The sequence below is a fragment of the Callospermophilus lateralis genome, chromosome X (assembly GCF_048772815.1).
Source record: "Callospermophilus lateralis isolate mCalLat2 chromosome X, mCalLat2.hap1, whole genome shotgun sequence".
Taxonomy (NCBI): Eukaryota; Metazoa; Chordata; class Mammalia; order Rodentia; family Sciuridae; genus Callospermophilus; species Callospermophilus lateralis.
Window position 1 is genome coordinate 62,648,774 of NC_135325.1, and position 72,089 is coordinate 62,720,862.

Here is a 72,089-nt window from a genome sequence, read left to right on the forward strand (position 1 = left end):
ATGCTGATCTCACAGAATGATTTGGATTCATTCTTTCCTCATTTATTTTTTGTAATAATCTGAGAATTGGTACATAATTTTCCTTAAATGTTTGGTAGAATTCATCAATGAACTCATCTTCTCCTGACTTTAAAAGTTTGATAGAGGTTTTATAGTATTCATTCAATATTATTACTTGTTATTGGCTTATACATGTTTTCTGTTTCTTTGTGATTCAGTATTGGTAATATATTTTTCAAGGAAATTTACTGATCTTGTAGATTATCAACATTGTTGCCATATATTTCTTAGTAATAATCCATGTTCTGTATTTTTCAGTCATAACATTTATGTTCTCATTTCTGGATTTCATTAACTTGAATCTCATATCTTTTTTTGTCTGTCTACATATTGATTTTTCTTGTTTCGAAACCAGCTCTCTTTTTTTTCCCCATTGGCCTTTTCTACTGTTTGCTTAGTCTCTGTTTTATTTACTTCTAGACTCATATTCATTATTTTTTCCTTTAAGAATTTGTGTTTTTCATGTGTTAATTTCTTCAGATGCAGTGGTAGTCTGTTTATCTCATATCTTAATACTTTCTTTTTTAAGTGGTAATAAGGATCAAACCCAGAGCCTGTTCATGCTAAACAAGCACAATCACTAAGTTATAATACAGCATATCTACTTGTGTTTCCTTTTAAAAAATATCTTATTTGTGAATTAAAATTACACATGATATAGAAGTTTATTTTGAAATAATCATAAACACCTGGAATATAATTTCTATTTGTTCCTCTTCTACTATACTGCTGTTTCTTCTATTTATGTAAAGGATTTAGAAGGATTTAAAATTACTGCTTTATCCACATACATAAAGGTAGAATTCACTATATTATATTTATATAGGTATACAGCACAATTTGATAAATTTCATTGCACTGTTTCTCCCTTTTTCCATCCCCCACTTACTCTCCTTCAATCTCCTTCCATTGCTTTACTAACATCGGTTCTATTATATTAGCCTTCATAACCCCTTTTTCATTATGTTGGTCCAGTTTCAACATTCAAGAGAAAAAATTGACCCTCAAATTTCAAAGTGTGGCTTATTTAATTTATGATGTTATTGAGTTTAATCCATTTATGCAAATGCCATAAATTCATTTTTTGTGGCTGAGTAAAACTATTGTTATATATATATATATATACCACTTTTTAACCCATTCATCAATTCATGGGCACCTGAGCTATTTCCATAACATTGCTATTTTGAATTATGATGCTATAAATATTGTTGTGTCTGTCTCACTATAGTACAGTGATTTTAGTTCTGTTTGATATGTACTGAGTACTGGGTTAGCTGGATCATATGGCGGCTCAAGGTCTAGCATTTTGAAGAGTCTCCACTATGCTTTCCAGAGTGGTTGCATTAAATTCCAGTCTGACCAGCAATGTATTAATATACATTTATCCATACATCCTCACCAACATCTATTATTATTTGTATTCTTCATGATGCTCAATCTAATTGAAGGAGATGAAATTTCAATGTAGTTTTGATTTGCATTCATCTCTTTGCTATACATGATGAACACTTTCTTTTCATTTACAAGTTGATCATTTGTGTTTCTTCTTTTGCAAAATGTCTGTTTAGTTCTGTTGCCCTTTATTAACTGAATTAATCATTTATTTGGTGTTAAGTTTTTTGTGTTCTTTAAAAAAATTGGCTATTACTCCCCTGTTGAAGCAGCCATTGTTAAAGATCTCACATTCTGTAAGATCTCTCTCCATGGTATTATTTTTTTTATTGTGCTGAAGTTTTATAATTGATTGTCTGACTTTTTAATTCTTGTTTTATTATTTGTCCTTGAGGGTCTTATTAAGTCAGTGATTGTGCCAATATGTTGGAGTATTGACCCTGTGTTCTAGGTATTGGGCAATTTCTGGCCAAATTCCTATGTTTTGAATTCACTTTGAGTTGAATTTTGTTCAAGGGAAAGATAGGGAGGTAATTTTTATTCTTCTCAGTTTCCCCAGCAGAATTCGTTTAAAAAGCTGTCTTTGTTCCAACGTCGTTTTCTGACACTTGCATCAAGTACCACATAACTGTATGTATGTGAATTTGTTTCTGTGTCTTCCATTCTATTCCTGTCTGTTTTGATGCCAAGAGCATGTTGTTGTTGTTTTTTTTTTTTTTTCTATCATTCTTTAATGTAATTTGAGATCTGGTATTGTGATGCCTCTAGCATCACTCTTCTTACTTGGGATTTCTTTTATTATTCTAAGTCTTTTATTTGTCCAAATGAATTCTAGTGCATTTTTACTATTGGTTTATTTAGTTATATTTAATATTACTATTCATTTTGACCTAATTATAAAAATATAGAACATAATTTTCTCTACTGCACTCACCAGTGTTTCTCCTTTCTCATCCCTCCTCCCTCCCACATTCCCTTAATCCCTTCCCTCTACTCATATTTCTGCTATCTACTTACAGGGTTTTTTTTTTTTTAAGATACTGATTTTTTTTTTTCTGTGAAGAAGGTCATTGGTATTTCGAAGTGGATGCATTGAATTGGTATAATGCTCATGGTATTATGGCCATTTTGTCAATATTAATTCTGCCTATCCAAGAATATGAGAAGTCTTTTCATCTTTGAACATCTTGAATTTCTTTATTCAGTGTTCTGTAGATTTTATTGTAGAGATAGTTACTTCCTTTATCAGATGAATTATCAAGTATTTTTATATTATTTATTTTATTGAGATTACTGTGAATGGTTTTCCTGAGTTTTTTCTCAGCAGATTAATTATTGGTATACAGGAAAGCCATTTATTGTTGTATGTTGTTCTAGAAAACTGATACTTTACTAAATTTGTTTTTTCTCTAGAAGTCTTCTATTGGAGTTTTGGGTCTCTAGATATAAGATCAATTCATCAGCAAACAGATAATTTGACTTTTTCCCATCTGCATCCCTTTAATTTTCTTGTATGATTGCTCCAGATAGCTTCATAAACTATATTGAATAGGATTGGTAAAAGTGTAACTCCTTTTTTTGCTCCTGATTGTAGAGAAAATACATTAAGTTTTTCTCCATCCAGCCTGATAGTGTTGTAGTGTTTGTCATCCATAGCCTTTTAAATGATGAGGTAAGTTCTTTCTATTCTTAATGGCTCCAGAATTTTTAACATGAGTGGGGGTTGTCAAATGCTTCTTTTATACATCTGTGGAGATGATTGTGTGATTATTGTCCCTAATTCTATTCATGTGGTGAAATTATATTTATAGATTTGTGTATAATGAAACAATCTTAAATCCATGGAAAGAAAGCTAGTTGATCATGGTGGACTATCTGATTGGTGTAAACTTTTTGTTTAGTACAAATTTGCTATATGACATTGTTTTAGTATGTTGTGTTTCCAATTTCATTTGTTTCAATAAACATTTTAATTTCTTCCTTCCTTCCTCCCTCCCTCCCTCCCTCTCTCTCTCTCTCTCTCTCTCTCTCTCTCTCTCTCTCTCTCTCTTTCTTTCTGTACCAGGGATTCAACCCAGGGGTGCTTAACCACCGAGCCATATCCTCATCCCTTTTAAGAATATATTATTAAGACAGGGTCTGACTGAGTTGAATAGGGCCTCGCTAAGTTGCTAAGGCTTACTTTGAACTCTTGATCCTCCTGCATCAGCCTCCTGAGTCTCTGGGATTACAGGCATGCGCCACCATGCCCAGCTTTGATTTCTTCCTTTATTCATTGGTTGCTGAAAAATAAGTATTTTAATTTCTATGTATTTGTACAGTTTCCAAATATTTGCTTCTTATTGATTTCTACCTTTATTGCATTTTTTTTCAGAATAGATACTATTACTCTGTAGTACAGTTTGAGTCTGGTTTAGTGATGCCACCTGCTTCACTTTTCATGCTAAGGATTGCTTTAGCTATTCTGGGTCTCTTATTTGTCCAGATGAATTTCATTACTGCTTTTGCTATTTATATGAGGACTACCATTGGGATTTTGATTGGAATTACATTAAATCTGTATAGTGATTTTGGTAGTATGGTCATTTTGACAATATTAATTCTGCCTCTCCAAGAACAAGGGAGATGTTTCCATCTTCTAAGGTCTTCTTTGATTTCTTTCTTTAAGGTTCTGTAATTTTCATTATATAGATGTCACTTCTTTCATTATGTTGATTTCCAATTTTTTTGAGTCAATTGTAAATGGGGTAGTTTTCCTCATTTCTCTTTCTGAGGATTTGTCACTGATATACAGAAATGCATTTGATTTATGGGTGTTGATTTTATATCTTGCTACATTGCTGAATTCATTTACTAATTCTAGAAATTTTCTGGTGGAACTTTTTGGGTCTTATAGGTATAGAATCATATCATCAGCATATAGTGCCAATTTGAATTCTTCTTTTCTTATATGTATCCCTGTAATTTCTTTCATCTGTCTAATTGCTCTGGTCAATGGTTCAAGAACTATGTTAAGTAAAAGTGGTGAAAGAGGGCACCCCTGTCTTTTTCTAGTTTTTAGAGGGAATGCCTTCAATTTTTCTTCATGTAGAATGATGTTTCCCTGGGGCTTAGCATAGAAATCCTTTATAATGTTGAAATATGTTCCTGTTATCCCTAGTTTTTCTAGTGTTTGAACATAAACGGATGCTGTATTTTGTCAAATGCTTTTTCTGCGCCTATTGAGATGATTATTATTATTATCTTTAAGACTATTGATGTGATGAATTAAATTTATTGATTTCCATATGTTGAACCAACCTTGCATCCCTGGGATGAATCCCACTTGATCGTGGTGCACAATCGTTTTCATATATTTTTGTATTCAATTTGCCAGAATTTTATTGAGAATTTATGCATCTATGTTCGTTAGAGATATTGGTCTGAAGTTTTCTTTTTTTTTCTTTTTTTCTTTTTTTTTGATGTGTCTTTGCCTGGTTTTGTAATCTGGGTTATATTGGCCTCATAGAATGAGTTTGGAAGTACTGCCTTTTTTCTATTTCCTGAAATAAATTGCAGACTATTGGTATTAGTTCTTCTTTAAAGGTCTTGTAGAACTCAGCTGTGTATCCATCTGGTCCTCAGCTTTTCTTAGTTGGGAGACTTTTAATGGTGTCTGCTATTTTGTCACTTGAAATTGATCTGTTTAAATTGCGTATATCATCCTGATTCAATTTGCGCAAATTATATGACTCTAGAAATTTGTCAATGTCTTTAATATTTTCTATTTTATTGGAGTACAGCTTTCCAAAATTATTTTTAATTATCTGCTGTATTTCTGTAGTGTCTGTTGTGATATTTCCTTTTTATCATGCATCTTAGTGATTTGAGTTTTCTCTCTCCTTCTCTTCATTATCATGGCTAATGGTCTGTCAATTTTATTTATTTTTTCAAAGAACCAACTTTTTGTTCTGTCAATTTTTTCAATTGTTTCTTTTGTTTCAATTTCATTGATTTCAGTTCTGATTTTAATTATTTCCTGTCTTCTACTTCTTTTGGTGTTGATTTGTTTTTCTTTTTCTAGGGCTTTGAGATGTAGTGTTAAATCATATATTTGTTGAGTTTTCCTTCTTTTCATGAATGAATTCCATGCAATAAGTTTTCCTCTTAGAACTGCTTTCATAGTGTACTAGAGGTTATGACATGCTGTATCTGTGTTCCCATTCATCTCTAAAAACTTTGGAATCTCCTCCTTGATGTCTTCTGTAACCCATTGTTCATTCAGTAGCATGTTATTTAGTCTCTAGGTGTTGGAATGGATTTGATTTTTTATTTTACCATTGATTTCTAATTTCATTCCATTATGATCTGATTGAAGGCAGGGTAGTATCTCTACATTTTAAATTTGCTAAAAGTTGCTTTGAGGCATAGTATATAGTCTATTTTAGGGAAGGATCAATGTGTTGCTGAGAAGAAAATATATTCCCTCATTGTAGTTTGAAATATTCTACATATGTCAATTAAGTCTAAGTTATTAATTGTATTCTTGAGTTCTATAGTCTCTTTGTTCAGCTTTTGTTTGGATGATCTATCTAGTGATGAAGGAAGTGTGTTAAAGTCACCCAGAATTATTGTATTTTTTTCTATTTGACTCTTGAACTTGAGAAGAGTTTATGTGATGAACATAGATGCTCCATTGTTTAGGGCATATATGTTTATAATTTTTATGTCTTGTTGGCATATATTTCCTTTGTGCAGTATGAAATGACCTTCTTTGTCCCTTGTGATTAACTTTAACTTAAAATCTGCTTTATTTTATATGAGGATGGAAACCTCTGATTGCTTCTGCAGCCCATGTCAGTGGGTATGATTTTTCCCCACCTTTCACCTTCAGACTGTGTATGTCTTTTCCTATGAGATGAGTCTCTAGGAGGCAGCATATTGATGGGTCTTTTTTTTTTCTTTATCTAATCAGCTAGCCTTTTGATTGGTGATTTTAAGCCATTAACACCCAGTGTTATTATTGAGACATGATTTGTATGCCTAGCCATTTTTATTATTTAACTTTACTGGTTTTTTTTTTTTTGATTAGCTTTTCCTTTAGTGTAATACCCCCACTCTTCTGGTTTCCATTGTTGTTTTTCATTTCCTCTTCATAGAATGTTTTGCCAGTTTTTTTTTTTTTTTTGAGCAGGTTTTCTAGCTTTAAATTCTTTTAACTCTTCTTTATCATGGAAGGTTTTCATTTCATCATCAAATCTAAAGCTTAATTATGCTGGATATGAAATTTTTGGTTGGCATCCAAATTCTTTCAGAGCTTGATATATGTTGTTCCAGGATTTTCTCGCTTCCAGAGTCTAAGTTAAAAATTCTATACGTGACTTAATTGTTTTTCCCCTATATGAAATCTGATTCCTTTCTTTCATGGCTTTTAATTTTTCTCTTCTTATTCTATATGTTAAGCATTTTCATTATAATGTGGCTTTGTCTGGATCTGTTGTGATTTTGTACATTTGGTGTCCTGTAAGCCTCTTGAATTTGGTTTTCCAATTCTTTCTTCATACTTGGAATTTTTTCTGATATTATTTCATTGTTCATTCCTTTGGTTTGGAACTCTATGCCTCTATCCCAATAACTCTTAAATTTGGTCTTTTTATGCTATCCCATATTTCTTGAATGTACTTGGTTTTTTACCATCTACACTGTGTGGTGTGCATTCTTTTCAAGATTATATATTTGGTCTTCATTGTCCGAGGTCCTTCTTCCAAGCGGTCTAATCTGTTGGTGATGGTTTTCATTGAGCTTTTAATTTGGTTTATTGTTTCTTTCATTTCAAGAATTTTTGTTTGGTTTTTCTTTAGAACCTCTATCTCCCTGTTGAAGTCATCTTTTGCTTCCTGTATTTGTTTATGTATCTCTTTGTCAAAATGTTCTTTTGCTGCCTGTATTTGCTTTCTTATATCATCCTTTATTTCACAAAACATTTTAATTATGTACATCCTGAACTCCTTCTCTGTCATTTCATCTGCTGTGCTGGCCATGGATTCTAATAATGTGTAATCTTGATTTGTTTGGGGCATTTTCCTCCCTTGTTTTTCATGTTGCTTGTGTGTCTTCCTTTCTATCTCTGTGCATCCAAGGCATTACTGTTTTTACCCTATAGGCTTGTATTGCCCCTGTAGGGTTCCAGTACTCACCTTTGATGGGAAGAACAATGTTAACAGATCCCAATATAAACAAAATACCACCTAATGACAAACAGTTGTTATTAAGACATTTATAGTTTGGTCACAACATATAGAAATGGTGAATTCAATTATTATCTACAGTATAATCAGTAGGTTTGTAAAAAGGTTTACAATTTCTGATGGTTGACAAAGAACCGGGAGTGAGGAGTAGGATGATACGATTTCTGTGGCATGCAGTGTTGCAGCTGTTTTCTTTCTTTCTTTCTTTTCTTCCTTCCTTCCTTCCTTCCTTCCTTCCTTCCTTCCTTCCTTCCTTTCTTTCTTTCTTTCTTTCCTTCTTTCTTTCTTTCTTTCTTTCTTTCTTTCTTTCTTTCTTTCTCATTCAAAATTTGAGCCTGTTTTGTCCCCAGGTGCAGGCTGCTGGGTCCAAGATGGAAGCAACCAGGGGAGCCCCATGTTAGTAGATGGGGGTCCACACCAGAGTGGCAGCCAGAGTTTCTGTGCATGGGTAACAGATGAGTGTCCTTCCTGGGAGCAGCGTCTGGGAATTCTGCACTGGTGGTGATGCCAATGGTCCCACTAAGGAACCCGTGAGAAATTAATGGGCGAGCAGTCTGGAGTAGGGAGTCCTTTTCTAATGCTGAGTCCCAGGGCCCTGCATGGCATGGTGGTTGTGATTCCTATGCAGAATCAGTTGTGGAGTGATTCTCTATCACTCTCAGCAAAGCAGTATTCCCACTAATTGAGACCCAGGTCACGGAGCGACACAGAATGCTGCCTCCCTCTGTCCCACCATCTTGGATCAAGTAAATTATTTTCTTTATCATTTCTTAAAAACCAGTCTGGTGGAAATACATTTTCTCCTTTTTTTTAATTATCTAGTATGTCTTTATTTCTACTTCATTTCTGAAGGGTAGTTTTGTCTGGCACAGTATTGTTGGTGGACAGTTTTTTCTTTAAATACTGTGAAAATCTCATGCTGCTATCTTCTGTTCAGTGAGTTTTGGCTGAGAACTGTTGTTTCAGGCAAGTGACTACACATCTATGTTATTTGTTTCTTTTCCCTCACATACTAGATAATATTCTCTCTCTCTCTCTCTCTCTCTCTCTCTCTCTCTCTCTCTCTCTCTCTCTGTGTGTGTGTGTGTGTGTGTCTATCTGTCTCTCTTTCCTCTCTTTCTTCAGAGGATTTGTCGCTGATATACAGGAATGCCTTTGATTTATACGTGTTGATTTTATATCCTGCCACTTTGCTGAATTCATTTATTAGCTCTAGTAGTTTCCTTGTAAGCCCTTTTGGGTCTGCTAGTTATAGGATCATGTCATCCGCAAACAGTGATAATTTAGGTTCTTCTTTTCCTATCTTTATGCCTTTAATTTCTTTTGTCTGTCTAATTGCTCTGGCCAATATTTCGAGAACTAAATTGAATAGAAGTGGTGATAGAGGGCATCCCTGTCTTGTTCCAGATTTTAGAGGGAATGCCTTCAGTTTTTCTCCATTTAGAATGATGCTAGCCTGAGGCTTAGCATATATAGGTTTTACAATGTTGAGGTAAGTTCCTGTTATCCCTAGTTTTTCTAGCGTTTTGAACATAAAGGGATGCTGTACTGTGTTGAATGCTTTCTCTTCATCTATCGAGATGATCATATGGTTCTTATTTTTAAGTCTATTGATGTGGTGAATAACATTTATTGATTTCTGTATATTGAACCAGCCTTGCTTCCCAGGGACGAATCCTACTTGATCATAGTGCACAATTACTATTACTATTGATATATGGTTTGTACTTCCAGTCATGTTTGTTTGTTTGTTTGTTTGTTTATTTTAATTTGGCTTGTTTTTCCTCTTTGATTAGTTTTCTCCCTCTTTACTGAGTTACATGCCACTGTTGGTTTTGGATGTTGTTTTTCATTTCCTCTTCTTGTAGTGTTTTGCTCAAAATGCTTTGCAGTGCTGGTTTTCTGGCTGCGAATTCTTTTAACTTTTGTTTATCGTGAAATATTTTAATTTCATTGTCATACCTGAAGCTTCATTTTGCTGGATAAAATATTCTTGGTTGGAGTCCATTATTTTTCAGCATTTGAAATACGTTGTTCCAGGATCTTCTCGCTTTCAAAGTCTATGATGAAAAATCAGCTGTTAACCTAATTGGTTTACCCCTGAATGTAATCTGCCTCCTTTCTCTTGTAGATTTTAATATTGTCTCCTTGTTCTGTATGTTGGATATCTTCATAATAATGTGTCTTGGAGTTGGTCTATTACGGTTTTGTATGTTTGGCGTCCAGTAGGCTTCCAGGATTTGGCAATCCGTTCCATCTTTCATGTCTGGAAAGTTTTATAAAATTATTTCATTCAAAAGATTGCTCATTCCTTTGGTTTGAACCTCTATACATTCCTCTATCCCAATGACTCTTAAGTTTTTTTTTTTTTTTTTTTTTTTATGATAACCCTTGTCTCTTGGATGTTTTGCTCTTGGTTTCTTACCAGCCTTTCTGCATTGACTAGACTCTTTTCGAGTTGATATACTTTGTCTTCATTATCTGATGCTCTGACTTCTACTAGATCTAGTCTACTTGTAATACTTTCATTTTAGTTTTTGATTTGGTTTATGATTTCCTGCATTTCTAGGATTACTGTTTGATTTTTTTTAAATCTATCTCCTGGTTGAGTTGATTTTTTGCTTCTTGAATCTGTTTATGTAATTCATTTTCAAAGTATTCTTTCATTGTTTGGATTTATTGTCTAATGACTTCTTTAAGATTCCATTCCATCTGATTCAGGTATGCCTTGAGTTCTTTATCTGTCCATTTCTCTGATGCCTCTAGGTTCTCCTGTAAATTTAGGTTGTCCTGCATTGTTTGTAATCCTTTTTTCCCTTGTTTTTTCATGGTGTTCACATTACTTTCCAACTCTGTTTGACTGCTGTGTTTCTGTTTTCTCCTATAAATTTCTTTTGGTTTTTTATATCTCTGGTGTCTCTCCTTTGTGATGGGAGATTAGGTCTAGAGATGTTGGGATTTATTGTAATATAAAGCAAATTCATTCGTTTCATAAAAGGCTTATGGATTCTGTAGGCATATAGCGATCTGCTGTTTGGTCTTAGGACTTTATGTTTAGGTTGAGTTCTATGATGGTATGAGGGTTAGTATGTCTTGGCTACTTTGGAAGATTGCTCTACTGACAGGGGATATTAACAGGTGAATGGACCAGGGTATTTGGTGGTAGCTAGGGACTTAGTAGCACTATAGACAGCCTCAGAACATTCACCTATTTGCATTTAGAAAATTACACGTAATGAAAGTCATAATGCTTGGGATGAAAGTTATGGGAAGGGGAAGGAGAAGTCCTTAAAGAGAAAGTGGGAGAGAAAAATAGGTAGAGTAAAAGAAAATGGAAAGAACAATAAAATTTGAAAAGGAAAAAGAAAAAAAAAAGATAAATGCAGTCTTAGAGTTCTATTTTCTTCTCTTCCGGTAGGTGGAGCTGTGCCCTCTGAGCCAAGCTTCTGCCCTCTATATGCAGGATACAATCCCTGTAAGGCAGCTCCTCTTCCCCTACTGGGCGGCTCTCCAATCCTGGTCGCACAGGGCCATTTCTCGTCTCCAGCCCTTCCCCCCTTTCTTCTGCCAGCCAGCCAGGCCCCGCTCACCGGAGGTGTTCTCCACAGATCTAGTTACACTTGCAGCCCCCTGAATGCCCTGTTCTCCCGAATAATTGAGCACTCTCTCTGTTTGCCATTCACCCAGACCCCAAGGTTGTGGAGCAGGTGATCTGGGAACCATCAGCTTATTTTGCCTGGACCCCTTCATTGGCCCCACCCCCAGGAGCTGGTGGAAAATGCCTTGGCTGTCGCTGTTGGTGGTAGGGGGAGTTGGAGGTCAGGAGTCCCCTCTGCTTCCCTCGGCCCCTACAATCATGCCATGGAGATCTGGGAGAGATTTTTGAGATTTCCCAGCTGTATGTATCTGGTGGGGTGGGAGTCTCACACCTGTTGAAGCCAATTTCGCTGGGAAGGGATCCCATCCGCTGAACTCTGGTGATGTCAGCTCTCTACTATGGCGGGCTTCAGGCTGCTTGCCGGGGTGTCCAATGGGAGGGGTGGGTCTGGTCTGTCTCTGGTCTGTCCCAGTCTCGGTCTCAGTTCTTAGACTGCTGTCTCATAGAGGCTTGGTTAGCTACCACTTCAAAGGGTCCAACTTGTACGCTGCTCGCGGTGTCTGGCAGTGTTGAAATGCCTCCATCTGCAGCTGGTCACCAAACAGCTGGCCAGCACCTCCGCATGCAGGGTGGCCGAGATTCACCGGTGCCTGAGCAAGCTGCCACCTCCATGAAGCCCAAACGCCCCTCCTAGGTCTCACTTCAGCGGAATTTTGCTGGAAGTTTCTCAGCAGGCAGAATCTAAATGTTCTGAGGTGTCTCTCTGTCCGCGTGGCTGAGGAGGTAATGTGAGCACTGCCTCCCTGCCTGCCACCATGTTCGAAAGAGAATATTTTACTCTTGATTTTCTGACCTGACATTTCACATAACATGATGTTCTCCAATTTCATACTTTTACTTACAAATGCAAAAATTTAATCCTCATGGTGGAGTAAAATTCCATTTGTATATATACCACGTTTTCTTAATCAATTCATCTGTCCAATAACTTAAGTATAAATAAGCATGTGGCTATATCTCTGTTGTATGCTAATTTTAATTATTTTGGATAAATACTGATCTGTGGGATACTTGTGTCATATAGTGATTCTATTCTGTAGTTTTGAGGTATCTCCATTCTGCTTTCCAGAATGGTCATACTAATTTACATTTCCACCAATAGTATGAGTGGGACTTCCCCCTATATCCTCATCAGCATTTATTATTATTATCTGTATTCTTGAAAATTGTCACTATGGCTGAAATGAGATGAAATCTCACTGTAGTTTTGCTGGGCATTTCCTTGATTGCTAGGTATCCTAAACATGTTTTTCATATATTTTTCAGTTATCTTTGTTTGTTCGTTCATTTATTTATTTATTTATTTATTTATTGTAAAATATCTCCAGTTCTTTTGCCCAATTATTGATTAGGATTTTTTGTGTAGTAAGCTTTTCCAATTCTATGTGTATGTGTATGTGTGTGTGTGTGTGTGTGTATATATATATATATATATATATATATATATATATCCCAAATATGTATACATATCTATAGAATATTGTGTATGTGTGTGTGTGTTTGTGTTTGTATGTGTGTATTCTGAATCCCTGTCAGAGGAGAAGCTGCAGCTGGCAAATAATTATTTTATTTTCCATTATATTGATTCTCTCTTCATATTCTTTGTAGCTTTTAGTTTTTATGCAGAAGCTTTTTAATTTGATACTATCATATTTATTGATTCTTGTGATTTTTTTTGTTTTTTGCTTTTTTTTTTTTTGTACCAGGGATTGAAGCCAGAGGCACTTCCTTAACCACTGAGCCACATCACAAGCAATTTCAGTTATATTTTTTATTCTGAAACAGGGTCTCACTAAATTTCTTAGGTTCTCACTGATTTGCTGAACCTAGCTTTGAACTTGAGATCCTCCTGCCTCAGTCTCCCAAGTCACTAGGATTGCAAATGTGTGCAACCAGACCCAGCTTCTTGATTCTCATTTTACTTTTTTGATTTTCGGGGTCTTGTTAATAAATTTTGTCTCCATATTAATGTGTTACAAGTGTTGACCATATTTTTTTCTAACTGTTCCACAATTTTTGTTCTTGTTCCTAAGTCTTTGATCCTCTTTGATTTGACTTTTTGCAGAATGAGAGATAGAGACCTAGTTTCATAATTCTCTATATGGATATCTATTTTCCCTAGCACTCTTTGTTTAAAAGGCTGTTTTCTCAAATATATATCTTTTGACACTTTTGTCATGTATCAGATGATTTTCTATGTGGGGTTGACTCTCTGCCTTCTTTTCTATTCTATTGGACTTCAGGTATGTTTTGATGCTAGTAAAATGCTCTTTTTGTTATTGTAGCTCTTTAGTATTATGTGAGTTCACATATTTAGATGTATCAAGCATCACTCTACTTATTCAAGATTACTTTGACTATTCTGAGTCTTTTATTTTTACAAATGGATTTTAGGGTTAAATTTTCTAGTTATGTGGAGTGTGTGGTTGATATTTTAATTGGGTTTCCTTTAATTGGTATATTACTGCTGATAATATGACCACTTTGACAATATTAATTATGGCCATACAAGAACATGGAAGATTTATCTATCTTCTAAGATCATCTGCAATTTTTTATGTTTCATCATTTTAATTATACTAGTTCAGTACTTAAATTGGGGGTGGTTATAGTTAGTTGAGGTAATTTTTCTAATTTATTTTTATCAGGAAAGCTATTGACTATGAAATTTATTTTGTATCATGCTACTTTGAGGAATTCATTTACTAGCTGGAGAAGTTTTTGGGTCTTCTAGATATAGGATAATGTCATCAAAAAGCAGATAATTTGATTACTTATTTTCAATTTGTATCAAATTAATTTTCTTCACTTGCCTGATTGTTTTGGCTAGAGTTTCAAGATAAAAATTTTAGTAGTAGTGGTGATAGAAAATATCCTTGACTCAGTTCTAAATTGAACAAAAATACTTCTCATTTTTATTCAGTCAGTATAATGTTGAATTTGTATTTGTCATACAAGTCTTTATAATGTGGAAGTAAATTCCTTCTAATCCCAGTAACTTCAGCACATTTAACATGAATAAGTCCTGGCTTTTTTCAAAGGCCTTTTCTGTACATATGTTAAAATTTTCTGTATCTACGGAAAAAAGCAAATGACTCTAGTTCTTAGTTCTATATTCTTGGTGAACTACCTATGTTGTTTTGCATATCTTGAACCAACTTTGTGAACCTCTGAAGAAACTCATTTAATAATGGTTCATTATCTTCTTGATGTGTTTTTGAATGTGGTATGCTAACATTTTATTAAGAATTTTAGCGTAAATATTCTTCAGACATATGGTTCTCTAGTTTTGTTTCTATGATTTGTCTCTGTATATTTTTGTACTCATTTCAGCCAATTTCATGGAATAAGAGAAAATAGGAAGTGAAGAGAAAGTTTGTAATATTTAAAAGGAGATCAGAGGAGAGGCAGGGAGTAGATAGTACATGATGCCTATAAAGAAGGCAGAGCAAAAAAACCCTGAAAGTTATAAAATAAAGAGAGAAATAAAGAACAGGAAAAAAATTGGCTGTTTGTGGGGGAAGAAAATAAAGAATGGATACTAAGAGAAGCACAAACCAAGATATGAACACACAATCAAATATGAGATCAAGCAAAACAACACAATACTACATAAAATTTTACCCTACCAATGTCAAACCAGGACCATTTAGTTTTAAAAGATGAACATGAAACCAATTAAAATGAATGTAAAATGATATGAATATATAATCATGTTATAAAAATATATATTCATAAAATTATGATTACATATGATATTTGTGTATGTATACATATTATATATATAGTCCATATAAACATTTTATGTATTATATATATATATTCCATATATATTTCATGTAATATACACACACACACACCCACACACACACACACACACATCAAACCTATGTTCAGGGAAAACACGCAATACACATACAATCCTGCAGAATGAAAAGCAGTTTAAAATTTAAGATAAAAAAATTACATTTAAAAATAAATTTAAGAAAGGTAAAATTAAAAAGATCAAATAGGACAAGTATTCTTAATAAAAAATAAAGTTTCTATTTCTGTTGAAGGGGTCAAAACTATTGGCAAAGATGAATTTTCATTGCTTATGCTGTTGTGACACTCTTTGTATTTATTTTTGGATTTTGTAATACTTAGGTCATGGGCTAAGGTTTGTGTTTCTCAGCAAGCTGCCAGCTGTTGGGAGCAGCAGCCTAAGTTTGTTATAGTAGCACTCAGCTTCCTGTCTCACAATATTGTATGGGATAAACTTGGGAGTGCTGACAGATTATGTATACCCATAGCAAGTTGGGGGCAGAGTTCTAAATTGAAATTTCCAGCAGTTGGGACATAGTCTTGACTGACCTTTGGAACTCTGTCCGTGGGTATCTGAGATTTAATCCACACCCCAATTGCTGAGGAGATGCAGATCTCTGCTGTATTCCTGGATCTTAGGGGCATGCTGAAAATTTTACTTTTAGGATGAGGATTCTAAATCTCCATAGGTTTTACATATTCCACCACAATGTATGTGAATACAAGGGTCAATCTTGGAGTTAAGAATGCCTTCTTGAGAAATTCCTTGTGTTATCCCACTTTCTTTTATTGCACCCCAGAAGCAAAGGGGAATCTCTCCCCTTAGTTTCTTCAGTCTAGGTTGCCCTTGAGCAGTCCACTATGCATCAGTTTCTATCATGATGAATCAGGCACACTTTGAACCTCAAAATAGGTGACTACTGAGAATGGCAACATTTGGTATGAGTTCCCAGTCTCATACCTCTGCTACTGCTAAATGGCCATTTAAAAATAATTCCAAATGCCACGTATCTTGTTCCTCCTGAACTCCTTTTTAAAAAATTTGTTCTAATTATATATGACAGTAGGATGCATTTTGACACATTGTACACAAATGGAGCACAACTTCTCATTCTTCTGGCTGTATGTGGTTCAGAGCCACACTATTTGTGTAATTTTATATATATATATTAATAAAATCTATAAATCTATTCCATTTTATAATCCTTCCCATCCCCACAGCCCCTCCCCTAACCTCACACACCTCTACCGAATCCAAAGTTACCTCCCCTCCCCTCCCCTAAACTATAGATCAGCACCCCCTTATAAGAAAAACAAAACAAAACAAAACATTGACCTTTGTTTTTTTGGGATTGGTTTATTTCACTTTGCATGATATTCTCTAGTTCCAGCCATTTATGTGTAAATGTTATACTTTTGTTCTTCTTTTAGGCTAGGAAATATTCCATTGTGTATATGGACCACATTTTCTTTATCCATTCATTTACTGCAGGACATCTAGGTTAATTCCATAGTTTAGGTATTGTGAATTGAGCTGATATAAACATTGATATGGCTGTGTCACTGTAGTTCGCTGATTTTAGGTCCTTTGGTTATAAACCTAGGGGTGGGATAGATGGGTCAAATGTTTGTTCCATTCAAAGTTTTCTGAGGAATCTGCATACTGCATTGTTTAACAACTTCATCTGAGATGTAAGTAATGACTGTTGTTAGATAAAATACTCTAAGTCAAGATGGTTTTGACTAGTTAGTATCTTTGTTTACACTTGAATTTTGACTTTGTTAATTTTTTCCATATTTTTTTTGTGCATTATAATTGTATATAATATTGAGAAATTTTTGATGACTTTATTTTTCTACTTCTGTAAATAAAATGACACTGGAATTTTGATAAAACCACATTAAAGCTGTAGATTGTTTAGTAGTATGAGTGTTAAAATAATATTAAATCTTCCTGTCAATTAACATTTAATGTTTTAAATTTTTCTGTCATCTTTAATTTCTTTCATGAATGTTTGATATTTATCAGCATACAGATATTTTACATTCTTGTTAAAATTTATTTTTAAGCATTTTATACTATTATAATGCAGTTCTTTTCTTAATTTCTTCTTCAGATAAATCACTATTAGCATATGTTATTAGTTCTGTTAAGTTGATTTTACATACTATAACTTTACAGATTTATATATGTTTCAACAGTTTTTTTTTTTAATGAAGCCTTTAGTATTTTGTAGACATAAGACAATTTCTTCAGCAAACACACAATTTTAATTTATCATTTCCTTTTTGGGTGCCTTTTACTTCTTTCTGTTGCCTAAATGTTATATCAAGGATTCCAAGTATTACATTGAACAGAAGTCTAAGAGTATACATACTCATTTTGTTCATAGTTGTAGAGAAAAAGTTTTCAACCTTTTACTCTTGAAAATGATATTAGCTCTGAACTTGTAATCTCTTCCCTTTATTGTAAAGTCAATGTACATTCCTTCTATATCCAATTTTTTCAGGGTTTTCTTAATAATGAAGATATGTTGAAATCAGGCAAATGCTTTTCCTGAATCCATTGAAATAAGTATATGGGTTTTGCCCTTCATTCTATTAATAATTTAAATCACATTTTTGATTTGCAAATGCTGAACAAACTATGGAATTATAGAAATAGAACTCATTTTATCGTGACTAATAGCCCCTGTGGAGTGTGATGAACTGGATCAGAGACCTTGATTGTTTCATGGTGTGGGGTGCCTGCAAATGCTGGGAAATTCCTATACAAAAACTAAAGGTCAAGATAGCCCAGTTTGCTATAGTGATGTCTTCACCATAAAAGGTTCTGTGCAAAGCAATCTTAGCTTAGATCTCAGATGACAGCTCATAGTATATAAAGAATTCTGAGCATGGCAAGATAACAGCAATATTTCACCAGGGCTATAAATATCAAGCCTTCCTGCTTAGTAGAAATTTTGAACAATATGCTTTCTGGGTGCCAAGGAGGCTCAAACATTTCAACAGTGAAATAATTACAAGAATGTTTCTATCACTGTTACTTTCTTGCACACAAAGAACAATGCCTCTATAATCTTTCCTGATTATGAGAGCCTATACAATAAACTTTCTGGAACAGCTCTGTGTTACTGTTTCTACATCAGAGTGCAATGTTCCACCTGATCCCAGTGTTCTTTGTGTGTGTGTGTGTGTGTGTGTGTGTGTGTGTGTGTGTATGTGGTTCTTAATTCCCATTTTCCCTTGCCAGTTTCGTGTTTTCATCCCTGTGGGTTTGGGCAACCCCCTTTTATGATACTGTTGAATATGATTTTCTTTTTTTTATTAGTTGTTCAAAACATTATAAAGCTCTTGATATATCATATTTCATACATTTGATTCAAGTGGGTTATGAACTCCCATTTTTACCACGTATACAGATTGCAGAATCACAATGGTTACACATCCATGTTTATACATACTGCCATACTAGTGTCTGTTGTATTTTGCTCCCTTTCCTATCCCCTTCCTATCCCCCCTCCCCTCCTCTCCCCTCCCATCCTCTCCCCTCCCATCTTCTCTCGCTACCCCATCTACTCTAATTCATTTCTCTCTCTTGTTTTTTTTCCCCCTTTCCCCTCACATCCTCTTATATGTAATTTTGTATAACGCTGCGGGTCTCCTTCCATTTCCATGCAATTACTCTTCTCTCTCCCTTTCCCTCCCACTTCTCATCCCTGTTTAATGGTAATCTTCTTCTCATGCTCTTCCTCCATGTTCTGTTTTGAATTGCCCTCCTTATGTCAAAGAAGACATTCGGCATTTGTTTTTTAGGGATTGGCTAGCTTCCCTTAGCATAATCTTCTCTAATGCCATCCATTTCCCTGCAAATGCCACGATTTTGTTATTTTTTAGTGCTGAGCAATATTCCATTGTGTATAAATGCCATACTTTTTATCCATTCATCTATTGAAGGGCATCTAGGTTGGTTCCACTGGAAGAGAAGTTAATTGAACTTTGAGACTGCATTTATCTTTTTTTTTCATTTCTTTTCAATTTCCTTCCCCTCCCTTTTTTTGTATTCTACCTATTTTCTCCTTTCTCTCATTCTCTTTAGTGACTTCTTCCTTCCCCTTCTCATACCTTTTCTCCCATGCATTTTGACTCCATTTATGTGTAATTTACTATATGTATATAGGTAAATGCTCCAAGGCAATCTATAGTGCTCCCAAGTCCCTAGCTACCCCCAAATACTCCAGACCATTCTCCTGCTAATATCCCCCTTTAGTAGAGCAATCTTCCAAGGTCGCCAAGATATACCAACCCCTATACCATCACATCACCTGACCTAAATGTAAAGTCCCAAGACCAAACCGCAGATTGTTTTATGCCATAAGAATCCGTACGCATTTTATGAAACAAATGAATCTGCTTTAAAGTACAATAAAACTCAATATCTCTAGACATAGTCTCCCATCACAAAGGAGAGACCCCAGAGTTATACAAAACCAAAATGAATTTATAGTAATTCAGCAGTCAAACAGAGCCAGAATTAACATGAGCATCATGAAAAAACAAGGAAGAAAAGGAGTACAAACAATGCAGGATAGCCTAAATCTACAGGAGAACATAGAGGCATCAGAAAAAAATGATCAGGTAAAGAACTCAAGGAATACCTTACTCAGATGGAATGGAATCTTAAAGAGATCATTAGACAGCAAATGCAAACAATGAAAGAACACATTGAAAATGAATTACATAATTAGATTCAAGAAGCAAATAAGCAACTCTACCAGGAGATAGAGATTATAACAAAAATCAAACAATAATCCTAGAAATGAAGGAAACTAAAAACCAAATTAAAAACTCAAATGAGAGTATCACTAGTAGAGTAGATCAAGTAGAAGTCAAAATGTCAGACAATGAAGACAAAATATATCATCTTGAAGAGAGTCTAGCCAACTCAGAAAGGCTGGTATGAAACCATGAGCAAAACATCCAAGAAATATGGGATAACATAAAAAAAAAAAAAACTTAAAATTCATCGGGATAGAGGAAGGTATAGAGGTCCAAACCAAGGGAATGAGCAATCCATTGAATGAAATAATTTTAGAAAACTTTTCAGACATGAAAAAGGAAACGGATGTCCAAATTCTAGATTCATACAGGACACCGAGCATACAAAATCACAGTAGACCAACCCCAAGACACATTGTTATGAAGATATCCAATATACAGAACAAAGAGAGAATATTAAAAGCTACAAGAGAAAGGAGGCAGATTACATTCAGGGGTAAACCAATTAGGGTAACGGCTGATTTTTCATCACAGACGCTGAAAGCAAGAAGATCCTGGAACAACATATTTCAAACACTGAAAGATAATGGGTGCCAACCAAGAATTTTGTATCCAGCAAAATCAAGCTTCAGGTTCGACAGTGAAATAAAAATCTTTCACAATAAGCAAAAGTTAAAAGAATTCGCAGCCAGAAAACCAGCACTGCAAAGCATCTTGGGCAAAACACTACACGAAGAGAAAATGAAAAACAACAACCAAAACCAACAGTGGGAAGTACCTCAGTAAAGTGAGGGTGGAAAAAAAAAAACTAATCAAAGAGGTAAAAACAAACCAAATTAAGAATATAATTTTCTATTGTTAATCTTGATTATTTTTGTATCTATTGTCATTTGTGATATTTGCCTGAAGTTTTCTTTTCTTATAGTGTCTTTGTATGATTTTGATGTCATAGTGATGTTGACCTCATAAAATGAAGAATACTGTATTATTTTCTTGTTACATGTTTGAAGAAATTTGAAAACAATTGATAATTTTTCTTTGTATGTAATAATTCAGCTTGGGAAGAATCTCCTCTTGAACTTATCCTTGGGGGAACACTTTTAATTTTAATTTCAGATTCAGTCTACTTGCTTCTACCTCTATTCAGCAAACATTACCTGTGGCTGGTTGTGCTTGTCTTGGTTCATGAGTCAACCTCAGTAATAGGCAGCCCATAGAAGTGTGGGCCTTGGTTATAACCAAGGGTTGTTCTAGTCTTGGTGGCCTGTGCTATCAATATTATAATTTGGTCACTTGATGGCCACAGTTGTGACATAACAGCATGGGGCTGAAACACCTATGGGGAATCCCCAAATACTTCGAACCTACACAACTTCTAGTTCTGGGAGAGTTGAAACAGCAAATTTTGGGGACAAGAGGGTAAAAATATTACTCAAAAAAAATACTAACAGAAAACTTCTCAAACCTTGAGGAGGATATAAACATTCAGGTACATGAAAGGCAAGGGTCAACAATCACATTTTATTTAATTAAGTCTATCCAGAGACATGTTATCATCAAGTCCTTAATGGTGAAAAATAAAGAGAAGATTCATGAGGCTTTAAAAGAAACAAATAATATATAAGGGTGATCCAATTTTTCTAAGAGTTAACATCTTATCAGAAAACTTATGTGTTTTCTGGGAAATCATACACATAGAGGTGTGTGATTTTCCCAATACTGAAGGGGGAAAAAGACTATCACTGAGAATAGTGTACCCATAAAATCTATCCTTTAGACATAAAGAAAGGATAAATACTTTCCTAGAGAACAAAAGCTAAAAGACTGTATCTTCACTATACATTTTCCTCAAAATATGCTAAAGAATGTTCTTTAAACTGAAAGTATGAGATATTAATGAGTAAGGAAAAAACATAAGAAGGCATAAAACTTAGGGGTACGAGTGATTCAACAAGCAAATTCAGGATTCTCTAATATTGTAAGGTATAACCATTATTATATTTAGTATGAAGAAAAAAACAAATCAATTAAAAGTAATAATGATATTGGGCTGGGGTTGTGGCTCAGTGGTAAGAGCGCTCACATAGCATGCTGTAATATCAAAGAATGTAAATGGAGTACTATAATTCTAAAATGTGAAGAGGAATGGGACACAACTGAAAATTTTCAATTATATATTCTGTTCTTTTGTTCATTCGTATATTTCTGTTCATATCCTTATATTATATTAAGTTGTTATTATCTCAAAATAGCTTATTATTGGAAAAACATGCTTCGGTAAGACTCATGGAAAGCGTAAAATATAAATCTATAACAGACAAACCAAAAATAATAATCAAGAAATCAATTGTCTAGGGAGGTTGAGGCAGTAGGATTACAAGTTCAAAGATAGCTTTAGCAAATTGCAAGGTGCTAAGTAACTTAGTGGGATGCTGTATCGAAGTAAAATATATTTAAAAAGGGCCAGGAATGTGGCTCAGTGGTTGGGCATCCCTGGGTCAATTACTGGTACAAAAAAAAATACAATAATAATTTGTTAACTACCAAAGCAGACTATAAGATAGAAAGAACTATAACAAAAGTAGAAATCAAGTTACATAATGGTTGTAGGAAGAACATACCCATAAAATTGCATTGAATGAACAATTAAAAGGAATTAATTGTTACCTAAAACTCACTTGACTTTTAAATATACAGTTAGACTGAAAGTGAAAGGATTTAGTTAGACTGAAAGTGAAAGGATTTTATAAGACAATCCATGGAAATAAATATAAAAAAAGCAATAGTAGCCATACTAATATCAGGTAAGATAAACTTTAAATTGAAAATAGTAAACAGAGGCAAGGAACATCATTACATTGTGACTATGGGTCAATTCAATAAGAATAAAAACTACTCTAAATATATATGCACCCAATATCAAAGAATCCAAATTTATAAAGCAAATTCTGGTATACCTAAAGGGAGAGATACAAATGCAATGATTTGGAGAATTTAAAACCTCACTTTCAGCAATAATTCAGACAGAATTTGCACCTTAAAATAAATGGACCTAATATATCTATGGAAAATTTTGCTCAATAGCTACTAAATACATATTCTTCACATCAGCATAGGGAATATTCTCCAGAATAGCTCATGAGATAGGCCACAAAACAAATTTGAGCATATTTTAAAAATGGAAATCATATTTAGAATATTATCTTGCCATAGTGCTATCAAGTTAGAAATCAATAATAAGACATATTTTAGAAAATCTACAAATACATACAAATTAAACAATTTTATTTTTAACAAACAGTGGATCAGGGAAGAAATCAAGAATGATTTTTGAAAAAAAAAGCCTTTATAAAAATATAAATGTAGACACATACCAAAATCCATAAGATATATCATATCAATATGAAGAGTTAAGTTTACCACAGTCTATGCCTATATAAGAAAAAGTAAGAGATCCTAGGTTAAAAAAAAATCAATCACTTACTACACCTTCATGAATTGGGAAAACAAGAACAGAACAAACTAAAAAGTGGTAGAAGGAAAAAAAAATAATAAAGATCATAGCAAAATTAAATAAATGGAAGCTAAAAAGCAATGCAAGCATCAATGAACATGGAGCTGATCTTTTGAAATCAATTATTCCCCTAGTAGCTAGACCAAAAAGAAAAGAGATAAAAGACCCGTATAAGTAAAATCAAAGATGAAAAGAGATACATTTCAATGGTCAATGCAAGAGATAATTATATATTATTATGAATATCTACAAGTAACAAAATTTATGACCAAAAGATAGATGCCCCAACATGCACCTTACCCAGTTCAAATCATAAGGAAACAAAAACGTGAGCAAAGAAATAACAAGTAATGAGATTGAATTAGTTACAAAATACTCCAATCAAAGAAAAGCCCAGATTCAGATGACTCTCTCTCTGTATTCTGACAGACATATAAATAAATAATACCAGTTTTCCTTATGGTATCACAAAAAAAGAGAAGATAAAAAGTTTTACCAAACTTATTCTACAAAGCTAGCATTACCTTGATAACAAAATCAGAAATGACATACAAAAAAAGAAAAGAAAAAATAAAACTATAGAATGATATTCTCCATGAACATGAATGCAAAAATCTTCCAAAAAATACTAGCAATCAAATGCAGCAACAGAAAAAAATGATTATAAATCATTATAAATTGAGATTTCTCCCAGTGATGCAAGAATGGCCCACTATATGCAAACCCATAAACGACAAACCAGAGTAACAGAATGAAGAATATGCTTTCATCTCAATTGATGCAGAAAATGCATTTGATGAAGTTCAGCATCTCTTCTTGAAAAAAATGCTGAATACACTAGCTACCATAAGAACATAACTAATCATAATAATAGCCATCAATATATATGTTGTTTGCCATCATTATATTAAATGGATAAAAGGTAAAAGCTTTCTAAGATCTGGAATAAGAAAAGGATGACTAATTTCACCAATTTTAATCAATATAAAGTTCTTATGTGAACAACGGGGACAGTGAAACAAAAAAGTAACATCTAAATTGTAAATTGTAACTCTTTACAGATAACTGAACCCAAAATCTCAATCAAATGGGATTCAGAAATGAATGCAGAAATATTGTAGAACACAAAATCAAAATACATACAAAAATCAGTAGTATTGCTATATGCCAAAAGATAATTATCTGAACTAGAAATCAAGAAATCAATTCCACTTAAAATAGCTCCAAAATTTGAAATATTCAGAAATAAATGCAATCAACAAGATAAAAATCACTGTAATGACAGTTTAAAATATTGATAGAAGAAATTAAAGACAACACAAAATTTGGAAAGGCATTCATATTCATGTTGGGAAGAATCAAATTGTGAAAAATATCCATATTCCCCTAAGTCATTGATGGAGTCAATGAAATATCTATTTTGATGACATTACTCACAGTTCTAGGGGAAAGAAATGTAAAGTTTATATGGAGCAACAAAAACTACTGAAATCTATGTTGAGATTAAAAAAAAAAGAAAAAAAAGAAACAAAGCAGGAGCTATTATGTTACCTGACTTCAACATATAGTACAAAGCTATAGGAATCAAATTAAAAAAAAAAAAAAAAAGAAAAATCTTTTTGGAAACAAAAAAAAATGGATTTACATAAAAATAGACATATAGGGCTGGGAATGTGGTTCAAGTTGTAGCACGCTCGACTAGCATGCGAGAGGCACTGGGTTCGATTCTCAGCACCACATAAAAAAATAAAAAAAAATAAAGATATTGTGTCCACCTAAAAAAAAAAAAACACTAAAAATAATGCAAATACTTATAATTAAAATAAATAAATAAATAAAATAGACATATAGATAGAGATAACAGAACATAGAGCCTACAAGTAAATATGCACATCTGCTGAGAACTTATTTCCAACAAATTTGGTAAGAATACACATTAAAGAAAGGATAGTCCTTTTAGTAAATGGTGCTGGATTAAAAAAAAATATTTTTGCAGAATAATAAAGTTGAAATCTTTTCTCTCACCAGTTACAATTATCAAATAAAAATACATTAAAGATTTCAGTGCAAGAGCTAAAACTCTGAATCCACTGGAAGAAAACAGGAGAAGTCCTGCAGGACATGGGAATAGGCAATGTATAATGGGAGAATACCCCAGTTATGTAGGAAATAAAAGCAACAATAGAAAAATGGAATTATATAAGACTAAAGAGCTTTTGAGGATGTAGAAAAAAATCTAACTCTTACACATTGTTGGTGGGAATGTAAATTGTTAAAACCACAATGCGTGGCAGTATTGTGGTTCCTTAACAAATATAGAATAAGACTACCATATAATACAGCATTTCTACTCCTGGGTTTGTATCCAAATGAAATGAAATCAATATGTCAAAATTTCTACACTTCCATATCCATTGCAGCACTGTTCAAAATTGTTAAGAAATGGAATATCAGGGCACAGTGTTGTATACCTCTTATGACAATGACTTTGGAAGCTAAGGCAGGATGATCTCAAGTTTGAAACCAGCCAGAGCAATTTAGCAAGATCCTGTATCTAAATAAAATATGAAACGATATAAAGATAGTGCTATGACTCAGTAGTAGAATGCCAATGGGTTCAAACCAGTACTACAAAAGAAAGAAAAAAAAAGAATGAAACTAAATGTTCATATCAATAGATAATGCTACTGAACCATAAAAATAATGAAATCTTACCATTTTGACAACCTGAAGGGAACTGGGTAAAATTATGTTAAGTGAAATAAATCTGACACAAAAGACAAATGTCACTCATACCTGGAATCTTAAAGAAGTAATCTCATAGAATTTAAGAGTAAAATGGTGATTACCATATGCAGAGACAGTTCGCAGGGGTGGAGAAAGGTTTATTAATAGATACTAAAAATCAGTTAGGCATAAGATAATTTTGTATAATATCATACATTATAATGAATATAGAAAACAATTATATACTGTATATTTCAAATAGCTATAAATAAGAGTTTTACAAAAAAAGTTTATGTAAACAGATAAAGAAGGAAAGAAAATATTGAGATTTAAGATTTAAGAGATGAAAGAGAAGATGTGGCTACTTATTCATATGAGAATGGCCTTACAGTAGATTTGGCTTACAATTTGTGATTGATGCAGTCCCTGGTATGTGTGTATATATATATATATGATACTCTCAGCAATAATTTCATTAATGAATTTAAGAGTGAAAAAATATATTCAGATTCAAACCAGTGTTATTATCATATTATCATTTGGGTGTAAGATGAATATTCCTTGCATGCACTATATGTACCCTTTGAACAAGATTGACAAGAAACTCATACTAATCATTTTTCAACACAGTGAATTCTTGAAAAGGAAATTTGGCAGGTAAAGAAGCTTCATGCTTACAGTGATTACTTAGTAAATTCATGCTTTCCAAGTGCTGAAAAAAAATGTGTATGGGAAGGGAATATTAAAATGCCTCCTTTCCCTTCCTAATGTTTTGATTGTAGAATACAATCTTAGCAGTTTTGCAAATCCAAACATTTTTTACTTGCCTTTACTTGTGAAGGAATTAAAAATCAGTTTTATCAGGTAAAACATATTGAAAGTCAAAAAATTAATTGACATAAGATTGATATTACAGAGACAGTAAAATTCTATAATTTTTTCAACCCCTATTTGAGGTGACTTCTATTTGTCCACTAGAGTTTTGCTAGGCTCTTGTCAACAGTGATTTTGTAAGAATCTCTAAGATTGAATGGTTTTAGGTGCTATACTGACATGAAACTTTCTTCCTTTAATTTATTCATTTACATCATCCTCTTTTTTCTTCTTTTTGGAATGGAAATGTTTACTCTGCAAATGTGGAATTTATATATATATATATATATATATATATATATATATATATATATATATAATTTGAGATATATATATAATTTGAGATATATATATACATAATTTGATATATATATAATTTAATATATATATAATTTGATATATATTTATATATAATTTGAAATATATATATATATATATATATATATATATATATATATAATTTTCTTTTGATCTTTACAGGAACTCATAGTCAAGAGTTGCGGTGAGTCTTAAAGGACCTTGGACTTGGGTTTTTTGAGTGATGCTGGAATTCTTAATACTATGGAAGCTCTAAATGTATTTTTCATTGTGAGATAGGCATAAGCTTTTGGGGGCCCTGGGTGAAATGTTATGGTTTTAATATGAGGCATCTCACATTAGATCAGGGGATAATGCAGGAATGTTCAGATGTTAAATGATTAGATTATGAAAGCTATTAGCTGATTAGTGGAATAATTTATTTGATATAATAATAGGTTGAATGGACTAACTGTGTTAGGTGGTAACTGTATGCAGGTGGGACATGGATAGAGGATGTTACATCACTGGGTGCCGCAGTCTGGCTGGGCACAAAATAACCGAGCCACCAGGAGGCACTTGTAGGTTCAAAACAGGAACTCCTTTATTGCCGAACTCCCGCGAACGCCACCCCCGCGGCCCTTCCAGGAACACCACCAACTGGAAATCCCTCCTCCGAAACTTCCTCAACCAATGGGAACTCCCCAGGCATCCCTGGGAGAACTCAAAACAATTGAATACACAGCTTAACATAACCATCATCATCTCAATAGCTCCCTGGTGTCACCTCTCAACCACTCCCTTCTGGTAAAAATGCCATGCATCATCCCTATTCTGCTGTGGCTCTCAGCAACTGGGAGCTTGCCATTGAGGTTTATATTTATCCCTGGCTCCTTATGTTCTCTCTATCTCCCCTTGCTTTTCCTTCTTCATTACCATGAGTTGTGCAGCTTACCTCTGCCATCCCCTTTCTGCCACAATGTTCTACCTCATCTTGTGCCCACAGTGATGGAATTGACCAACCATGGACTTGAATGTTTGAAACTGTTAACTCAAAATAAACTTTTCATCCTTTAAGTTGTTCTGGTCAGATATTTTTGTCACAGTGAAAGACAGCTTACTAATATACCCTTCTTGTGTCCTCTATTCTACTTTTTCTCCTTTTTCCTCTTTCCTCTTTCCCTTCTTCTTATTTATATTGTAAAGACTCATATAATTTATATATGACATGAGATTCAATCTAAAATTTCCTTCAATGTATACTAAGAGATGGGAGAAATTTTCAAATATAAGAAAATATAGGAAAAGTTATATAACCTAAATGCTTACAAAGAGCAAGGGTCATCATTTTTGCTGTGTTCATAGTACTTCACCATAAAATGTTCTTGGTGCTTTATACATATTTTTTTCAAGTAAATTTTATAATGATTCTGGTGTAGATGATAATGTCATTTTAATTTTATCAGTGAAGAAACTAAAATTCAAAGGAGTTATATAATGTCTAATTCCAATATTTTCATTAGTGTTGAAATTATGATTTATACTCTATTCATACTCTAATAAATATATATATTTAAAATTGTGGCCTTCATTTTTATTTTTACTTTCTCAATTTCATGGCAATTAATAGATTCAGTTTAACAAACATTTATTTAACAATTATTTCATGAATGATTATTATGCAAATAGTATCAAGTCATGTGAATCTATTGCATTTGAATTCACAGCAAATATTTATCATGAAAATTATAATAATTTATCAATTTTATGTAGTTTTTATTGCTGAGAAAATTCTGTTATAGTATTTATCATTGATACTTTCTTGGTTCATTTGAAAATGTTTTGTTAAAACATATTGATTGTACATATTAACAGAATTTAGTGTGATATTACTATATATATAACATTCACTGATCAAAACAAAACCCTCTTCCAACTCATAAGCACCATTCCAATTCTTTCAATCACTATTCTACTTTTTCATCAACTTTTTAAAGTTCTACATGAAAGACAACATGAAATGTTTGTCTTTCTGTATGTAGATTATTTCACATAATATAATGTATTCCAGTTCCTTCCTTTGCCAAAAAGACAAGATTGTATTCTTATTTATGACTGAATAATACTTCATTTTGTATATACCACATTTCTTTTATCCTTTCATCAGTCAATGAGTACCAAGGCCAATTTCATATCTTAAGCTATCATGAATAATGCTGAAATAAACATGGGCATACAGGTATCACTTTGGTATTGCTTTAGGTATATATTTAGAGTTGATTAGCTGTATCATACAGTGTATGTATTTCTAGTTTTTTGAGGACACTCCATACTGTTGTCCATAATGGCTATGCTAATTTACATTACTGTTAACACTGTATATTATTTTTCCCCTCAATATCCTTTCTAGCATTTTAGAAATAACAGCCATTACATCTGAGTTGACCTGGCTTCGTATTGTAGTTTCAGTTTGCATTTCCATGGCAGCTAATGATACTGAGCATGTTTCATGTATTTCTCCTTTTGCAAAGTATCTAATCAGATAATTTCCCATTTTAATTGGGCTGCTTTATTTTTGTTAAATTTATTGAGTTACTTATATATTATGAATATTAACCTTCTATCAGATGCACAGTTGGCAAATATTTTCTCCCATTCTATAGTCTCTTCTCTCTTTTGATTGCTTCCTTTGTTGTGCAAAAGATGCTTCCTGTGCTTTTTATGCCCTAATCAGAAAATCATTGCCTGTACCATGTCTTGAAGTGTATCCTTATGTTTTCTTGTATTTCAGAACTTCAAGTCTTAAACATTTATATGTTTCATTCATTGTCACTTGATGTTTTTTATAGAGTAAGAGATGGGAGTCAAGGTCAAGGAGTTCAATTATTAGTTTCCATTTAAAATAACTTTGTTGGGAAATGTGCCAAATTGAACAAGGCACACTATAGTACCACATCAAGAACATAAAGTGGTGACATACTGGCAACACGTTATAATATAGTGTGCAATGGTTTGAATGTTTTGTTTTGCTGTCAAAATCATTTTAAAGCTGAATCTCCAATTCGTCAGTATTAACAGTTGAAATATTCAAGAAGTTACTAGGCCATGAGACTTCTTCCTTTGTAAATAAGGTTAGTACTTTACAAAACATCAGTAAGGTTAGTACGTTATAACAAAGCTTGAGAAAAATAGTCTACCTTTTTACCCTTTCAACTATTCTCCCATGGGAGAACACAGATTCATCATTTAATCTTCTGTTCATTCTGTCATATGAAGACAGGTTTCAAGATGATATATTGGGAGCATAAACTGGGCTCTGACCAGACACTGTATCTACTGGTGACTTGATATTTGATTTCTCAGTCTCTATAACTGTGAGAAACAAATTTATGTTGTTTGTAAATTGCTCATTCTTAGATATTTTGTTATAGCATCATGTATGTACTGACAGAAGGCTAATAGCCTGATCACTAGTAGCTAGAAAAGGTGGGTTCAAAATTGAGTTATGTCATTTAATAGTTGGACACATTTAAGAAGTCCATTTGGCCCCTCTATGTATCGATTTATGATTATAAAACTGTAGGCATTGATATTCACTCAGAGGATTTTGAAGATTCAATGAGGCAATACATTTAAAGTATTACCTAGTATGATAATGGTGGAGTAAAAAGCATCATAAACTTCTAAAGAGAATTCAAATTTGTAAAAATTTTCTATAAAGGAATTTGTTAATTTGTAGCAAGAACTTTAAAAATAAGTCAGGTGCCGCAGACTGGCTGGGCACAATTCAGGAGCCACTTGTCAAAAGAAACTAACTTGATTTTTAGAACTACCCACGCCAAACAAAACAGCTCCTCAGGAAAAAACCCTCAGAGCCCAACTGCCACCACTGGCTTCCCACAAGCCACACACCCCAACCCAGTCTCTTCCTCCCACAATCCTCCTGCTCTTGAGGCCGATTGGCTGGGTCGCATGGGCAGAGCCAAAAAAGTCCCCCAATGAGCAGCTCCGTGGTCTGAAAGGGCAGGGAAACAGCCCAATGAGCATCACCACAGAGGAGCCAATCAGCTAGATGTTGCTAGATGTTGCTGGGGCCGCTGTGAGCCAATCATCAGCTGGTAGTCTGAAAGGGCAGGGAAACAGCTCAATGAGCATCTCCAATGAGCATCACCGCAGAGGAGCCAATCAGCTAGATGTTGCTGGGGCCGCTATGAGCCAATCATCAGCCGGCAGTCTGGAAGTTTGCTGGCAGCTGGAAGTTTGCTGGGGCCCCTTCGGCTGTGGCTCTCAACAGTCAGGAATTCTATTTTTTAAGATTTATTCTATAGAAATGACCAGCTGTTGCAAAATATTTGAACATACTGGGAATTAATGCAACATCATTTATAATTGTAAAATATTTTAAAACAACATAAAATTATCAAATTAGGGGATTTGAAAAATAGCAGTACAATCATATTGTAGGACACAATGCAGTCATTATATATTAGTAAGTAATCTTTGAGGATATAAAAAATTCTGTTTAAGAATTGAGCAAGGGCTGGGGATGTGGCTGAAGCAGTAACACGCTCACCTGGCATGCGCGGGGTGCTGGGTTTGATTCTCAGCACCACATAAAAATGAAGATATGTCCACCAAAAACTAAAAAATAAATACTAAAAAATTCTCTCTCTCTCTCTCTCAATAAAAATAAAAAAGAATTGAGCTAAATTTAGAATCAAATAATAAGTATATATAATAATATTTGATAATCACTTACACATAATTAACTTGAAGGATTTAAATAAAGTGCTAAAAAAGTTTCTGCATGGTAGGTTTATTGTTGTACTTTATTTCCCTTTATATTCTTTGTTGTACTTTTCAATTTTTCTTTAATAATGAAGATAACCTTCAGCATGAAATAGCATTTATTAATTAAGGTATGAATGTAATCAAATGACTGATCACTGTTTCTTTTCATGACATTTTGGCATTTGATTATGTTACTTAAGACTACAATATTTAACTGGGCACAGTAGCACATGCCTGTAATCCAGCAGCTCAGGAGACTGAGACGAGGTTCATCAGTTCAAAGCCAACCTCAGCAAAAATGAGGTTCTAAGCAACTCAGTGAGATCCTGTCTCTAAATAAAATACAAAATAAGGCTGAGGATGTTGTTTAGTGGCCAACTGACCCTGAGTACAATCCCCAGTACCAAATAAAAAAAATTACACTATTTATGTAATACATAATTTTTCATTCAAATAACCTGCATGCTTTCCAATAGAATGCATTTTGTATAAAATACTTAGCTCTGTACAAAAGCAAGTTCATGAAGATGTCATTTATTGGAAACAAATATCTACTTTGCATAAGGTTTTGATTTTCTCAAATGTTAATTCCTTAGGACTTGTATAAAGTTCTTAAGTATTATAGAACCAAGAAGAAGTTTTAAAGATTATGTCAATCTTGGTGTTACCACTTTCTCTCCTACTGATTGCCTGGGTAAACCTAATCCTAGCATATCATCTGTCACTCATGGAATAAAGACATCTTCTGAATTGACTGAGATTTTGACCTACAATCTCAGAGGTTCTCTGAAAGTGAATGGACTTGTGAAGCTTGAAACAGGGCAAATTACTTTTACTGCAAATTGGGAGTGACCTATATGAAATGAGGTCAAATTGTCTATTGTATTGTATATTGTGGTAGTCTATCTTATTATTATCCTAGGGCTACACTAATAATGTATCAAAAACTGAGTGACCTCAAACAACAGAAATGTATTATCTCACAGTTCTGGAGTCTAGAAGTCTGAAATCAACATCTTAGTGAGGTTGGTTTCTGTAGAGGAATATGAGGGATGATCTTCTATGCCTTTTTTTTTTAGGTTCTGGTGACAGCTAGCAATCCTTGATTCCACTTGAAATGTAGCTGCATTATTTCATTCTCTCCATATTCTCCCATGTGTTTATGTGCCTGTCTCCACATAGTCATTTTTTTATGAGTATACTAGTCATGTTGAATAAAGAAAGAATCTTATTCCAGTGTAACCCCATCTTACTGAATTACATCTACAGTGACCCTATTTCCAATTAAGTTCAAATTCTCTAGTAATGTGGGGTTAGGACTTCAACATTTCATTTATTGAGAGACACAAGTCCTATAGTCAAAAAATATGGAATTTTAGAATTAGATATATCTATGTTTAATTTTTTTCCACCTTGAGCCTTGAATAAGTTACTTATTTTCTCTGAGTCTAATTTCCTTGTATGGCAAAAGGAGATAAGAATACTTATCCTTTTTTTGAAGATAAATCCTAATGTATGTAAAAAGCATGACATATAGTAGGGGATTCAAATCATGATACCATTGTTAATATTAGTGCAAGATTCATTTGTCAGGTAAGTTGCTGACTGGGTTATATTTACTAGAATTAGTGTCATCCAATTTTAATTGACACACATAATTTCTGAATCATTTTATATGCCATATTTAATGGTTACTGACATTATTTCTCTTTAATTTCTTCATATTATTATATTCTCAAGTGCACCTTATCACATCACAGATGAATATAGTGTCACACAGATTTTTATATCAGGGACACAATACTTTTTTTAAAAAATCAGAAACTCCAAAGAGTATTCACAAATAATGGCTGCCAGTACATAAATTTGCAGTTTAATGTGATTTAATAGATATGGATGCAAATTTTATTTCTGGATAGTTTCCTCATGGATAAAACCTTGGACAAGTATCAAGAGTAAAAATACTTTCTTTATACCATGCATATCATTTTTTTCTACATTTCTACCTAGGCACTGAACAATCAATTACCTTATAATGCAAATTTTCATTGTGATTAATGAAATACTGCTTCTTGACACTACACAGTTTCATCTGGGATAGAGTGAAAATATAGTTAGTAATAAAACCAAGTTATCATGCACGTACAAATATGTAACAACGAATCTCATCATTATGTACAACTATAATATAGCAATAAAGGGCTGGGGCTGTAGCTCAGTGGTAGAGTGCTTGCCTCACGTACTTGAATTACTGGGTTTGATCCTCAGCACCACACAAAAATAAACCAATAAAATAAAGTTATATATTTAAATATACCAATAAAAATCTGTAAACAGAAAAACACTCCAAATTATCTTTTAGGATCAGTAAGGCCAGATGTAGTGTGTTATATAAGCTTTTTTTTCACTTTTGTTTTTCTCTTTATGTAAACAGTTTTGTATCTCATTGAATTGATAAATAGAACTTACTCTATCTTTACACTAAAAATTGAATAAAAATTTGCTTAGTTTATAAAAGGATATATGACCTATTTATGTTTATTGATGATAATGGCCATTACCATGGAGTGTGTGTGTATGTTTGGAAGGGAGGCTGCCATTACAAATGTGGAGGATAAACAGATCTGAAGAAGTATACTTAATGGCAAAATTGAATGAATAAAAGTTGTTATCAGTCCTTCAAAAGTTCAATTTGCTACAATTTTCATATCCCTCAGTATAGATATGTCAGGCAGAATTTTGCCAATTAGTAGTAAATCTACTAATCCAAATTAATATCTAAAAAGCTACTGCTAGTTCTATGAGGTCATAAATTTGCACCACTTTATCATAATGCTGGGCCCAAGATGGCTTTAATGGGCACAAGAGATAATGAGATCTAAGAAGATGTTATTATATTCTTAGGTCAAAATTCACAGACCAATGTTTTTTTTTTTTTTTTTTTTTTTTCAGGCTGAAAGAGATGGCTTCCTTAGAGTGCTAATATCTACTGCTGAATGACTCTGTAGACTACTTTCTAGTTCTCAGTATTTATTTTATATGTAAATAGTATTATTGATAGTCAGAAGTCTGCAACAATGACATCCATTCATATGGCAATTCACCTCAGCTATTGAAGCAAAGATAATTGTACTTTTCCCTCATTTTTTATTTACATCTTTATATTTCTTCTTTCCATTGCTATTATCTTAGCAATGGAAAGAAAAAATATAAACTTTACCAAAATGACTACTGAGTGTTGTCAACACATCATTAAAGAGGCACCTTTATAAATGGCTCTTTTGAACCTGGAAAGTTTTAAGAAAGCAAAATAGAACAAAGTTTGAAATGTGTGCTTGTTTAAAATCCTTTCTACCATCTCTGGCTGAGAATACAGGTGGCCAAGCAAAAGAGTTCCTGCCAATTTCTAAAGTTACACTTTTATCCACTAAACAAGCATCCTGATCCGGGTTACCAAAGAGGGCACTCAACAGGAGCCCCTGGGCGTGCATATTAAATATCACTTATGCTTCTGCTTGGGCCATCTACTTTGGGAAAGCTTGATCTAAGTTTGTTTCACCCTTTTCCTGTGCTCCCTGGCTTTGGGTAATGAACTTTCCCCAGAGACCTTTCTCAGAAAGAATCTTCATGTAGAACAGTTGATGCACATGCTTCTATTTTAAAAACCACATGTTCAGCACATTTGCTTTTGTGAAATGAAATATGGTTTAAGTTTGTTTCAATCAAAAAGAGTTTGGCTTGAAGGACTTATGTCAAAGTGCAAAGTTTTTTTGTTTTTTTTTTTTTTATACAATAAAGTTTTTTTTTTCTCTCTCCTTCTTCCTTTTAGGGCCTAAAGAGGAGAAAATAATAAGGCATACTCTTTTTGCCACAATGGCAGTTGTATTTTTACATATGGATGAATTTACAAAGCAGCTTGTTAAGAAAACACCAGTATATTAATTTATTTTGGATTCAATTGATTTATTATAAGAGTCACATAAAGAAAAATGGACCTTGCTTCTACTGCGAAACTAAATATGTATTTAGGCTACAGTCTCAACATCAAAATTCAATGGATTATATTACAAGCTCATTTTGGAGTATCTTTGCTGTATCAGCATGATATTTAAACACCACCCTATATCAGTATTCATACTCAGTTAGATGTGTTTTTAAATCGGAAATGTCTGAAATAAATCAGAGGAATGACAAATTAAGATTTGAAATTTATATCTAAATACTGCTATCAATTATAGGCAATAACAATATTAAAATCATCGTCTCTGACATTGCATGGTAAGGATTTTTTATTATTCAAAGCTAGTTAAGGGGCAACAATGTTAGATGTTTACTACTTAAGGGGAAGAAATAATTTTAATTCTTGATTCAAAAATTTAATGACCCTAATTCATAAATATATTTGTCACAATGTTTCTTAAATTTTTTAAGTTTTAACTACTTATGTGTATTGAAAACCGCATAAAAGTGTGTTATCTTCATAATATATCTTAAATAAAATCAGCAAAGTTTACTGAGTGCTCATCCTATTCAAATCATAATCATGGAATCTGTTGGAAGGACACCCAGGTAGTAAACATCATTTTTGTTCTAATGTAATTTATTTCACATCTGGTATATATATATATATATATATATATATATATATATATATATATATATATGGCAAGAAATTAAATTGGAAGCAATATCTTCTGAAAAGAAGAGAGTGTATGTCTTCTAGTAGCATTATTATTGTTACCTAGTTATTAGTTTATTAAACATTTACTGAGTACTTTTTATGTTCCAGAAACCATGCCAGAACTGACCTTAAGGACAATTAACTCTTACTCTGTTTCCTTCATGGGCTTTGCATGATGAGATAATGTACTTGTTTGATTACAAAAATACATATAAATGTAATGAGTGGTTGCTAAAGCAGTGAACTGTAAGTTAAGTTTAAGTTTACATTTTGCTCTCCACAATTCCTTTATAAATGACCCACACCTTATAATGTTTTTGAAGTTATCCCTATAATCTGCATATTATTATAGTTTGTTGTTGCCTTTAGTATTATGTTACAATTACTAAATAACCTCATTTTAATTTCAATGATTATGTTGGATTCATATGAACTTAATTGTATTAAACTGACATTTAATACAATCAAAGTGAAATTTAAAAGACTGTGATTAATATTACTTTTTTTTGAAAAAAGAGACTCTAAAGAATAGCTTCCTGAGAGTTACAATGTAAAACACTAGGCAAACTGAGCAGATACTAAGATTAAAAAGATAAAATAATTTCAGCTAATTTTCTCTGAATATCACCCACCAAGCCACATCAATGCATAACAAATATTTCACTGAAAATTTAACTTAAAACTCTTAACAGTAGTTAATTAAAGCATTACTAACATACAGTATATGATTAGAACTGATTATAAATCTACCAGAGATGCTCCTTCCAGGACCTATTAAACATTTCTATTCTAGTCAGATGGCTTGGACTGAAAGCTGTCTTTGTATGGGAAGAAAGCCCAGTCACTCCTGGGATATGTGGGTGATATGGCTGTGACATCTGTCACCCTGATGACTGCCAGGATTGATTGAACCAATTTAGTTGTTAAGGGGGTGTCCCCTTCCTCCAGGTTTTATCAACAGTGTTCCTTGGTAACTTGAGATTACTTTCCTGTAAAACAAGTACAGTATAATAACTTCCAGAACTCCTGCCCTTTTCTCTTTTGCTTCTTGGATCTTCTCTTTCCCATTCTATGTGAAAGATATTGCAGGATACATTGTTATTCCTGTAGCAGAAGTTAAAATTTCCTGTCTTCTTTTTTCTATAGCAATTTCTAAATTATTAAATATAACAAATAAAGGACAGATAGGCAAGGAAACATAAATTCTAGTTTAATTTTGATAACTTAAGGTAATGCTGGTATCCCAAAGCAGTGTATAACAAACTTTATTTTATTTAGGGAAGTAGAATATTTTCTATATTACAAAATGGTATTATATAATATAAAAGGGGAACTTACAAAAATATTTCACAGGGCATCAGAAACCTTCCATAAAAATTCACATATACAGTTTTAAAATAAACTGAATTTTTAGTAAAAGTAATCAAATGCACTAAATACATGCATTAAATCTATGTTTTTCCTAATCTACAAACAACTGCTCTCATATGGGGTTCCAGTATTTGGAAGATTTTAAGTACTAGACAGCAATATGACACAAACAAATAACCACCAATATGTTTAGAGTGTTTACATTGTCATATATTTTTGTGTGAAAGATGGAGAAGTACAATCTAATATTCTTATATAATTCATAGAACTTTTCCAGAACAAGAATATACAGAATTTAGAATACTATAAATGAAGTTCATGGAATGATTAAAGTCTGCCCACTGAACTTCAATTACAATTGTTCTATGAGTCATTGAGTCATTTCCTCTTCACACAACTGAGATTCCCAGATAGTTGTATCAGTAGGAATAAGTAAGACTTCAAAGAACATGTGGTATGTGGAAAAGAAAAACAAGTCCTTCATGAAAGAAGCCCACAGAACTCATTTTGCATAGATTAAACTTTAAAATTATATTATTTTATAGATTTTCAGGATTTTATTCTTCTTCTTAGTTTAATCGCTTCAATGTAAATTAAATAATTGAAATGATAGCATACAGACAGAGTCTTCTAAACACATATTTCTCAATTTGTATGTTATCATATATATCTACCCATTTTTATGAAAAGATAATAAATCCTTTCTTTTCATAAATACTCATATAATGAAAGTGATACTATTTTCTTCAGATTGAGATTGTTACCAGGCATGATCCAGAACACTGAATCCTTTAGTTTTATGTTACCCTTAGACTTATGTTAAAATATTTGAAAACAATGCCAAATGGTACATAATTGTGGACAGAATCCTGTGATTGAATACTAGAATTCCACTTAAATGTCTCTTTCATGGTACAGTAACTCTACATAATTATACATACATATATATGTTATATATATGTGTGTGTGTATATATATATATATATATATATATATATATATATATATCCATATATGGTAAAAGAATCTCAAATATTTCCATGCAAAAAATAAATAACTTAATATTTTAAAAAATTGTAAATATTTGAGGATAAAGGTATGCTTATCTTAATTTGAACATTTCACAATATGTACCTATATTAAAACATCACATTATACACCATAAATATGTATAACTTTAAAGTATTATTTAAAAATAAAAAGAGAAATGCTACTTGTCTCTACCAAATATCCATATAATCCTTATTCAATTATTTATTGATTAATAATGCCTACAAAATTTATCTGTGTTTTATGTGATTTTTGAAGTACTAGAAGTGGGGTTGCCTTCTAAGATTAATACTATCATTTCAATACCATGAACTATAAGCTTCTTTAACATTTTGCCACCAAAAATCTATTTATTCACTTCATACATAACTATTCATTCTCCTTGTCCTATATATACTTTATCAAATTTCAAGCGTGATTTTCAGTTTACCTACACTTATGCCCTCTGTGCAATTATTAAATCAAACAAGGCTATCTAATCCCATTTAACTATACCATGATTTTGTGTTTTTCTTATTATTTTAACTGTGGTAAAAATTTATATAATATATCTCTACTCTTGACAAATTTTAAAATGTATAGCTCAATATTGTTAACTGCATGCACATTGTTGAACATCATACTTCTAGTACTTTTACATCCTTTATGACTAAAACACAATATTCATTGTGCCCCAGCAAATTCACATCAATCCCTTCGTTTAATCCCAGGAAACCACCATTCAACTTTCTTTTTTCTACAAGTTTGACTACTTTTTATTATAAATGGAATCCCTTCTTAAAGATTCTACTATATATCACTAGTCTAGGAGTTAGCAAATACTTACTATTTAGAATCTGATAATAAATATTTTAAAGTTTATAAGTTAGTGATCTCTGTTAAAATTATCCAAATTTTCTAGTGTAAAACAGCCACAGATTGCCCATAAAACTTTTACAATTAGATAGTGGCCATATTTGTCCACAAGACATACTATGCCAAATCCTGCCCAAGAAAACGTATTTTTCCAGTCCAAAGATGGCTCTTTCACATTTTCTTTTTTTTTCCCTGTCCTTCAATACATCCTCCTCTTCTCCCATTTCTAATAGATGACCTATAATTCTGAGGAGACACAAGACATCAAAAGAGCACTAGCCTTTTTTACATTTATGTGCACCTATTTACTTGCACTAGACATGTACTCTGCATCACTTTCTGGTAGCTAAGATTAAACTAGTTTCCTGCCTAAAGCAAATGCTTCTTTCTGGGTACTGTTCAAGAATGTCACTTTTTGTTTTGTTCCTTCTGAATCCCTTTTTCCTTCACTCGATGATTTTTCTTATAAGCAAACAAAAATGCTGTAAATTTTTTATCATGGTCCTTAGCCCTTTCTAATTTGATGTGTCTCCTTTTTACAGAAAACAATATTAAATTTGTGAATTATATTCACAGTCTCATTTTCCTCACCTTCCCATCTATCTCTAACATCCTATAATCAGGTTTCTGTTCTCTCATAAAAACTATACTTTTCAAAAACCAAGGAATTCCAAATTACAAATGATTAAGTATCAGTCCCCATGTTCATGAATATTTCATCTGCATTTGGATAAAGGATCAAAGGGTTCTCTTTAAGAAACACTTTGACTAAGGTTTGAGACGCTAAACTTTCTTTTTCTTTGTATGATTTTATTGACCACTCTATTCAGTATATTTTATTGATGAATCCTTACTTACAAGATTTCTGACTGTTGGAGTATTTCAAGGATTAGATTTTTAATCTTTTCTGTGTTTTTATTATCTCCTTAGGAGATTCATTCTAATAATAACTTTTAAAATCCACTTATACATGAATTACTCCAAAATTTATATTTCCAACTTTAAGTCTCCTCTGACCTTCAGACTTATATTTCCAAATGCCTATTTGGCATTAGCACCTGGATGTCTAGTAGTAATCTCAAATGAAACATGTTGAAATATAATTTTGATTCTGATTCTCCCTTCTAATAAAAGTTTTCACAACTACTCCAGTTTTCCCTGTACCAATAACGTTAATATTCACCTTAGGTATAACCCTAATGAGTCTTTGTGATTTAGGCAGTCATACCTTACATTTGTTGTTTTAGTGAATTCTGTTGGGTATTGCTTCCATAAATACCTAAGGTTTGACCAATTCTATTGCCATTATCCACACCATCATTAAACTATTCTAATAGTCTCTTGATTGGACTCCCTGAAATTATTCTACTTCCTTGATTAAACCTCTCCACAATTTTTCATAATTTTTTTCATGTGTAATCAATAAGTATTTATTTTTTAAAATTTTATTCTAATTTGTTATATATGATAGTGGAACAGATTACAATTCATATTACACATATAGAACACATTTCTAAAATCTTTATTTATTTACTTATTTGCTTATATGAGGTGCTGAGAATTGAACCTAGTTTCTCACACATGCTAGGCTACTGCTGCACCACTGATTCACAGCCATAGCCCTTACAGCACAATTTTTCATATCTCTGGTTGTACACAAAGTATTTTCACACTATTTTTGTCTTCATATATGGGCTTTGGACAATGATGTCTACCTCATTCCACCATCATTTCTAACCCATGCCCCTTCCCTTCCCCTCCCACCCCTTTGCCCTATCTAGAGTTCATGTATTTGTCCCATGCTCTCCCTCTCTACCCCATTGTGAGTCAGCCTCCTTATAGCAGAGAAAACAGTTGGCATTTATTTGGTTTTTTGGGATTGGCTAAATTCACTTAGCATTATCTTCTCCAACTTCATCCATTTACTTTAAAATGCCATAATTTTATTCTCTTTTATTGCTGAGTAATATTCCATTGTGTATACATATCACATTTTTTTTTATCCACTCACCTACTGAAGGCCATCTACGTTGGATCCACAATTTAGCTATTGTGAATTGTACTGCTATAAACATTGATTTGGCTGTGTTCCTTGAGCATGCTGTTTTTAAGTCCTCTGGATATAGACCTAGGAGTGGGATAGCTGGGTCAAATGATCATTCCATTCCCAGTATTCCAAGGAATCTCATTATCCATATCATAATGGGTACTTCTATTCACCTAGATTATAGCTACTTTAGGAAACATTTTTGAGAGATCTTGTGATAAGCAATACTTATTAGCTTTGTATAGCAAAATAGTACCACTGTGTGTTTGACTATAAAAATTTTTCCATTTCAAAAATAATTATTAATTTTCCACAAAACTACTGTTTTGTGCAAGACATGTTGAAAAACACCAGACTAGATATTTACATTCTACTAGAAGTGCAAATATGCTGTATGCATCAAGGAGAGTTAGCCCTTATACTCTTATTTTCAGCATCCTAGTTGCTTCATCATTTAAGAAATCTTGTCTGAAGTAACTCAATTAACATCATAAAGTTGGTTTTGATTATTAAAATCTTTGCCATAATTTATTTCAATGGCTGATGCACAATATCAAACTACACTGTATTCCATAAAGGGAGAAATGTAAATTTAACTCAATTTTAAGCACTTTTCTATGTCTACAAGCATAGCAGCATAGCAGTATATATATATATATATATATATATATATATATATATATATATATATATACTGAAAGAAAAGATTTTTCTGAAACATGTATCTTTTTTTAATAGGTATCAGGAATTGAACTCACTTGACCACTGAACCACATTCCCAGCACTACTTTGTAATTTATTCTGAAACAGGGTCTAGGGTTGGGGTTGTGGCTCCTTGGTAGAGCACTTGCCTAACATCTGTGAGGCCCAGGTTTGATCCCCAGTACCACATAAAAATAAATAATCAAAAACAAAGCATTGTGTCCATCTACAACTAAAAGTAAAAAAAAAGAAAAAGAAAAAAAAGAAAGAAAGAAAGAAATAGGGTCTCATTGAGTTACTTAGTTCCTTGCTTTTGCTGAGGCTGGCTTTGAACTGTCAATCCTCCTGCCACAGCCTCCCAAGCCACTGAGATTACAGATGTGTGCCACTGCACCCAGTTGAAACATGTATCATTTTTGACTTCAAGAAACATTGAAGTCATATTCAAAAGTGTTTCTCAATCAGCACTTACTAAGTTCAATAACTTATGATATTTCATAGCAGTAATAAGGTGGGATAACAAAGGTAGATGTATACCTAGTGAACATCTGGGAGGGCTAGGTTTTAGACCTGACTTTATCATTCTAATCACAGATTTGGATTAATCAATTCTCTTTTCAAGGTCTTAGTTTCTATATGTAAAAAAATAAACAAAAAATAGGGATGAGGTTGTGACTCAGTGGTAGAGCACTTGCCTAACACATATATGGCATTGAGTTTGATCCTCAGCACCACACAAAAATAAACAAATAAATAAAATAAAGGTATTGTGTCCATTTAAAATCAAACAATATTAAAGAATAGGTTGTGAGGTTGATCAGTGTGTCACATTTCTCTCTTTTATTTATGTATTCTAAGAAAAAGGAGTGCAATTCCTCATGTTCATTCATGGTTGTAAGCACAATGTTCACAGATATTTAAAGTTTTCCTTAAATGAACAACAATAACAACTGAAATTCCTTTGACTCACTGACAAATTTCACTGGGAGACACTCAAAATTCTTTTTTTTTTTTACTTAGATTTTAATTTTTCTTTTATGAGATGCTTTACATGCCATTAGTTAAATCCAACCATAGTTATGTAGTTAATGCTAGGATAATGTATGCACATATCAACAGATCACAAATTTACTATTGGGTTGATGGAATTGATGATTCTGGTCTTCTGAAAGACTGCTTGGATGTGTAGGTGATCTATCTAAGACATCTGACACTATATTGATCTCCAGAGCTGATTGGGATGATCATGCTAGTGAAGCAGGAAACCACTCCATAGATTGTTGCCCCAGGAACAAATCTCAGAAAGCTTTCTCTATGGAAGGGGATGACCACTCTTGATAAAGAAGTGTCATTCTCCAGTCAGAAGTGGAGAAATAGAGTTATATAGCTAGGGATTAATTTTCCTGTTCCTACCTCTGTATACACTTTGAAATCAATTACCCACAACTGCTATTTACCCTGCTTTCAATCACTCACTCTCTCTGTAACCTAAGGTAAGTATAGAGGGTAAGTGTTAGAGAGAAGAAAAGATAACTTTGTAGAAATACAGAAAAATATATTTAGCGAGCCTATCCTATAAATTTTGATATTCAGTTACATATACAACCAAAAAACACATAAAACTAAGCTATTTCTAAAAGAAAATTGGGTTTTATTATAAGATATATTGTGTTTACTTGCAACTATTAAAGTAAATATTTTTTTCAGATTTGCATGTAAGTGCCCATATTTACTTAGTCATTTATATTGACCAGAAATCAAATCATGATATGCATGTAGACATTGCTAGAAAAAAAACTAAATACTCAAACAAATGAATAAACATACTAGCTTATTTTAAATAACATCATAAGCTTCTTGACTGTCCTAGTAAAATTTACAGAGACCTCTGAAACAAATTCATATGGGAATTGACATGTAGTTGTAAATATATAAGTCATTACAAAGCTCATGGCATATCATCTTCCATACATTTGATTCAAATGGGTTATCAGCTCCCATTTTTACCCCAAATACAAGTTGCAGAATCACATCAGTTACACATCCACATTTTTACGTAATGTTTTGAACAACCAATAAAAAAAATATTTTAAAAAAAAAAATATATATAAGTCATTATTTTTGCCATTGAATTTGATCCATTATGAACAATTATTTTTTTTCAGAACTTCTGAAATGATATAACTTAACTAGGATAATTGTTGAATAAATCAAAAGGATAGAAATATTCTTGGTGACCTAAAGTATTTATCACTTTGAAAATATATATAGGAATTAATACTTAAGACCTTTAATTAGTCAAAGATGTTTGCACAGAAGTTTAGAATTACCCATAAAAAATGATCAAATAGACTTAACAAAAAATATATGTTTTCTGCAAAACATGTCATTAAGAGAATAAAAAGACAAATCATACTCTAGATGACAATATTAGCAAACAATATATTTGACAAAATACTTTTATCCAGGACATACAAATAATACTCTAAGCTCAATAATATGAAAACAATCCATTATTTAAAAACAGGGGAGGGCCTGAAAAGACACTTCATTAACAATGAAGTACACTACTTGTTAATGCACAGTGGCATGAATGAATTTTACATGCATTATACTGAGTGAAAGAAGCCACACTGTTTGATTCCATTTATATCAATGGGAGATCAATGAGTACTGACTATGAAGTGGCAGTATGTGAGACTCTGTGTGTGTATATGTATGTTTGCATGTGTGTGATTTCAAAACAATCTAATTCTTTTTTGTATTGGTGTTTACATAAGTGCATAAATTTCCCAAAATTCATACAACTGTATAACATAAAGGACGAATTTTACTTCATGTCATGTATTCCTTACTTTAAAAAATACATGAAATAGATAAGACTGCAGAATGTCGACTATCGAGATAACTTATTTGATTTTTTTAACTTCGTAAAATTTGATGAGGTTTTAACTGTGAGGAGTGAATGGAAAATAACATCTGGTTTCAAGTATTGCTTTGCTACAATATACTCATAAGGGACAATCATAAAATTGCAATGTTCCTCAATTTCTCTCACATATAGAATGTATACAATAACTACTTCTGCATTTTCTACACAAGGTTGTATTGAGGATTGAAGTGTTATTAAATGTGGAAACTCTTAGAAAATATTAAAGGTCAAAATTTATAATTGTTAGTAATGCTCTACTTGAAATTCTGGCATAAATTATTATTTGATGAAATATAATATGATCTTAATAATTTACTCATTCTCTATTGAAATGCAGTTGTGTTTTAATGATTTGTTTATTACTGCTCTACATAGTAGCATTCAACCAAAATCAATGAATGCTCACTTAGGTTCAAGAAATAAATTAAGTTTTGGAAATATATACATGAATTAAGCACAGATATTGCACAGATATCTTAAAGATCTTAATCTCAATGAACCTCATGGGAGAGAAAATAATAAGGAAAACAATGTTAGTGAACACTTTCTTCAGCCAGGAACTCTTCTTAAAAATCATGTTGTGTATTAATGTATTTAATCATCCTCGTAACCTTTCCTTTTTCCTTTCCACTTTCCAGATAAGGAGACTTATGCAGAAATTACTTGCTAAAGAAATTGAATTATAAATATTGCAGTCAAAGGCAAACTGAACTATTTGCCTCCATTGACATTTTTCTATGCTGCACTGCTTCTATTATATCCTTCAATTTTATTCCTACTTTGCCTAATGTAACACTATAGAAAACCCCATAAAAGATCTTCTATGTGAACTAAAATTTGAGAACTAAAGAGATCCTAAGAGAAAAACTATAGCTCAGATACTAAGAAAACCAAAATTTGTAAGTGTCTGACCGAGGTCTAGATTACTTTCTAATCAGGTATGCTTGCCTTTAAAATCTACACTAATTTACTAAATTTTATAAGATACTATAAAGTTGTTAATAGGGTGAACTTTGAGCTAAGAAACACTGTGGTTTAAGTTTACTTTGACCACTTTAAGGTTGTAGGAATAAAATAAAATTTTATTTTTTTTCAATCATAAAATGAGAATAGAAATAGTACCTACATCATAGAGTTAAGATATATGTAGTGAGAAACTGTCTCCAAATATATATTTATTTAAAGGGCTGGAGATATGGTTAAATAGTGAAACACCACTGGGTTCAATCCCCAGTACCAATATAAATACTATAAACATATATATAATATATAATATGTGTATATATATTATATATATCATATTATATATACTATATATACATATATATGTGTATATATATACACATATGTATATATAGATGATATTTATATAGTATAATATGTCAAAATACATAGTACTGTCATGTATAACTAATAGGAACAAATAAAAAAAAACATATAAATGTGTGAATGAAAAATTTAAAACAGAGGGCTGGGGTTGTAGCTCAATGGTAGAGCATTGGCCTTGCATGTGTGAGGCATTGAGTTCAATCCTCAGCACCACATAGAAATAAATATATAAAATAAAGATATTGTGCCCACCTACAACTAAAAAAAATTACAAAAATATAAAACAGCTACAATTTAACATATTTCTCTTAGTAACTGATATAATCAGCAGATTAAAAACAAAGAATTATGCAGTAGTTTTGAACAATGTCATTAAATATTTGATTGAATATAACTAAACTATGTACCCAACAAATATAAATAGTAACCATATTCTGAATATTAAAGAAAGCATCAGCCCATTTCAAATTATACAAATCATACAATTTTTTTTTATCCACAGAAGAATTAAAGCAGAAATCAATAAGAAAAAATATTGGAATATCACCAAATCACTGTAATTGAAACGTTATACTTCTCAGTAATACACACGTCAAATAAGAAATTGCACTGGAAATTAAGGAATATTTTGAGCTAAATGACAGCATAATTTTAATAAAAATGTGTGATCTAAAGTCATAATTTGAAGGAAATTTCTGACTTTAAATGTATATATTAGAAAAAAAATTATAGAAAATTAAGTTAGAGCACATTAAATATAAATAAAGATAAAAACCAAAATAATTAAGTAGAAATGAATATATTTTATAGAAAGTTAAGGTAGGTTAAAAGTTCAACGTTTTAGAAATAAGGATACAGGGCTGGGGATGTGGCTCAAGTGGTAGCGCGCTCGCCTGGCATGCGTGTGGCCCGGGCTCGATCCTCAGCACCACATACAAACAAAGATGTTGTGTCCACCAAAAACTAAAAAATAAATATTAAAATTCTCTCTCTCTCTCTCTCTCTCTCTCTCTCTCTCTCTCTCTCCCCCTCTCTCTCTCACTCTCTCTTTAAAAAAAAATAGAAATAAGGATACAGTTGATAAGTCCCTAGCAAAACTGATCAAACCAAAATAAAAATAAAGACAAAAATAATAATAGCAACATTGGCATATAACATATTAATTTATTTAATGGATGCCAGGTTCTGTGCTAAACAGTTTCTTTGCACTATTTCAGGTGTTCTCAGCACTGATTTTCTATTAGAATTAGAAAAATGTCTTTTACAAAGTATTTAAACTCTACACAGAAAATAAAGTCTTTGAGAATGGGTAGCAGTCACTGATAGTTTTTGTAAAAGGTCCTTAGTTAATTTCAATATTTATTCTGGATAAGAACTATTGTATTATATCATTCAATAATAACAGCTACAATATGAGATATTACTAACATCAATACCTTCATTTTCCTAAATAAACAGCTGAGATTAAAGGAAGATTTGTAACACACTTGAGATCACCCAGTTAAAAAGTTAATTATTTAGGGCACTCCATCTCTGATAGCTACATGTTACTGGAAAATGGCTCTGAGATCCTATTTTAGTCACACCTAAAATTTCACTAGAGTTTAAGGTCAAGACTTTAAATTTAGATAAAAGGAATGCCATACATGAAACTTGTCTCCTTGCATGTTATTTTTTGTTAGAAAGAAAATCACCACCAGTTCAATGAAAACTTACCTGTCCATGTTCCAAGGTAAAGCTATCTTCTAAATCATTTACTGCACTATACAGTGTGAAGACTTCCAGGACATGAACTTCTTCAAGGCAGAAACTACAGTATTATTTGTTTCAGTATTTCCAGAAGTTAGTATACTCCTTGCCACCTAGTAGGTACTCCGTAATGGTGCATCAGTGAATGCATGGATAGATAGATGAGAAGGGAGCTTCTCCTACAATTACCAACGTCATCAGTCTGTGAGTTTCCAACATACTTAGTTGCTCACTTTTGATATAAAGGAAAAAAAATTAAAACCATAATTACTCTCAAGCTCAGAGTGCCAAGTTATGTGGTATTTAAGGCTAGAGTTCTCTTTGATAACAATCTCAAATTTAGTAATGTTGCTAAACAATATCACATAGCTACTCATTCCCTATAATGGTTAACATTTATTTGGTATTTGCTTATGTGTCAAGTTATTCATACCAATTTAGCCTCAGAACCGTCCCAAGCAGCATATATGATATCATTACTCTGTTTTACAAATCAGAAACTGAGTTTACAAGAGGTGAAATAATTTGCCCAGTTGAGCATGACCATGAGACCAAAAGATTAGGCTACATTGCTTCCCAAATATACTAATAGATAAACCTAACATTTTTTGAGCACTTACATGTGAGACACTCTAATAAGTGCATTATATACATGATCTTATCTGGTTCACACAAATGGATATATAACATCAGTATTTTTATTTAATAAAAATTTTAAATTATTATGTATCCTATCCAAATTCACCCAGACCATTTCCACATTCTCCTTTCAGGTCTCTAATCCTCTTTTGTACTAAGTTCATGTTACAATGGCCATCTTCCAGGTCTTCCACAAAATCCATTTCCTTCCTATTTTAGAACCTCACTCATACTATCTTATGCCTGCAATGCTTTCCCTGCGTACTCTGTTTAGATTTACTTCTATTTAATTTCTATGTCATAGTGTAAACATTTTCACAGAGAATATTTTCTTGGATCAAATCCAACACCAGCACAAATTCATCACAGTTGTTTTACCTTCATAATTATACTTTTAATTCTCTTCAAAAGATTTAAAACAACCTGAAAATTATTAATTGGGTGAACTTCATTACATCTCTTTTCTAATGGGTAGTAAGCTCCATGAGAGTGGATACAAGATGTATTACTTATTGTCGCAATCTAGTCCATTGCATATAGTAGGCCTCTGGAAAATACATGTTGAAGAGAAAAATAAAACCAGGTCTTCAATAGATTCCTAACTTCTAGGTATACTCTCTTAATCACTAATTCACTGCTTAAGAATTATTTTTGTTATTATTTTCTCAGTCTATGATTACCTCTCAATACAATGGATATCATATTTTTTAAAAAAATTAGATAAAACAAACTCCATTTTCATTTTTCTAGATATTCTAGCAAAGGAAAACCTTTTATACCACTTTAGCAGGATTTGATTTGCAAAATAATCTGTTTTTCTTTAATGTTCCTTTTGTGGGTTTGTGAAATTTAATCACTTCCCTTTTCAAAACCCATATTTCCAGATTGAAGAATCTCACAGTTTTGTCTTATCAGTAACTCATTTTATTTTAATTCCTTTGTAATGTACTGATTTTTTTTCTGAAATGGTTTTAATTAATGAATTAAAAAGCTATATTGATATTCTAAATAAATATTATAAATACTATAATTCTTATAAAACAGTGAAAACAAAAAGTACTTTGGCCAGAAAAATTAATGTGAACTTGTGAGATATAAGTAGCCTAGATTAGAGTTCCTTTCAGAGTGATACTATACCAGTTATTAAAATTACTAAATTTTTTCTTTTATCCAATTATTAGGGCTTATCTCTATAGTCTATCATTTCAGTATTAAATATAGTTTGGATTTCATCAATACACTTTTCACTGCTTCCAAAGTTCCTATTTTATTCTACTTTCTAAAAAAAAGTTGCTTAAATGTAATAATTTATACAAGACATATAAACATCATCTACTAAGAATAAAAAGACACAGGTCATCTCATTTTAAAAAAGAAAAGGTCAGGTTAGTCAGAATTACTGTTTCCTGGTGTTTCAAAGAAAATATAGAACCTAAGATGACATTGACAAATTGCCACTATTTATTTAAATGGTGTAATGCAATCTACCAATACTTCTTCAATCTGCATTTTTAAAGCACTTGACCCTACCAACTAATGCAAAAAAAAAAAAATAGTCTTTTGGCTAGCTGTTTTTCATAGGCAATTCAATATCATAAACTACTTTTTTGATATATAATTCTATGATCTAAAGCTCGTTACAGAAAATGATGAAATTCAACATTATTATCTTTGTTTAGCTTAGTGACAAAATTTCCATAAATTGCATGTTGAAAATGTATTTAAAGTTTAAATGGTACTACACTGTAAATGGATAAACTTATTTATAAGAAACTGTGATTTACAACCATTCTTCTAATGATTATCTAAAATTGGGACAAAGACAATTTCTTTATAGTACACCAAAAGTGACCAAAATCAAAGTACACGTTTCTCCTTCCTAAATGCTATTTGATCAATTATCAGTTACTTATCTACTGAATGCCCAGTTATATTAAGTTATTATATTGAACTCAACAATTGTTCCCCAGGCATATAAGCACAGTGATCACCCTACAGATGATTAATTGAAATGATAATGATTACACAGTCTGAAAATCAAATTTTTGAAGACTGGAGTTTCAAAATACTTTACATGACTATGGCTGAACTATAGACTACCTATGTAACAGCGTTGTTCAGGCTTCTGAATAAGCAGCAAATTGGGGTACTTCATGAAGAAATAAAGTTTATAAATCTTGAAAATATAGCAATATGAATAAACACTAATTTTGAATATGGTTTTTCTTGAGGGTAAGAGTTTTATACAGAAAACAATGTGATTATTGATAAGTAAGTGGATATTTTTCAACAGAAATTTTTATATATTCATACATTTCATTCTGTTGAATACTTATTTGCATATTTCAGTAAGCAATTCTGAGATAAAAATGTGCATGTGCATATTTACATATACAGCTTAAGTACATGATTATGTTAAAGCAATAAATATCCATAATATCAATTACTTACTAAAAGCTCAGTATTTATCAAACATCTTCCTAAACATTTTACAACCCAATAAACCAGGTTCTAATTTTAACCTTCCTTTTACATAAGAAAACCTGAGGTACAGTAAAGTGATATACAAAATTTAATTATGCATTCTGAACAAAAAAGCAAGGCATGTGTGAGATATAATTTGACTATCTGAACATTGTCAGTTTTAAGAAGATGTTTGAAGAAACTTGGATTTCTTCACAGGAAAATATTCTGGAGATGATACTGAAAGCAAATAGAACAATATTTGTAAAGTATTGAAGTCATGAAAGTTCATACTCTATATTTACAGAAGCCCCTTTAGCAGCATAGAACAGCAAGATGTAACTACAAAAAATTACTGAGCAAGGATAATAGCGAAAAAACTTCAGGCTGTTTGCCCTGGTGAAATGAGAAAGTGAGCACACCCATTGCACCTGATGGAATTCACTGTCTTTCAGAATCACTCATCTCCAGAAACCACTTTCAGGAGCAGAACAAGGCACCCTCCTCAGCTGAGGTGATTCATTAGATGGGCCTCTCAGACTCAGCAGAACCATCCTCAAGAAGGAAAGGGGTTGGTGTTTACAGTTCACTCCTACAAAAAGCCATTCCCAAGACTGAAGTCACTCAGGAATTTCTATCAAATAATTCTACAAATTTTAGGGGGCCAAGAACACCATGAAATCTCTTCAGCCACATAAGTTCATTCCAGAGAAAGATAGATAGAGATGCGCATGACAGAAGCACAAGAACATGAGAGTAGGGAAGCTTTGAAGAAAAAGTCTGACCTATAAACATCTAATAATAAGCAATTGCTGAGTAGACCAATGCAGATGCTGCTGCCACTCCTACAGACATTGTGAGTTTATACAATGGATACTTGAATATCTGCTACACCTCCCAATGTCAGATGTAATCCAAACCAAGGAGTTTCAGTAAGAATTTTCACCATCTCAGAAACTTCATCAAGAAATGTTCTTTGATGCTTTAATGTTACTCTTTTTATTTTACTGATATCATTTTATGTATTGATTTCATAGAGTCCTGCACTCTATTGGAAATTATATTCCTTAATTAATTCTTATGTCTTTTTATTGGTAGTTATACTAGTTGAAGATAATCACACTACTCTTTATTTTTAAAAAAGTATTTTTTAATTGTAGGTGGACACAATAAATTTATCATATTTATTTGTTTTTATGTGGTGCTGAGAATCAAACCCAGTGCCGCACCCCTATTTCTTTTGATTACACTCCCTTCCTTCTTCTCTCTTCTTGCTAATAACAGGCCTGTCTATTCTCTTTCCCCATTTCCTTTAGTGTTATTTCTCTGTAGTTGATTTATGATAACAATTATGTTTTGTTTTCGTTTTGTTTGCTGTGGAGGTGCAGATTGAACACAATGGTACTCAGGTAATAATCCATTGTCTCATTTTTGCTTTAATGTTGAGACAGATTCTTACTAGGTTGCCAGGGAGATGCTTAGTCCAGTGGTTCTAATGTCTCAGCCCTCCAAACAGCTCAGATCCCAAGGGGTAAGGTGTGACTTGCTCCTTGGCTTTAGTCATTGTTTTGTTTATTTTAATTTTTTTAAAATTCATGAAAAATTATATAACGACTTGATCTAACCATTCTTTTTTCTATTCATACTCTCTTCAATTATTTTATAGTCTACCTTCTCTTTTCTTGCTCATCACTTTTCCATTTTTTATTTTTGGCTTCTAGCCCTGCCCACAACCACTGTTTTTGCTAGTTTTATTTGTATGTGTGTGTATGAGTACACATTTTAGCAGTATGTGTTTGTTTGAGCATGAGTATTCATGCTTTATTGAAGGTGTATATAGGTGACTTCTGATCTATGATTTTTTCAGGTTTGTTTTGGGTGTTTTTTGTTGTTTTAGTTAAATATTGTTTAATATTTATTCGTATTTGTTTATTTCATATGCTATTATGTTCTTAAAGTTCAAGATTTTCTTTTCTTGGGATGTTGATTTGCTTGAATGGTTTTTTTAAAATTTATTTGTGCTTTTTAGATATGCATGACAGTAGAGTGTATTTTGACATAATACTTGTACATGGAGTATAAGTTATTCTACTTAGAGTCCCATTCTTGTGGTTTTACATGGTGTAGAGTTTCACTAGTGATGTATTCCTACATGAACATAGGAAAGATATGTGTGATTCATTCTACTGTCTGTCCCATTTCTGTTGTCTTCCATTCATTTCCCTTTTGCCTAATACAATAAAATTCTATTTTTCCTTCCCCATCCCTTATTTGTGTCAGCATCCACATAGCAGAGAGATCATTTGACCTTTGGGTTTTGGGGAATGGCTTATTTCACTTAGCATGATAATCTTCAGTTTAATTAATTTACCATAAAATGCCATAATTTCATTCTTCTTTATTGCTCAGTAATATCTTTATATGTGCCACATTCTCTTTATCCACTAATATATTGAAGAGCACCTAGTTTGGTTCACTAGCTTAGTTATTGTGAATTGAGCTGATATGAATATTGATGTGGCTACATTACTAGAGCCTGCTGATTTTATGTCTTTTGGGTATATGCTGATGAGTGGGATAACTAGGTCAAATGGTGGATCCATTCCAAGTTTCCTGAGGAATCTTCATACTGCTTTCCACAGTGATTGCACTAATATGCATTCCCACCAACAATATGTGAGTGAACTTTTCTCCCTATATCCTCAACAACATTTACTGTTACTCATACACTTGATAATTGCCATTCTGACTGGAGTGAGATGAAATCTTAGGGTAGTTTCAGTTTGCATTTTTCTAATTGCTAAAGATGTTGAATATTTTGTCATATATTTGTTGGTCATCCATGTTTCTTCTTCTGTGAAGTTCCTGTTCAGTTCTTTTACCCATTTATTGATTGGGTTATTTTTTTAATTTAGTATTAGGTTTTTTAGTTACTTGTATATCCTGGAGATTAATGCTCTAAGTTACAAGTGGCAATGTTGTTTTCCCATTTTGTAGGCTCTCTTCACATTCTTTATTTTTTTCCTTTACTGTGAAAAAACTTTTTAATTTGATCCCAACCTCAATTATTGATTCTTGATTTTACTTCTTGCACTTTAGGAGTCTTGTTGAGAAATTCAGTTCCTAAGCCAACATGTTGAAGATTTGGTCTACTTTTCTTTCTAATAAGCACAGGATCTCTTGTCTGATGCCTCAGTCCATGATCCATGTTGTGTTGATTTTTTGCAGTGTGAAGAGAAAGGAGATAACTTGTTCTAGTATATATTGATTTCCAGTTTCTGGCACCATTTGTGGAAGAGGCTTTCTTGAGTCCAATGTATGTTTACTGAACTTTTGTCTAGGATGAGATAACTGCATTTATGTGGGTTTGTCTCTGTTCCTTATATTCAATTCCATTGATATTCCTCTCTGTCTTTGTGCAAATACCATGTAGTTTTTGTAACTCTAGGCCTGTAATATAATTTGAGGTCTGATATTTTGATGACTCCCACTTCACTTTTCTTCCTAAGACTTGTGTTGAGTATTCTGGACCTCTTATTTTTTCAAATAAATTCCATGATGGCTTTTTCTATTTCTTTGAAAAGTGTCATTGGATTATTAACAGGAATTGCATTGAATGTGTACAGTAAATTTTTCATAAGTTTGGCTAATTGTTTGTCAATTTTAATTTTTCAAAGAGCCAACTTTTTATTTGATCTTCTGAATTTTTGTTTCAATTTCATTGATTTCAATTATTTTCTCTCTTCTTTTGCTTCTGCTGTTTATTTGTTCTTTTTCTAGGACTTTGAGATATAATGTTAAATTTTTTTAATTTTCTATAATTTTAAAGAATGTGCTCAATAAAATGATCTTTCCTCTTAAAATTGTCCTTACAGTGTCTCAGAGATTTTGATATGTTGTATTGCTATTCTCATTTACTTATAAGTACTTTTTAAATTTCATCCCTGATTTCTTCAGCTGTCCATTGTTCATTCCATAGTGTATTATTGAGTCTCCAGATGTTAGAGTAGCTTTTTTTTTAAAAAAAATATTTTTAATTTCATCCTAGTATAATCTCATAGTATATAAAGTATCATACCTATTTTTTCTGTTTGCTAATAGTTTCTTTGTGGCTTAAACTATCAATTGTATGCTTTTCATTTTATACCACCTTTTATAGTTATTTGTTTGGAGATTCTATCCAGTGTTCAGTGAGCTGTGTTAAAATTACCCAGTACTATTTGAGTCTTGAAACTGTTAAAGGTTTTTGATGTATGTAGATGTCCCATTGTTTTGTGTCATAAATGTTTGTTTTCTATGTCTTTTTAAAATATTTTTTTAGTTATGAATGGACTTTTATTATTTTTTATCTATTTGTAGGTGGTGCTAAGAATTGGACCCAGTGCCTGACACATGCTAGGCAAGTGCTCTACCACTGAGCCACAACCCCAGCCCTCTTATGTCTTTTTGGTATACAAGTCCCTTAAGCAATATGCAGTAACCTTCTTTGTCCCTTCTGATTAAATTTGTCTTGAAGTCCACTTCATTGATATGAAGATAAAAACCCCTGCTTGTCTACAAGATCCATGAAAATGGTTTGTTTATCCCATACTTTTCCTTTAGTCTGTGGATGTCTTTGAATACGAGGTGAGTCTCCTGGGGCCAACATATTGTTCAGTCCCGTTTTTTAATCCAATCTAACACTCTATGTCTTTTGATTGATGAATTTAATTCATTTACATTCATTGTTGTCATTGACATATGACTTTAATTCCATATTATTTTGATTTATTTCTTGTTTTTCATCTAAATTAGTTTCTTCTTTGATTGACAATTCTTCTACTATAATTCCTCCCATTGTTGGATTTCACTTATTTTTCATGAAATATTTTATTGAGTATGTTTTGAATGCAGGCTTTTCTAGTTGTGAATTCTTTTAACTTTTATTCATCATGGAGTGTTTTTGTTTCATTATAAGTTCTGATGCTTAATTTTGCTGGGTGTAGTATTATTAGCTGGTGTACATGTTCTCTCAGAGCTTGGTATATATATTATTCCAATAGCTTCTTAGCTTTCAGGATCTGAGTTGAAAAATCAACTGAGATATATATCAGTTTCCTTCTAAATGTTACCTGTCATTTTTCTCAGGCAGGCTTTAAAATTCTATTCTTATTTCATATGTTAGGCATTTTCATAGTATTGTGCTTTGCTGTGGTCTGTTATAATTTTGTATATTTGGGTTTTGGGTGCTTCCTGTATTTGCTTTTCGATTTCATTGTAAAAGTTTGAGAAATTTTCAGATATTGTTTTATTAAAAAGATTTTTCCATTCCGTTGGTTTGGTTCTTTGAGCCTTTATCTTTCTCAATAAACTTTAAGCTTGGTCTTTTCTTAATATTCCATATTTCTTAGAACTCATGGTCTCGTAACATCTTTTCTTCATTGTCATATTTATTTCCAAGATTATATATTTTGTCTTCATTGCCTGAAACTTTGTCTTCTATGCTTCTAGTCTGCTGGTGATGCTTTCATTGCATTTGTGCTTTAGTTTATTTATTCCTTCATTTTGAGGATTTCTGTTTCAATTCATTTTCAGAACCTGTATTTTTTATTGAGATTCTCTTTCACTTCCTGTATATTATCCCTGAAGTCACTCCTTACTTCCTCTTTTACATCACATATCAATTTAATCACAAATATTTTAAACTCCTCTGACTATTTTTCCACTGTGGTGTTAATGAATCATTATCGAATTATTTTGTTTTCTCTGTGGCAATTTGTCTCTTTGTTTTCTCATGTTGTTTGTGTGTCTACCCATTTTACAGTATAATTTTGAAGCAGTGGAATTTTTGCGCTGTAGACTTACATGTCCAGTACCTCACAGTTTAGGGGGAGAGACATAATAACAACTAATTCAAACAATTTATACCATTAAACCAAGTAGTTCTTGCTTTGGCATGTACAATCTTAATTATCACAATACACAAAAATGATATTATCAGTTATTGTCCACAATAAAACCAGTGAGTTTCCATAAGGGATTACAATTTTAATGGATAAATAAGGATAGAAAAGAAGTAATGTAGGCTGTGATGACCGTGAGGTAGGAGGAGAGAAAATTGAAGTAAATATAAAGAGTCAAGGAATGATCAATAGAGATTGGCTCTTAGCAGAGGAAAAGATACAAAGAGAATCAAGGGAAACAGATAAGTGGGAAAATGTGTAACATAAAAATTTTAAAAATTTTAGAAATGAAAAAAATAAAATAATACTAGAACAAAACCAATATACACTAATGAAACATCTTAGGCCTCAAAATCCTGACCCAAGAAAAATAACTGCCTTAAAAAATACTTAGAATGAGAATAAAATATATGTGATTATGTTCATGAACCATTCAGGTCAAAATTGAACAGAGAAGGAAAAATAAATAAATAAAAGAAAGGATTTCAATAAAAAATTAAAGAATTCTTTCTTTTATTAGAATTTAAAATTTTATCATCTTCCCTTCTCAGTTTTATTGGGTGGGGTAGCTGAAGTATAAACTGAAATCCCATAGGTGGGATTCCTGGCAATGAGGTTTTATCTTTAGGTTCCTCAGGGTGCTTCTTTGCGTGTTCATCTGTCTGATGATTTTAAATCCTGGGCCAAACATTTGCTGGGATACATTTCAGGAAAGAACACCTAGGTTTTATTCGTGTGGTGGAGGGAATACCTTACTGCTTACTCAGTCACTTGTGAACTTTTTGTTTACTGGACTCTGTAATTCAGACTCTGACAACAATCAATTCCTCTTGTACCTTTTCAAATTCCTGGTAAGGTGAGATTCTCCCAGCCATGCACATTTGTCCCAGAAGATATTTCAAGTGGCTGGTATGGAGGGGAAGTTGGGAAACCAGATGTGGTTTTCTGACTAATGTTCCCATACATACATAAACCCTTCTTCACATTTGATATTCTCCTGGTCACTTAGGAACACTGTGTGGTTTGGGTTTCCCAAGCCTGCATTTTGGGCCAAGCACAATTTTCAGAATTCAGTTCATACAGCTGGAGCTACTAAATAATTTCTTCCTCTGTTTTTTTTTTTTTTCTAGCAGCCAGAAGAGATGTGATTTCTTTCTTTCACAAGAATATTTTGCAGGACACCTTTCAGGTTAGTCAGGAAGTGTCTCTGATCTCTGATCTCTCTGTACCCAGACATGTCTCAGACCTTCTAAAAATGTAGGTCCCCTTTAATTGATGTATCTCCCCACTCTTTCATTGCAGGTATGATCACACTAGCAGGCACTACTGCTGGTAGAGCAGCACTAGAATATGTTCTTTATTTTGTTAAGTTCAACTTCTCGAGTCCCCAATTTGCTTTGAATATTCAGGATCAATTTCCAGTAAAATCTCTCCTTCTCACATTTCTGAGAAGCTTCATGTCTGATATTGTGCTTTCACACCACAGAAGAACTAGAAAAGCAACCTTCTTTAATCTTCCATTTTGTCAGGAAGTGCTTGAATTATTATTTTGATGTTTTTTACTGTTTAATAGAGCATTGTTCATTGTTCTTGTCTTGTTTATGATAATGCATTGATTATACTTATATTTTACATCTTTCCATTATGTTTGTATTCTATAACCCTCTCTTTTTTATCAACTCACTTTTTTATATCCTTCTTTTCTTCCTTTCCTCCTGTTTTTTTCTTTTTCTTCTACTTTCAAACTTTATCCAAACCCTTATTTCACTTTGGTTTTGTGTCATATGTTTTATAATAACAATTTAATACAAATATTTGATCTTACTTTAGTGTATTATTTCAATTCTATTTCTTATGTATAGGATTTGCAGAAAATATTTCAACAACTTATTATGTGGTTTGCTCTTAAGCATTTGAAGTTAGAGTTGATCATTAGCTCCCTTTGAATAAGTATAAATGATTGAATCAAACATCTAGAACACATTGACTGAACACTTAGTTATGGAGATATTTCCCTTGCATGGAACAAATACTAAAGGGTAAACCACCTAAGGATTCCTTCAGTCAACAGTGGAAGATTCATTCCAGTAGACTGCTAACACTCAATATAGAAATACAGAAAAACATAAAAAAATTAAAGACGTAAACTATTCTTAAAAATCCATAAACCTTCAACAACTGAATACTCATGTAACAAAATAGATGAAATGCCAAAAAATTAAACATCTGAAAGTTAAAATGATTGAGGAAATAAATAAAATATAAGACATAAACTAAGAGAAAAATGCAGGGGATGAAAAATCATTTCATTAAAGATAGATATTCTTCAAAATAAAAAAGAACTAAAATAATAAATTAAATTAAAATTTAATGGAAAATATTACAAACAGATTAGACAATGTGGAGGACAGTTTTTAGACCTCAAAGACAAGTTATTTAATCTTGAAAACTTAGTCATCAATAAAGTAATGGTGATGAGAGAACCTCCAGAAAAGTAAGGAAATCTGGGAAAACATGGAGACAAAATTTAAGTATCATTGGCATTGTGGAAGGAAATGGGATACAAATTAAAGTCATGCATAGAATTTTTAGCAAAACAATATCAGAAAAATGCCAAGACTTTGGGAATGAGGTGGAGGTCCAAGTACAGAAAATATTTAGAACTCCAAATAGATGAGATAAAAAAGACACTTTTCAACTCTTATTATAATTAAAATGTCTAATATACAAAACAAGGATAGAAATTTCAAAGCTGAAAGAGAAAAATGGAAGGTTATATGTGAAGGCAAACAAAAATGAATCACTGTTGATATCTCCGCCTATACATCTTAAGCCAGGAGGGTTTGGAATAATATCTAAAATGCCTAGAAAGATAATGATTAACCAATCAAAATTGCTTTATCCTGCAAAACTATCCTTCAGAATTTAAGAAAAAATAAAACCACCTATGATAACTATGAACTAAAGCAATTCATATCTACTAAACTGGCACTACAGCAAATGTTTAAAGAAATATTTAATGCAGAGGAAATGCAAACCAAATTCCCAAGAAAGCAAATGATTGTATCCTACCAGAAAAGAAGATTTGCAAAGGAAAGGCAAGTGTGAACATGATAGAAATAAATCAAAATTACAAGAAATATGAAATACTAATGGTCCCAAATTTCCAATTAAAGTACATAAACTGACAGTGTGGGTTAAAAAGGGACACAGCCACATCAATGTTTATAGCAGCACAATTCACAATAGTTAAACTGTGTAACCAACCTAGATGCCCTTCAGTGGATGAATGGATAATGAAAATGTGGCATATATACACAATGAAATATTACTCACCAATAAAAGAGAATAAACTCCTGGCATTTGCAGGTAAATGGATGAAGTTGGAGGAGATAATGTTAAGTGAAGTTAGCCAATCCCCCTCCCCCCCAAAAAATGCCAAATGTTTCTCTGTTATAAGGAGACTGATTCATAATGGGATAGGGAGTTGAAGCATGGGAGGAATAGACAAAACCTAGATAGGGTTAGGGGTTTGAGGGGAAGGGAGGGGGCATGGGGTAATTAATGATGGTGGAATGTGATGATCATTATTATCCAAAATACATGTATGAAAACACAAACTGGTGTGAATATTCTATGTATTCAACCAGAGATATGAAAAATTGTGTTCTATATATGCAATGAGAATTGTAATGCATTCTGCTGTCATATATAAATTTTAAAAAATCCATAAAAGAAAAAAATCAATACTAAACCACATTTTTTATAAGAGACTCGACTAATAGGTAATGCCATTCATAAATTGAAGGTGAAATTTGAAAAAAAGATATACCATTAATATAATCAAGCAGGAGTAGCTCCTCCTCATATATCTGAAAAAGGAAATCTCAATTCAAAATTAATCAGAAGATAGAAGGTAGTTAACTTTATACTGTTAAAGGGGTCATGCCAACAAGAAGATATAACAATTGTAAATATTTATACCCCAAATATCATTACACCTACTTATATAAGCAAACACTAATTGACATAAAGTAACAGATTTGAACACAATAATACTTGTTGATTTCAGAATGACTGTCTCCCAATGGATATATCATCCAGGCATATCCTAAGAAAAGGTTGTTCAGACCTAAAAAACACTGACAAAAAAGTGATCTTAACAGACATCTATAGAATACTTAATCAGTGAACAAACAAATTAACTTTATTCTTAGCTGCATGTGGAACTTTCTATAAAATATACTATATTTAAGGAAACAAAGCAAAACTTTGTAAATATAAAACAATAAAAACATTTTTATATATCACCAAATTATAATAGAATGAAATTAAAATTGATGAAAAGATCCAAACCAGAAATTATTTTAGCATATGAAGATTCGATAACACCCTTTTGAATGAAGAGTAGATTAGAGAAAAATTCTGGGGAGAAATAAGAATAATAGAAAAACAACATAGAAATACAATATGTCAAAATCCTTGGAACATTATGAAAAGAGTTCTAAAGTATAACATCTAGTGTCTACATAAAACTAATGATCCAAATAAACAATGCAATGTTACATTTCTTTTTTAACACTTTTTAATACATTAATTTAATTAATTTATTTTTAAGTGGTCCTGCTGAGGACCAAACCCATTGCTTCACATGTGCTAGTCATGCACTGTGACACTGATTTATAGCTTCAGACCCCTTTTTAACATGTTTTTAATCATAGATTTTTTTCACAACACATTTTATCTATCTTTTTTTTAAATTTATTTTTATGTGGTGCCAAAGATTGAACCCAGTGCCTCACACATGCTAGTCAAGCATGCTACCACTGAGCCACAATTGCAGCCCTGTAATATTACATTTTAAAGCACAAGAAAGCAAGAACAATTAATTCAAAAACCAGTAGATGACAGAGAATTGTTGAGATTGGAGCCAATATTAATAAAATTGATAATAAATAAACAATATAAAGGTTCAACACAGCAGAGTTGGATTTTTGAAAGAATAAACATTAATAAATGCTTAGCCAAACTAACCAAAAGAATGAAGAAACCCCATTCAAAAAATTAGAAATGTAAAAGAAAATAACACCAGAGACATTACTGAAATTCAGAGGATCATTAGGAATTACCTTGAAAATTTATTCTCCAATAAAGTTGAAAAATCTACAAGATATTGACAAATGTCTGCACAAAAATTATCTGCTCAAATGAATTAAGAAGACCTAGAAAATCTCAGCAGTCCAATATCAAGCAAGGAGACTGAAGCAGTAATAAGAATCATTCCAACCAAAAAGACCCAGTACCAGATGGATTCCCAGCTGAGTCCTCTCATAAACTTAGGAAACAATTAATACAAATCTTCCTCATATCTTTGTGTGAAATAGAAAGCTAACAATCCAAAATTCATTCTATGAAGATAAAATCACCCTGGTATCACAGATAAAACACATCAGGGAAATTATATTAGAGATCAGTATATCCCTGGTAAATGTAGATGGATAAATCTTAATTCAGTATTAACAATCTACATTCAAAAGCATATAAAGAAAATTGTACACTGTGATGAAGATTTTTTTATTTCAGGGAGGCAAATTTGATACAACATATGCAAACTAATAAATACAATTTGTCACATAAATAATATTAAGTAAAAATATCACATTATCATATTAAGAGATTTGACATATCCTGAACTGACTTGTGTTAAAACAATGGAGAAACTAGTGAAAGAAGAAACTTGCCTTAATATCATAAAGGCCATATATAAAAAGCCTAAAGACAACATTATACTGAGAAAGAAAAAATGGAAACATTTACACTAAAACCAGGAACTAGACAAATATGTCCACTCTTACCTCTCTTACTACTCCACATATTTCTTGAAATTGTAGCCAGTGTGATCAGGCAAAAGAGAAAAAATTTAAAGGTGTACAAATAGGAAAAAATAAATCAAATTATTTCTCTTTGCTGATGACATGATTCTATGCATGAAAGACACAAAATAATTCATGAAAAGAATTATCGAGTTGATAAACAAATCCATGAATATATCATTTTAAAAGATCAAAAAACAAAAAATAATTCTGTACTCTAATTTTTAATATGCTGAGAAAAAATAAAAATAATTCTATAAACAATATACTACAACATACTTGGAAATCTTACCAAGGTGGTGAAGCCTCTGCAGTGATAATTTCAGAATATTGAAGAAAAAAATTGAAGAAAACCTTAGAAGATGGAAAGACATACCATGCTACTGAATAGGCAGAATTAATATTGTCAAAATGACAGTATTTCCAAAAGTGACATACAGATTCAACATAATCACCATCAAAATACCATGACATTCTTAACAAAACTATAAAAAAATCATAAAATTTGTATGCAAGAAAAAGAGAACCAGAATAGTCCAAGCAATAGAGAGCAATGAGAGTGATGCTGATGGCATCACAATACCTAATCTGAAATTATACTACAGAGCTATAGTAACAAAAAGAGCATGGTACTAGCAGAAAAACAAACATGAAGACCAATGGAACAGAATAGAACAGAAAGATAAAAACCTACATAGCTACAGTCATCTTACCCTTGATAATGAAACCCAAAACATTAACTGAATGAATGATAGCATTTTAAACAAATTGTGCTGAGAAAATTGAGTCTCCATATGTATAAAGAGGAAACTAGATTCCTGTCTCAATCTGTACAAAAATCAACAAAACATGGATCAAATTACTAAGAATTATACCAGAAACAATGCAACTGCAAGAAAAAGCTCATACATTAATTTTCCAACATACTGGTGCATACAATGACTATCTTAATAAGACTTTTCAAATTCAAGAAATAAAACCAAGAATCAAGAAATGTGATGGCTACAAATTAAAAACCTTTTGCACAGCAAAGGAAACAATGAAGTACATAAGGAGAAAACCTAGAAAATGGGAGAAAATCTTTGTCAACTAATCCTCCTAAAAATATTAGTATTCAGAATATATAAAGAACTAAAAAACTTAACACCAAAAACCAAAATCAAAACAAACTCATGCTGGGCCTACTGGTGCATGCCTGTAATCCCAGTGGCTGGGAGATTGAGGAAGGAGGATTGAGAGTCCAAAGTCAGCCTCAGCAAGGTGAGGCACTAAGGAACTCAGTGAGACCCTGTCTCTAAATAAAATACAAAATAGGGCTGGGGATGTGGCTCAGTGGTTGAGTGTTCCTCAGTTCAATCCCTAGTACAAAAAAAAACCAAAAAACAAACAAAAAAAAAACCACTTTATCAGTAGAGTTCTCAGAAGGCACCTGAAATTGCATTGCCCAGCAGAAATAGGTATCTGTCTAACTCAGGAGTGTGTTGATCTAATATTTTCAGAGTAGATACCACCTTGCAATGGTCAAAAGTTTCAATCAAAGCTGAATCCCAGCTACTGGAATTTCTCATTTAGAACTTTGCAAAGCCTCACCCTGGGATTGCATCAACCTAGTATGTCTGCACAAAATTCCAATAGAGGATACTTAGCAGTCTATCCCATTTGTACTGCTATGCAGGGAAGCTGACAGCCATTTCAACCAGATTCAGTTTCATGACACTCTAGTCAAAAGCTTTATGAGCATCACAAAAAAGGTAAGTTTTAATAACCCCAGCCCCAGCTATCTGTAAAGTGTGAATAAACCAAGAATAAATGGAATAAAAGAAAATTTGGCATAGACAGATAATGTGCATATTTTTCCAGAGTTTCATATTTTTTTCTTTTTTATCTTTTTATTGTCCTTTTTAAATTTTATTTATTTTTTAAGAGTTAATTTTTGTAGTTGTTAATAGTGTGTTGTGTTGAGAGTCACAGTCAAAAAATAAAACTGAATTGAAGGCCTTCCTTTGTTTCTTCTCTTCTGTAAAAATGAATTAAAACAAAATTTTCCAAAGAAGAAATACAAATGACCTACATATAAATGGAAATAATGTTCCACATTTTAGACGATCAAGAACATGAAAACCAATAACACTGAGATCTCACCTCACTCCAGTTGGAATCAAAATCATCTGGAAAATAAATAATAATAAATGGTGCAAAAAGTAAGGAAAATGGAACATTTTTACATCACTGGTGGAAGTTTAAATTAGGACAAGCACTATGGAAATCACTGTGGGTGTTGTTTATAAGATTAGGAATGGATTCCCATATAATCAAGCTAGACCACCCCTTGGTATTTATCCAAAAGAATTAAAGTCAACCTACTATAGCATTATATGCCTACACAAGCTTATAGCCCCCATCAATTCACAAATCTAAATTTTGGAACTATTTACCTAGTCATCAATAGATCAGTGGATTAAGAAAATGTGGTGTATATACAAAATTGTGTTGTATTTGGCATAAAAAAAGAAATATGTCATTTGCCAAAAATGTTTAAGAAACTTGAGAGAATTCTGAGTTTGGCTTACTTCAATTAAAAAAAAAATTCTTAAATGAAGTAAACCAAACTCATAATTTCAAGTAAAGTATGATTTTCCTCATATGTGGAAACTAGAGAGGAAAAAAAAAGAGGAGTGAATCATGAAAATAGAAGAGAGATTAGTAAGAGCAGATAACCAGAGGGACAGAGTAGAGTAGGGAAAAGGGTAGTATTGAGGAGTAAAATTAACTGAATTATGTTATGTCCATGTACAAATATGTAAGAACAAATCTCACTATTATACATAATTATAGTTCCCTAATAAAATATTAATAAATAATATAATTTATAATTTCACATTTCATACTTGATATTTGAGGGAATTATATAATTCATATAAAATAATATAATAGTGCATATCACAAACAGTACTGGTGATAAATATAGTTCCTCAATAAAATATTAATTAATCATAAGATATATAATTCATAATTTCACATTTCATACTTGATATTTGAGAGTATTATATAATTAATATAAAATAATAGAATAGTGCATGGCACAAACAGTACTGGTGTAGCCTAAAGGGATTGAGATAATATTATAGAACAATGTTATTAAGCACAAGAAAAGTCCTTTCCCCCAAGAATGGACCAGTTCTTTAGCGGGAGAGTCTTCCCCAAATGAGGAAAATATAAGTGGGTGACGCTAACAGCCTACAGTGAAACTATGTTCATATGCCTGAAGATTTTGCTACTAGGGTATCCTGAGGCTTTTTAGGACCTGAGTCCAGTTGAGTAATTATTTGAGATTATAACATTGCATTCCTCCAGAGAGTAAATCCAGTGATGTATTATCTTCTTTCAACCAGGTTACTGCCCTGGTGCAATTCAGAGATCAAAACCAACAGTTCCACACACCATTTATGTGCTTATCTTATCCTCTCAGGTCACTGGGACTGGCTCCATCACCATGTGGCATACAGAGATTATCACATTCAAAATGAATAAGCTGGAAAGGCTTGAGTGCCTTCATCCTTGCACAGTTCCTAGTGACTGAAATGCAAACACAAAATAAGATGTTCCTCACTTATCTGAGCATCCAGCACAGCACTGTCAATTGAATCTAACAGCTATGCTATGCACAAGCAGGAATTCACATACCTGAGAATAGTGAATGACCACATCCATGTACAATCTACAGAGACTAAGAAGTGTACCTATACCATAGAGGCACTCTGCCATTGGAACCATTCAAGCAGAAAAACACAAGCAGGATCCACCAGCAGTAGCTATACCCTTTCATAGCCTATGGGACTCATCTGTGCCCTACTTCCACTAATATGTGTGTCACACTATAACACCATAGGAAAATTTGTGTGACCCCATGCATACACAGCCCACAGAGATTGACAGGTGTATTCCTTTTGCTACATGAATGTATGGCATTGAATATTACTTGGCCATATTACACCTCCACTGCTATGTGTACCATATCTGTTTGGGCTTCTTAAACTTCACTATCTTTATGTGATCTTTGGAGGTAGATGGGCTCTAACTCTGCTGTAATACGCAGCACACTTAAAACCATTAATTATGCCTGAAGTTATAAGACTATATTATTGCACCAAATTGGAGACAAATTGAATGTAACTTACCAGATTTATACCTTATGACATATCTGTAGGAGAAAGTGTTTTACCACAAAACCCTCCCTATACAATTGGTATACATGACTGATTCAACAGATATGCAAACAGTATCCTAAGGACACAAGAAACAGGAAAAATCAAGGTAGTAGCATGCCTATAAAGGAACAGATCCTGAGGAACAGATTATTAATGAATTGGCTGACAACAACAGCAAAAGTTGATATACAAAATGCCAATGGGAAATATAAGAATTCAGAAAAAGAAATCAATGAAATTATGGAACCAATTGATAACATAAGTGAGAAATTCAGCAAAAAGAAAGGTCATGAAAAAGAATCAAATATAAAACTGGGAAATGAAGAAATTTATAAGCCAAATAAAAATTGAGTTGAAAGTCTCAAAAAGCAAACTGTATCAAGCATAAAAAGAATATGTGAATGTTAAAATATAACAAGTCAAACAAAAAATAAAATAAAAATAAAACAAAATATATGAAGAAAGAAACCAAGACTTATGGGAGAAGATTTAATTAATAAATATTAAAAATTTGGGGTTCCATATATTAAAGAGAAGAGAAAGGCATTCAAAGCCTATTCAAAACTAAATAATAGTAGAAAGTTTACTTGATCTTGGAAAAGATAAAGGCTTCCATGTACAGGTAGCCCATTGAACCTCAAGTAAATATGACAAAATATGTATGTGATATTATAGATATATTGTCATATATGTAAGAAAAATAGCATTCTATACACAACAAGGGAAATTGCCAAGTCACATTTCAGAAAATCACCATTACATTAACAACACACTTCTTAGAAGAAACCTAATAGATCAAAAGAAAGTTCAATAATATATTACAGATTCTGAAAGAAACAAACACTAAAGAAAAATATTGTAGACATAAAAGCTATCCATCAAAAATGAAAAAAGATAAGGAGACTTTCCAGGAGAAGCAAACTCTAGGGGAGTTCATGACAAATAGAAAGACTTTAGAAAAAATGGCTTAAGGGAGTTCCACAAACAGAAAATAAAGAAACATGCTACTGTCATCAAAATATGTAACAATATAAAATACATTAGAAGAGCAAATACAAAATGGAGAAATAAAAAAAATCAAAACTTAGCAATAAACAAAACCACAAAGTTGTACAATAAAAGAGAAAGAAGAGAAAAGTATATGTAATACAACCAGAAGAAAATTAACATAATGACAGGAATATATCTTGAAATATCAATAAAAATATTGAATATAAACTAACCCCCATTCAGAATGTACAGATTGGCTGAATAGACAATAAGACTAAAACCCAAAATTATACCATCTACAACAAACTCACTTTACCAGTAAAGGTATACCTGGAATGAAAGTGCAAAAATGAAAAAAGGTATTCCAAAGGAAGGAAGGAAGGAAGGAAGGAAGGAAGGAAGGAAGGAAGGAAGGAGAGGAATATGTATAATTGTATGAAACAAAATAGATTTAAAACAAAAACTGTAAGAGAGACAAACAAGTCACCATATGATCATTAAATAATCAATTCAATAACAGAAATTTGTTGTAAATATGTAATGCACATAATGCCAAAGCAACCTATTTTGTGAAATAAACATTAAATCTAAAGGAAGAAGTAGAATCAAAAACAATGATAACAGAGGACTTAAATAAAATACTTTCATCAATAAACAGATGATTCAGACAAGAAAATTAAATTTAAAAAATCACAGTTAATATATACTATAGATAAAATGGACGTTACACAAATTTAAAAAATGTTTTATTTTCATCACATAAAATATTGCCTAGAATAGAACATATATTAAACAATGTAATGATTCTCAACCAATCCTAAAACTTAAAAGGAGATAGTATATTTTGTTGCCACTAGAAACTAGAAATGAAAAATAAGAGAAAATTTCTTAATTATACGAATACATAGAAACTTAGAAAGCATACATAGGAAACAAAGATTCATTAAAGTAATGAAAATGACATTTTAGAATGTCTCAAAAAATTAAAATGGAAACACAGCATACCAAAACTTACAAAATTCAGCAAAAATAGTACCAGGTGGAAATTTATAACATTAAGTGTATAATTAAAAAGTAGAATTATTTCATTTAAAAACTAATAATGTATCTAAAGTAACTATAAAATAGAAACAAAATAAACCCAAAATTGGTAGAAGGAAAGAAATAGCAACAATAAAAGCATAAGTAAACCAGAAATCACAAAAACAATATAAAAATTCAGTGAAATGAGGAGTAAGGTTTTTGAACATTAACAAAATCAACAAAAGTTTAGCTAGAATAAACAAAAAAATAGCAGGAGACTGAAGTAAATAAAATTAAATATGAAAAATGGCATTACAATAGATTTAAAAAAAGAAATTAAGAGAATCATTAGGGAGTACTGTGAACAACTATATGCTAATTAGTCGGAAAACACTGAAGAAATTAACAAATTTTTGTAGAAATATAAGGTACAAAAATTGGCACATGGCCACATAAAATCTTAGTAAATTAATGATGATTAATGACAGTGAATAAGAAATAAACCCACCAACAAAGGAAACCCCAGAACTAAAATACCTACTTATTCTACCAAATTTTTAAGTAAGAGCTAAAACCTCTTTGTTGTCAAATGAATCCAAAAATATTTAAAGGAATGGAGCACTTCCAAACTCATTCTGAGGCAAACATTACACTGATACAAAAAACTGACAAGGTTACAGCTGTAATAACACCAAACACAAATTTGTAAAGTACTATTTCTGCTGAACATTGATGCAAAAATTCTTTACATAATACTAGGACAATAAATCTAACAGAATATAAAATAAATCTAACAGAATAAAAAATATTCACCATAAATAAGTAAAATTTATTCCAAGGATGAAAGTGTAGATAACATATGCAAAGTAATAAATACAATGAATCACATTAACAGAATGAGTATAAAAATCACATGGTCAGGGCTGGGGCTGTAGCTCAGTGGCAGAGCACTTGCCTAGCATGTGTGAGGCACTGGGTTGGATCCTCGGCACCACAGAAAGTAATAAAGTAATAAATAAAATAAAGGAATTTTGTCCCATCTGCAACAATATTTTTTTCTTAAATCATATGGTCATCTCAGTAGATGTAGAAAAAGTATTAATAAAGTTAAGCATCATTTCAAAATTAAAAATGTAAAACAATTAGGTGTAGAAGAAATGTCCTTAATTAAAAAAGGGTTATATATGATCGTTGTTACTTTGAGATTGACTTACTTTACTTAGCATGATATTCTCTAACTATGTTCATTTACCTGCAAATGCCATAATTTCATTCTTCCTTAAGGCTGAGTAATAGTCTGTTGTGTATATATACCACAGCATTTTTATATTCATTCATCTATTGCAGGGCATCTACATTGGTTCCATTGTTTAGCTATTGTGAATTGAACCACTATAAACATGGATGTGGCTGCATCACTGTAGTATGCTGATTTTTAAGCTCTTTGGGTATAGACTTAAGACTGGGATAGGTGAGTCAAATGGTGGTTCCATTCCAAGTTTTCTAAGGAATCTCCATACTGCTTTCCATAGTGTTTACACCAATTTACAGTCCCACCAAAAATGTATGAGTGTGCCTTTCCCCCCACATCCTCACCAATACATATTATTGCTTGTATTCTTGATAATTGACATTCTGACTGGAGTGAAATAAAATGTTTGAGTAGTTTTGATTTGCATTCCTCTAATTGCTAGAGATGTTGAACATTTTTCATATATTTTTGATCAATTGTATAAATAATTCTATGAATTATTTGTTCAGTTCATAGCACATTTATTGGTTGGATTCTTTGTTTTTTTGGTCTTTTCACACTCTTGTTTCTCTTGCTGTGAGAAACATTTTAGTTTGATGACATCTCATCTATTGATTTTGTTGTTGTTGTTGTTGTTTTATTTCTTGGCTTTAGGAGTCTTGCTAAGGAATTCAGTTCCTGATACAATATGTCAAAGTGTTGGACTCGCATTTTCTTCTAGTATATGCAGGATCTCTGGTCTAACTCGTAGGTTTTTGTCCCACTTAGAGTTGATTTTGTGCAAGGTGAGAGATAGTGGTAAACTTTCATTCTACTACATATAGCTTTCCAGTTTTCCTGGCACCATTTATTGAAGAA